General features: G+C 39.0%; 1 protein-coding gene across 2 annotated transcripts; it reads left to right on the top strand.

The window, feature by feature from the left end:
• The first annotated feature begins 24,281 nt into the window (after nt 1-24,281).
• LOC308398875 (collagen and calcium-binding EGF domain-containing protein 1-like) lies at nt 24,282-64,122 on the top strand. 2 transcript variants are annotated; one of them, XM_080885742.1, is made up of 11 exons: nt 24,282-24,645; nt 26,413-26,493; nt 56,118-56,170; nt 57,645-57,779; nt 58,221-58,358; nt 59,218-59,351; nt 59,602-59,716; nt 59,952-60,091; nt 60,608-60,643; nt 60,993-61,028; nt 61,692-64,122. In XM_080885742.1, the coding sequence occupies exons 1-11, from the start codon at nt 24,533-24,535 to the stop codon at nt 61,878-61,880; spliced, it is 1,170 nt and encodes a 389-aa protein (XP_080741868.1). In that variant the 5' UTR covers nt 24,282-24,532; the 3' UTR covers nt 61,881-64,122. The 2 variants fall into 2 exon arrangements, with proteins under 2 accessions (XP_080741868.1, XP_080741869.1); XM_080885743.1 differs by lacking the exons at nt 24,282-24,645; nt 26,413-26,493 and adding an exon at nt 40,982-41,184.
• Nucleotides 64,123-72,089: the final 7,967 nt, after the last annotated feature.

Below are 72,089 nucleotides of genomic sequence, written 5' to 3'. Positions count from 1 at the left end.
TTCCCCCCCGAAGTGTTTCTGTGGTGCTGTAATGGGAATAAATCATTTGAACATGAAAGCACATAAACCTTTTTAGTGAAAAGGACACAAATGAAACCTGCTGGTGTGGGGCTGTAAAGCATTTGATACAGACATGCTTCTCTTTCTCCATTCCTCTGATCTGCCCACTCTCCTGAGGGAGACTAAATAAATGAGATTTTGCTGATCTGTTCGCAGTTCTCTCTGTGTGGGCCTGCAGCAACTCTGCCACTCAGGTTCCCTGAATCTGTTGCTGAGAGACAGAACATTTATTACTTTGAAACCATTAAGATGTGTAAGTGAAAGAGATAAGTCCAAATAATAATCGTAAAATGTATTATCTTCCTGTTTTCAACGCAAACCTGATTACATTATTCTGATATGATCAGACACTCATTTCTAAGCAAATAGAAACATTTATATCTATTAATCTTTGTAACAACCTGGCTACCTATGACTTAACAGATGAGCTGAAGTTAGAAAGAGGTCTCATCTTTTTGTGACACATCAGTTTTATATTAGTAATAATAAATCAAATTATTTACTATTAGGTAGACAGATGGGAAGCAATGCAAATAAAGGGCAGGCAAAATCGCAGTACAAAAAAGTAAAAACCAAAAATACACTAAAACAAAATGTACTAATAACCAGATGAAAGTTAAAGAAAATGATCACAGAAAACACAATAAATGGTAAATGACAAAGAGTTAAAAAGAAATTTAATGGATAAAGGAAGCAGGGAGTGTATTTACAGAAAACCTTGATTGAATAATTTGTGACAGGTGGTGCAAAAACTAATTTGGCAAAGAGTTTATTGGGACCAGCATTAGGTATACACTGTCTTGATTTATCATTAATTGATTCAGCTAGTTTTTCATATCTTGGTACAACAGAATTGACCCTTAATAAAGTATCGTATTGTAACAGTAAACAACTAATAACCAATGAAGAGTTTCTTATGTGAAAGTGGTTCTAAATTTCTCTTGCCTTACATTGTGTGTGTGTGTGTGCGCGTGCGTGCGTGCGATTTTGCTACACAGTGAACCACAAAGGCAAATGTTGTACCTTCTCTACTGTAAGAAATTAGTGGTCTAAAATAAGTTACTGACCTGGACTCTGTGTTCTCACACCAGCGCAGAGAGCAGTGAGCTGCTGTCCCTCACTCATAGTCCCTAAACAACCCTCCATTAATATGCTGTATTGATCCACAGTGTGTCCACATGTCTACCTTTCTGTTCAACACTCTGAATGACCTCTGAGTAGATATTATTAATAATTCCTCTCTGAAACAGAACATAGTGCAAAGTTTTATTAATTTGTGTGCAGGTAAAAGCATCATTGATGTTTTGTGTGGGTTTACTTAGACACAATATACCCTTCAGCAAGTTAGACAGTAATGATCTCTAGCCTCACAGAGTTTGAACATCACAGCACAACAGGATGCATCCATGACTCACTGCTTCGCTTGGCTGCCTTTACTAGACCCACGTTCTGACATTTACTGCCTGTCACTGAGCACCTGCCTTCACCTGAAGAGACAGCAGGGCCTTTTAGAACCGGGGTGGAGGTGACGTGTCCACCTTCTCTGTTTTATTAGACTAAATCGAACATTGAGGCGTGCCGCCTACGTTCTCAAACCAACTGTTTTGCTGCCCCTCCATGACAAACAAGATTAAAAAGTTTCTGTCTTCTTCAGGAGTACTGAAAAAGTCCACCGGGCGTGAACAAACAAAACAACTTTCCATTCACATCTACTCACTGTTCAGTTTCTTTGGTCACTGAACTCTAATGATAAAATTCTGACCAAACTTTTTTAATGATGCATGCAGAGGGCAGTTCCAAGAAAGCAAATATCTTTCAGAAATATATCAGATTTGATCTGACCACAGTCTCGAACAAAATCCCAGAATGAAGTTACACTTCCAACTTTATACTTTCCCTCAGCTTTCTACCCCTTCCTGGGCAGAGACAAAGCAAGACACAGCAGGTAACCTGTTTTCTGTCAGAGAGCCTTGGCCTTCTCATAACAGGCCCTATGTGTTTAATAATATTAAAACATCAATCAATAAAGCTAAAACAGCAAATTCCCAAGAGGAATATCTACATTTTGCTTTTTTTTCCTGACTCTGAAGTATAGAAGTACTATAGATGTGTTTTCCACAAACAAAAGATTATTCTATACAAAATTATGAAAACAAAATGACAGAACAGCCCTGGTAATGGAGTGACCTAAAGACACATAGGGGGTAATGCAATTCATTCTATATTTGCATGTATTACTTCAGTGTCAATAGGTGTTTTCTTATTGTACGCTGTACATCAGTGAAATGTAAAAACCAAAATCTCACACTTCTTGGGAACTTCAGTTTTCTTTATAGATAGAAAGCAGTGAGTAGCACCTGAGGCTGAAACATGGGAGGCAAATAATAACAGTGGCTCAGTTCCATTAATTGTTCCATTAAGCCATGATATTAAACATGAATACACAGAAGAGGGATCTCCCTAAGCAAAACTCAACCTTCATACCATTACACCTGTGCTTTCCCTTCTGTGACAAGTCAAGATGTCTGCTATGAAGCAGAGCAGCTGCTGAGCCTCCAGCTGCGACTCGGTCCTGTGCGCACCAACTGGATCAAATAAAAAAACTCACATTTTCTAATATTATGAGTAAACATGTGCTTTTAATACCGGCTTAATTGTACTGACGGTTACTAATGAACCATAGTTGCAACAACAATTTCAGTTTTTCATAAATTATGTTTTTACAACACAAATGAAGCCGTTTGTTTATTAAGATAAGATAAGATAACTCCTTATTATTGATAAGCACACGAGCATTATTACTAGTTAGATCATTGAGAATCACAGCAAAGATTTGAAAATGCCGCACTAGAAAGAAAGACACAGCTATAATTGATAACAATAATGTTATCCATACTGCATGTGCTTTTCTCTAGGTAAGTTTTAAACAGATGTGTGCAAAAGATGAAACAGACAGATACGTGTTATGTATTACAACTGATGTAAGTTATATTATATATAGATAAAGGTTTTATATTTTCTATATTTTCTGTTATCTGTTAATTTTTGCACATTAACTTCTGCTTTAAAGCAGATGCTTTGAAGTGAGCTTTCATCAGGCAATTTTTTTTCAAACCATGAACAAACCATGAGTATTAAATACATCTGTGTGAACATTGCCATCTAGAGGCTGTCTGAGACAAAACATCTGCAGGCTGAAAACTGTAACTGAAAACTTGTGAAACCTGGCGTTTGTCAGTGAGGTCACATCTACATGACTCAAACTTACCTGAAGAGTTTGGGCATGTGTCCTTGTATTCATGTAATGAACAGCGCACTGACAGAAGAAACAGCTGCTGCTCTTGTTGACTTCACAAGATGGTTGTGAAGTTCACAGCAGCTGCGTTTTCCAGGTGAGAACTTCTCCATCCATATTGATAACACAAGAAAGCCACATTTGACCTACATTGTTTCAAAGCAAACACATGCCTCATTGCACATCATGTTATGCACAAGGCATTTTGCGTGCTTGGAGATGGGTGTGTGAGTGACTTCACAGTCCACCCTCACATCTGGAGCCCACTGCAACCTGGTACAGGATCAGAGAACTACAGCTAGAATCAGATCCGCCTCCTTTTCTTTATTAGAAGTCTCTGTGACCATGATTAATGAACAGTGTGTCACGATTAGACCAAGTTTCACGCCCCTTTGTGCCAGCTCAGAACTTTAACCCCTCTGGCTCAGGTTGCTCTGTGCCTTAAAATCGCAGCACGGTCAGAGGTCTCAAGTCCAACTGCACTGGATCAAATGCTTGGCGGATTGGAGTAGACATGAAAACCGTTCATGTTTCTCAGAGATTGGCAGAAAAAGGGTGTAAACATGTTGACATGCTTACTGAGTTCTTGACTAACCATTTGAAGACTATAGGAAAGGTCCAAAAACTGGGTGGGGGCTCAAACTAACTCTAATCACTGCCAAGACCGTTGCAAACTCTTACTCATTTGGCTCAGAGTGTTTAAACACTTACAAAGAACAACTGGAATGTATTTACGATGCACTGATGAGGCTCACAATAATTAAACCAAAGTAATGGTGATGATAAAACAATGCTCCTGTTTTTACAGCACGGATGTACGTTCAAGGTTTAGGTAAGAGTGATCATGCTCTTGCAGGGGCAGCTGCAAAGGTCTTAAACAGCAGTCCTCTCACAATCCCAAAGTAGGCATGTATGACTCTTACGAAGTGCAATACATACATGTTTTATCAGTTGTTGCATGAGTTTTCTTTACATTTCATCATAACTTGCTTTAATATCAACCCAGTCATTTATTGCTGTTAGGTATTATTATTTATATTTCAGTCTACATTTTGAAATAAAGTAAAAATATGCTTATTTTATTTGCATAATAAAAAGTTTCATGTTTTTCTTAAGTTTACATTTTGCTATTTATTCTGTTATCTATCCCATAGCTGTTGTGTAAAAAAAAAAAAAAGAATCTTCTCAACCAAGTTCATAATATTCTTGCAGTCTTTTAATGAGTTTTCTTCTCTTTGAAACAATGCATCCTCACAAATTGTATCATTTTAATTCAGTTTTTTCTTTAACTAATGACTGACAAATGATACAATTCATTTGCCACTACTTTCATAGACTCTTACACTTGGGCTGAAGGTGATAATAGCTAATGAAAGATATCAAATTGTCAGTGTCTGAAACGGCATAGCATGTTAGCACAGATCTACACTACCCTAAAGAAGGTTTGGTGTGCATTCAGGGGAACAGCATGGTGCATGACTACAGCTGCAGAGAGGGCTGGTGAGCACTACAATGAAGATGTGTTGAAGACAGTGAAACTCAAATATTCCAGAGCAGCTGGACTCAGTGTGCCTCTCTCTGCTCTGTGTAAACAATGGGCCAGTTTAAGCAAAAACAGATGAGATTCATTTCTACTTAGACTATCTTTATTGTTGTGTTTGCTGACAGGCCTATCTGCACGAAAAGACATTCTTTAAAACTCCACAAAATTTTAAAGCAGTTGAAGAATGGAAAGGATGACATTTGTGGTTTTAACTCTAAAGAATGTCAAACCAGTTAAATATCTCAGGAGACTTATTTTCTAAATACTTTACTGTAGGAGAAATACAACTGAAAACAATGGAATTGACCACATCCAAAACAGATTAATGTCAAAATTCAATGATTTTCCTTGGGTAATACAAGGATTATTCACTTTGTCATTTGATATATTAGGAGACATCCACAATGTTGGTCCATTTTCTGGCGAGACAATAAAGGATTTCTATGCCAATTAAATGATAATATAAAAAAGGTTCTTCAGTTATATAACATTATAAGAAATAAGAACCACATCCCTATAAAGGGACATCATTTCTCATTCTCACATCCATAGTTATCAGGTGTCAAGAATGGTACAAGAATAAAACATGTATAAAGAGACATGAATAAAAAACCTACAAAGAATGATGGCACTGATGTGCACTGTATGCATTCTTAATTCAGTCATTATGAGTCTTGTTTTAATTTCTGAGCTGCTGACCGAAGGCTCCATATACACCACTCCCAGCCAGCAGACTGTGTCGACTCTACGTCACCTCTGCTCTGTTCGTCTGCCAGGGAAAATAAATAAATAAGAGTAAACCAATAATGGGAGTCAGATGATTATGTGACAATGATGTTACGGGAAATGTTTCGGGCTCAACATGTGATATGCAGAAGGTCAACTGAGTGTTTTACATTGGCTAGAAAACAGAGAAGGAAAACCCACAATTACTTTTTACTGTATTTTACTATGCAGTTACAGTACACATGTTGTAAGTGCTTTCTTTTATATTTTATTACCTTCACTGCATATTATTTTGAATTAAAATCATATCTCATGATGTTTCAGTCAGTCAAATCAAAGAGAATGAGACAAATGTTCCTGTGTTTGGCACTAATGTAAATCACAGAGAGACTAATAAGGAAAGCTTAAAAAGTAAAACAAAATCAAACAGGAGCTTAGTCTGACCATCTTTGTATCTGTGGTCATGACTATGACTAGACTAATTGTTGTTCCCTATTAACATTTTATCTGCCTTTACTCTGCAATGTGTTGTAAGGTGAACATCTGATGACCATGCAGATTCAGTCACAGTCTTGTAAAACACATAAACACAGTCAAAAAAGTTGCACGCACATACGAGTGCCTGTATTTCACAAAAGGTGCTAAACTCTCAGAAACAAACCTCTCTCTGATGTTTATCTAATTAACTTGACAGAACAGCAATCTACACATGAGAACAATATCTTAGTTTAACAGAGCTGGAAAATTACCACTGTTTCTTTTTTTTTTCTGCCTCTGCTGTCTGACACAAAGAGCCTTCTTGTTTAGATGCACGCTGCAAGCAAAACGAGAGCCTGATGATTAGAGAGGAAGCTATGCACAGTGCCTGGTTCCCAGGCCAAAAAGCTAATTTCAGAAGAATTAAATTAACTTTATAGGCTATTTTGTCGTGTCTTAATTAAAAAAAAAAAAGGTCTCACTGAACATTCTCTTCTCCTGGTTTTTGTACCACATAATGTATATGAAAATATGCTCACAAGCAGACAAAAACACCACAGTCAGGATCATTAGAATATAAATTATTTGTTATTGTAATCTGCAGTAAACCTTTCACATCAAAGCTGTCAAGTCAGAGAAAGAAAAAAAAGGAAAAAAAGAGGAGCTACAGTGGAAGTGTTTTGCAAAGCAACTTGCAAATGCGCAGCAGCTGTACACAGGGTAAAGCAACAAATAGGATTCAAATAGATTTGCCCCCTGGAGGCGTAGATGGATAATAGCCTTGGCATCCGGTGATGTGCATTGGCACTGTGATCACCTTATCTGCTTGGCTTGCCTGCTTGAGTTTATGCCCTCTCTCATCTAATACCATGCTAAACATATAGAATGCATAGAAAATCATTCTATGCATCATCTTGCATTATATTTTTTTCCTTCAGCTGTTACGTTTACGGGTTGCCAAAGCAGATCATCTGCTTCCATCTCACTGTATCCATTGTGTCCTCCAACCCTTCTACATGTCCTTCTTCACTACATTCATGAATCTTCTCTGTCATCTTCCTCCTTTGTTCCTGCCTGGCAGTTCTTCAGTGTCCTTTGGCCAATGTGTCTGCTATCTCTCACCAAATATAAGTCACTGCATATTAATCATTCAAGCAAATAAGCAAAGTATATTTTTTAATTTGTATAGCACCTTTCAAGATAAACATCATAAAGTGCACTACAACAAAATGTTAGAACATGAAAACAAAGTTAACCAAAAATAAGTTTAAAAAGATGATGTAACCTTCATGTGGTGTACTCTGCACTAATTAACTGATGAGTAATGAGTCCTGTGAGTTCAACGGCCATAATCAGAAATACAGCTGCAAGGATGTTTTCCTTCTTAGCTTTGTTCAACAGAAAAGCTTCACAGACATGTGAAAAAGGTTTGTCCATCTGTTCTCAGCATTGTGGGCTGTTGTTCTGTGCAAAATAAAAGACACGTGGGCACAGTAAAAGTACAAACAAAATCAGTTAGGGAATTTATGAACTATAAGCTGACGATGTGAAAGCTTTCAGGGGAATGTTTGTGTTTTCTTTTCATTCTTTTCATCCAGAGTTAGACTTTAGAGTTAGAAAGACAGTTGCACTTAGGTACAGATGTTTGCTGTCGATGTTTCGCAACTGATCTCTTCAGCGCACTTTTTCTACAGAAGACCAACTCTTGTTCATTATTGTATTGTTAACAAAACAAAATGGCTTTAATTAATCTGCAAATCATCAGTTTTTAACGACAATGTCCTTGTTTCTGCATTTTATCCTGATGACGATGTTCACAAAATCCAAATTTTACAGGGAACAGTAAAGACAGCCAAATAATAAAACCAAACATTTAGATGGAGCAATTTGAGGGCCGCACCACAAAAGACTTGCCTGCTGTCCCCATCTGCTCCTGCTTACTGGTACCTTTAAAGTTTTAACATCACCAACTCAGACCCGTTTCCAAACTGCCTGCTTTGTAGAATAATGCCTGGCTTGTTAAAAAAAAGAGGAGTCCAGTTTGTTCGGTATTTATTTACATTGCATCTCATATATCTGTATTGGGTCTACAAGGTTTGACCTGTAAGTCTGCAGGGATGTGTGCATATTCATCCTCATAAATGGAATAATGGGAGGGGGGCTTTTATGTGGGTCAGTGACCACAGGAACACTGCATCTCTCTCTCCCCCTCTTTTCTTCATGCAATGCGAGCAAAAGGAAACTGTAAAACAACAGGTAGCTTTAACCAACCAATCTGATTGGTCAAAAACATGTTCCATTCATAACATGAATGCCTCATAAACAAAGCTAATATTGCAATATAAACTAGAAAGTGCCTATAATGTCAAGTATTCTACTAATTTGGAAGCTTAAACTGGTTTTAATGTGGACTCTTGATACTTAGTTGGATTCATCACCCTGCTGTAATTAGAGAGGTGACATTGTATAAAAACAATAACAATAGTAAACGAAAACTCTTTATTTGCCCTTTAAACATTTTTTGCCATTTCATGAGTTTTCATGACCAACATCATTCTTTCTCAGAAGCAAACACTGTAACCGTGTGGGCTTGTTATGTTGTTATAATGCTCTAAATTCTTGCAGAAACTGAGGCACACGACAGTGTTTATCGATCGCAAATGGAACAATTGCTTCAAATAGTTGTTTCGAAACACTTCTGGTAATGTAAACCTGAAAATTAAACAACTGCTTCAAGAAAAATCAAAAAGAAGAAAAAAACAGATCCAGAAACCAGGAAAGGCTGAAAAGTACAGAATGAGATCAGGCAGCAAGACAGAGCAACAAGCACAGTGATTAAAACACGATAAATAATAGATGACATAACAATACGTCTGAGGCCAGTTATATGTAATAAGAGACTAATTATGGAAGATTAAAAGTGTGCTGTAAGATGCCTGATTACTGACCACTGCTAAACAATAAAATGATGGCTGATGTAGCTGCTTCTCTTTCAGGTGCCTGCACATGACAGCTAATGGCGTCACTGTTGAGGCTTACTAAACAGCTTTAGTGTCTGCTGTAAAAACAACTGGAGTGTTTCCAACTGGTTTTGGTGGTTTGGTTGTTAATCCCAATTGATGTGTGTTTTATTTCAAAGTAAAAGTAAAATATTCAAACACACGAGCCAAACTCAGAATCTAACATTTTGTTATTATTAACAAATGTTTTTAGCAAACTAGTCTTTTACCAAATTGGATCTCATTTCTTTTAATAAATGTATATAATGTTCTTCTCTCCCCTTTTGTACAGTCGAGGAGCGTGTCAGGATACATTTCAGTGCGTGTTGTACTTGTATAATGTGACAAATAAAGAATCTTGAATCTTGAATCAGGGTTCATGCTGCAAGATCCAGGAGATGGTCAGTTTGGAACTAAGTATTCTAGAGGATTATGAGGGGTGTCAAATTATGAGGGTCCCCAACTAAACACTACTTTGAAAGTGTTTGAAAATGATTGAATTCGTGTATAAAGTTCATGAAACTTCATTATAATTATAATATTTTTAAATGACTCTCTTTGAAATATGGCCGTGTAATATGGTATAAATAGTATATTGTTTTGTTTGTTTTGTTTTTTAAGTACAAATACAACGAAAACTAAAATTAAAGATGAATTTCCAAAGAACCAAAAAAGGTTAAGATGGAACGGACAGAAACAAAGACACAAGAAGATCAACATTAGATGTGGTTTAGTGGTTTTAAACTAATGGAATCTCTTTATTAGTTCAGAGTGGAGGCTTGTTTCTATTAGTGTCTCTGTATTTGTCGAGTTAAAATGGTGGATTATTTTGTACACAAATTGTTAAGAACCAAATGTCTGTTGAGCCCCGAGACTGCTCAGACTGTTACATCATGTTTGTGGTTGTTGTGTGAAGAGTGCAACCCTCTGTGATCACATTACTGATCACTTTCAGGTTGATGGTGACAGCTAATGACTGTAGCAGGCTGGGTATGAGCTATTGTGGCCTAGGGTAAACTGACTTGGAGTTTTCTATATTGTGACAACTGAAAATAAAGCATTTAATGTGGTTAATTAAAGTGCTAACAGTGCAGTCATTACAGGGCATGAAAATCAGCTGCTGCACGTCTTTGAACTGTGAGACTGCTTATTAAACCGTAATGTTCTGCTTTCTCTTTTTACACGTTTAGTAACAATACGATCAAATACGATGGTTTGAATAATATAATATATTTATTTTGCTGACCATTAAATAATGAATTGTTGTATGTTTTCCCAGTGATTAATGTGTAATGAGTAATTGATTACTGCTTGGCACTGATCACTTCCAACCATCTGTAGAGCTAACTTTTAGTTTTTACTGCTTTTTTCATTTGAACTGATTCAAATTATCAAGCTAAAGTAGACAGACGTCTACTTTAGCTTCGGTCTGTTGTCACATTTGAATTAAATATATGAAGCTGATCCAAATGCAGACAAGATAACGAGAAAGACTGGCATGGATTCAATTGAAAATGCACAGAGAATAAAATACATAAACAGAAAAAATGTGTTTGAATTATGCATTCATTCACTTTATAACACACCACATTGAGGGTATGTTGTTTCCCTTATCCTGTAACACTGTAGGTGTTACAAAAGCATCACCTAACAAAATCAAAAATTATTGTACAGAACTATAAAACGGTCCGCGTTCTCCTGTGCCTGAGCAGAATGATTTACAAGGTAAAACACCTAACACACATTAGTTGTTACTCTAAATAACAAATAAGTAATATGTTGTTAAATAGCTCTCTTGTGGAATATTTTCAGAGCCAAAGCAACTGTGGGGATGCTGTTGTTTACTTCAGACTTCAGCTCAGCATTCAATCATATCATCCCGGAGATCCTGGTCCAGAAACTGTCTCACCTGGGACTCTCCACCCCCATCTGCCTCTGGATCAAGGACTTCCTGACAAATAGACCACAGTCTGTCAGACTCGGCCCCCACCGGTCCAGCACCATCACACTCAGCACCGGGTCTCCACAAGGATGTGTTTTGAGTCCCCTCCTGTTTACGCTCTACACATCCGACTGCTCCCCTACCCATCTCTCAAACACCATCATAAAGTTCGCGGATGACACCACAGTGGTTGGACTCATCTCAAGGGGGGATGAGTCGGACTACAGAGATGAGGTCAACAGACTGACTGAGTGGTGTTCAGTTAACAACCTCCAACTGAACACCACGAAAACTAAAGAACTTATCTTGGACTTCAGGAAGGGCAGAGCAGACCCGGCCCCACTTTACATTCACGGGAGCTGTGTGGAGAGGGTACACTCCATGAGGTTTCTGGGCGTGCAGATATCTGATGACCTCTCGTGGACTGCAAATACTACAGCGGTGGTTAAAAAGGCCCAGCAGCGTCTCCACTTTCTGAGAGTGCTCAGGAGGAACAACCTGGAGGAGAGGCTGCTGGTGACATTTTACAGAGCCACCATAGAGAGCATCCTAACGTACGGCATAACAACATGGTATGCAGGGTGCTCAGCTGCAGACAGGAAAGTACTGCAGAGGGTCATCAACACAGCCCAGAAGATCACTGGCTGCTCTCTGCCCAGCCTGGAGGTCACTGCAAACTCTCGGTACCTCAGCAGAGCTGGCAATATCATCAAGGACCACTCTCACCCCAGCAACCAACTGTTTGAACTATTACCGTCAGGCCGACGGTACAGGTCACATAAAACCAGGACAAACAGATTCAGGGATAGCTTCTTTCCCAGAGCTACCACCGTAGTAAATAAGCACAAAAACAATTGAACCTATTCCATACCGTCACTGTCATTATATTATGCTGCTATTCATACTGTCATTATATTAATGCTGCTATCCTGTATATATTGTACATACTATTGTTTGAGTACTTACGATTGTTTTTTTTGTACTTTTTATATTTTACATTTATATTTATTATTGAAACTTGCACCAAGGGAGTGGCACTCCAATTTCGTTGTACTCTGTACAATGACAATAAAGGCTATTCTAAAAAACAAAATGTAGTTTTAATTTATCTGACGTAATTCCACAGATGCAGCTTCATCATGCTCTGGTAGGTGGATACGCTTCATGTATGTTGTAATCAAATCAAATCAAATCACTTTTATTGTCACATCACATGTGCAGGTACATTGGTACAGCACATGTGAGTGAAATTCTTGTGTGCGAGCTTCACAAGCAACAGAGTTGTGCAAATACAATAATGTAAACAAGCAAAATACAAGAATGGCTACATCTGAAACTAATAAATATATGTACAATATATAATAGTATATGCATTTCTGGATGTGTATACTAAATATTTTTCTACGTGTGTGTGTGTGTGTGTGTGTGTGTGTGTGTGTACACATATTTTACAAATTAAATAGAGTAAACAATAAATAAAATATATAAAATAAATATACAGAGTGAGACATGTGCAAAACAGTGGCATTACTGTACAGTATGGAGTGCATAATGTTAAAGTTCCAGTAGTGAAGCTGAGGTGTCTATGATGTGTTCAGCAGTCTGATGGCCTGGTGGAAGAAGCTGTCTCTCAGTCTGCTGGTACGGGACCGGATGCTGCAGAACCTCCTTCCTGATGGAAGCAGTCTGAACAGTTTATGGCTGGGGTGACTGGAGTCCTTGATGATCCTCCCCGCTTTCCTCAGGCAGCGCTTCCTGTAGATGTCTTGGAGGGAGGGAAGCTCACCTCCAATTATCCGTTCAGAGCACCGCACTACTCGCTGGAGAGCTTTGCAGTTGTAGGCGGTGCTGTTGCCATACCAGGTGGTGATGCATCCAGTGAGGATGCTCTCAATGGCACAGTGATAGAAGGTCCTGAGGATGCGGGGGCTCATGCCGAATCTTTTCAGTCTCCTGAGAAAGAAGAGGCGCTGCTGCGCCTTCTTCACTGTTTTGTTTGTGTGTACTGACCACGTAAGATCCTCAGCCAGGTGTACACCAAGGAACCGGAAGCTGCTCACTCTCTCCACAGCAGCGCCGTTGATGGTGATGGGGGTGTGTACTTCTCTGCACCTCCGGAAGTCCACTATCAACTCCTTTGTCTTTGCGACGTTGAGGGTGAGATGGTTGTCTTGACACCAGTGGGTCAGGGCGCTGACCTCCTCCCTGTAAGCCGTCTCATCACCGTTGGTGATAAGACCCACCACTGTAGTGTCGTCCGCAAACTTCACAATGATGTTGGAGCTGTTAGTGGCTGTGCAGTCGTAGGTGTAGAGTGAGTACAGGAGAGGGCTCAGTACACACCCCTGTGGAGCACCAGTGTTCAGTGTGATGGGGGATGAGGTGATGCTGCCCAGTCTGACCACTTGGCGTCTGTCAGACAGGAAGCTAAGGATCCAGCTGCAGAGGGAGCTGCTCAGTCCTAGATCCTGCAGTTTCCTGTCCAGCTTCGAGGGAACGATGGTATTGAATGCTGAGCTGTAATCTACAAACAGCATTCTCACATACGTGTCTCTCTTCTCCAGGTGTGACAGGGCAGTGTGTAGTGTCAGGGCTATGGCATCATCAGTGGACCTGTTGTGGCGGTATGCGAACTGTAGAGGGTCCAGTGAGTCGGGTAGTGCAGAGCAGATGAAGTCCCTGACCAGCTTCTCGAAGCATTTGCTTACGATGGGGGTCAGGGCTACAGGTCGCCAGTCGTTCAGTGAGGAGATGGTGGAGGATTTGGGTACAGGGACGATGGTGGCCATTTTGAAGCAGGCTGGGACTACAGACAGAGAGAGGGAAAGGTTGAAGATGTGCGTGAACACTCCAGCCAGCTGAGCCGCGCATGACCTGAGGACGCGGCCGGGAATCCCGTCCGGACCAGTAGCTTTGCGTGCGTTCACCTTCCTGAAGCACTTCCGCACATCCTCCTCAGACACAGTGTGCGCACTGACGTCATCCGCGGTGCGCACACTGTCCGGTCTCATGGTGTTCGCTGTGTCGAATCTAGCGTAGAATACGTTTAGATCCTCACACAGAGAGGCCGTGGTCTGCGGTGTGCTGGTTTTCCCTCTAAAGTCTGTGATCGTGTTTAGTCCCTGCCACATACTCCGAGGGTTGTCAAACTGTTGCTCCACCCTGTCCCTGTACTCACGTTTGGCTGCTTTGATCGTCTTCCGGAGTTGGTAATGTGCGTGTTTGTAGTCCGATGTGTTCGCGGAGGCAAAGGCGGTGCTCAGTGCCGCGCGAACATCTCCGTTAATCCAGGGTTTTTGATTTGGGAAGGATTTGACTGTTCTGGATGGGACGACATCTTCCACGCATTTCCTGATAAATCCGCAGACTGAGTCTGTGTATTCATCAATGTCCCTAGCAGCCACGTGAAACATTTCCCAGTCCGCGTGATCAAAACAGTCCCGCAGCGCAGACTCCGATTGGTCCGTCCAACAGTGCACCGCCCTCCGGGTTGGAGCTTCCTGTTTCAGCTTCTGCCTGTAGGCGGGCAGGAGCAGGATGGAGCGGTGATCTGATTGGCCGAATGGGGCGCGGGGGAGGGCTTTGTACGCATCCCGGAAAGAGGTGTAGCAGTGGTCGAGTAGCCGATCTCCACGAGTGTTAAAATGGATGTGTTGGTGGAGTTTGGGTGAGACTTTCTTCAGGTTTCCCTTATTAAAGTCTCCGGCTGTGATAAACGCTGCCTCTGGGTGTACGGTTTCCTCGCTGCTGATCGCGCTGTACAGTTCCCTGAGTGCTCGGTCAGTGTCGGCTTGTGGGGGAATGTAAACAGCCGTAATAATCACTGCTGTAAATTCCCTCGGTAGCCAGAATGGCCGGCACTTAATCATCAGGTACTCCATACACCTTGTAAATAAGGTTAGGTGTGCACAGATGTGTGGCATGCATCTTTAATTAAATGTTGTGCAGAGATTTGTCAGTTACAATATGTATTTAAAAAATGGTAGGCCTCAAATGTGTTGCAGATGTTCTGCCCTTGTTTAAGCATCAAAGATAATTATGAATATCGGGATCATGATTATGTAAGAGTGGCACACCCATGTAATGTATCAACAGCTGTCTACAATTGTTTGCTAGTTAGTCTACCATGGAGAAATCACTATATAATAGAGGGAGTGAGTGAAAGATTGGACAATGCAAACACAGCTAAAGGCTGAGGAGGAATATACTATATATGAAGGAGAGGCATAATAAGGAACAGGTGAACTTAATCATGACAACGAAGGCAGAACAAGGGGCAAACAAAGGAAGAAAAAACACAGAAGGACATGAATAATATAAAAAAACAATCCCCAAACCCATGAAAGTCTATGAGTAGAAAAAAAAAAGTTTGGGAAATGCTGCATAGAAAAAAAGCTCTTCATATATTTTTTGGTTTTGAAACAGCTGTTGGATTTCTAAATGCAGCTGTAATGAAACTGATGATAAATAAGCTGTTAGGACGCCGCATTGTGTTTTATCCCTCACACATCCTCCTCTTTTCTTGCAAAGAGGAAACCGCTCTGTAAAAAACACAAAATAATATTACTGTATTTTTTCTTTCAATGTGTTACACAACCCTAGCCAAACAAGGAAATGCTCATTTATAACAGCAGTGGGGGAGAAATTGTACAAGTCCACTCAAATGTTGCCCTAACCTTTACGCAATCATCTCGTCTTTCAAAAATAAATAGCCGTCATCAAAAGCTGCGGTCCGGCTAAAACAATTATTCACAGTTGTGAATTCATTTACTACCATTTTGCCTCTTTGAGTTCTGCCATGATTTATAGTTTGTAGAAAGCTTTGAAATGGGGAGATTATTTTGCTCTCACAGGTGCACCCAGCAGTCAGCAGCTGAAAACACACGCTCTCACAAGCAAAATGTGGCTTTGACACAACTCAGACCACAACACGTCACCCCGTCCAGCACAGCGGCTGTGTACTCACACTGTGCCAACTGTGACGGATATGACTTGGCTTGCCAGATGATGGTATGATGAAGCAATCTACAGAACAACAAAAAAGGGATAAATAGCGATGCTTTATTAGATGTAATGAAATACACTAAACCGGTTCACTTAAAGTAAAATATATGAACGTGCCACCATCTGCTTTTTGGGTTCTGAAATAAGCTTGTCCAACTGCATATAGCCAGCAGGTGTAAAAGCAGATTGCAATAAATAAAATTTATTCCATTATTATAATTTTATTACTATTATTGACGAATGGAGGCTTATTAAAAGTTAGGTAATGGTTTCTATTGAAAGACAAACAACTATCTTCTTCTGTGTCTAATAAAAATATTATTAAAAGAATTTGCAGGTGACCAAGACTGTGTCTAGACCACAATTCAGCCAGTTTTGGGACAAATCAAACAGATACTTGCATACTTTGCAAACATATGAGAGTGGTGTTGTCCAACTCCTGACAGCAAGATAAAAATTTGAATTACTGCAGTGAACCACATGAAGTAATCGCTCAAATACTCCCTAATGATAACATTGTTATTAGTTCTTATTGTGAAATTGGAACAGAATGCACCCTCTGGTTTCTTAAAAAAAAAAGAAGTTCTGCCCCATGTGTGACCTCCATCAATCATGCCACTGGTACTCAGATTGTTAAGTGGCTTAAAAAAAAAGCTGTGTAAACTGATGTAGGGGGTTAACCCTACATTAAATCCCGATCAGGCAGGCAGGGGGGGAGTCCCGCTATAGTAGCACCCTTGCTCGGCCATGCAGACAAAGCTAACACTTTGTGTGTGTTCACTGATTGGTTTAATGGGCTAGAAAGAGCAGCTACGTCTGGAATGCCTCCCAACATGGCCATGACCTCCTTGGATGAGAGGGGTTACAAGTTGTGGGAGAGGACGGACCTTTCTTCACACACTGAGCAGAGCAACAACACAGCAGGGTCAGAGCCTGGAAAAGCGGGCCTTTTAGATTCTGCCCTCAACAATTTTCTGAACATGGAGACTCACAAGGTTTATGATGCTTACAAAGACCCCTGACTGAACTGCAATGCAAATATTGAGGGGGACTGATGGGGGACACCAGCATTTAGTTCTCTGTATCAGAATCCTTATAAAATGATAGAATTTCCAAAAGTCTTTGAGCTACTGTAACATGCCTGTTGAATTTCAAGTATGCATTACCACAGCAAGAATCTGTACCTGGCAGGGATCTATCCCTTTAGATAAACTAGACCACATGGAGACAGACACAAGATACATAACAGTGAAATAGTGTGCGTAGTTGGAACTCTAGTCTTCCGACTGACTTTTAATTTATATGCTGCCAGCATGAAGCGGGGTGCAGAATGAGAAAAATGTGTAATTCTGCGTTGTTAAACTACAAATTAAACACCTCTGGAAAGATAATGCGAAACTCTTGTCGTGAATCAGACGGCACCATACCAGGTGCAGCTGTGTGGCCCTGAGACAAATTCCTGCATGCAGTAAGTCACACAGAGAGATGGTGGTAGAACACACACAATGTAAAAGACATTATTCATCCTTCCATTCACACTCATGGGGAACATTTTATTTCTTAATTAACTGTGATGGTGATGTTGTGACCAAAGTAAGACAGGGCGACAGGGGAGTCAGCGTCCGTATTTAGGTTTCAGTTTCAGTGTACTAACACACTGGATCAAAACTGAGGTCTGCTCACTGTCCACTCAGCAGCAGACCACTTCAGTTAATTGCTATACTTCAATTAAAATGCTCCCCAGAAACATAGAGCTAATCAGATCAGAGAGTAACAATGACAGGCGATTAGAGGTGCGCACTAAATCTTAGCTGCATGTGAGGTCTTGCTGCAGCACAACGCTAGCATGTGGTCTCTATGTGTGGGGTGAAATACTGCAAGGATTTTAAAATCCCAGACAATGCCTGAATTGACCCTCATGGTATTGTTTATAGGCAGCTGCACAATTTATGTACTGTATCACAGTCACAAAAAAGTTGTCTTGAGTATTAGGTCTATTAGAAACACATTTGCAGCAAAAGAGGCACGCTTTTGATATACTTTTGTAAAGTGTACAGTGAACGATGTGTGAAAAACAGGGACTACAGGAACACAGATGAGACAAAGTCCTTCTAGAAGCAAGTCATACAGTACCACTTGGCAGCAATTTTGACTTGCCTCTGGGCAGTATTTGGACATTTAAAAAAAAAAGGCTCCCACCAAAATTAATCAGGACAGAGTCTAAACAGTAATTTTAATGGTGACTGTGATATAAATACTGCTGTACAGAACTACCAGTAAAAACCGGTTGGTGTTTAATTTTACCTTGGCTTTGAGCAGTGTCAGGACACTCACCAGCAAAACACTTATATAAATTTCTATTCAGGATTTTTTTGCGTGCAGTGTCTTTCTTGTTTAACATCTCTAGATGAAACACAAGAAGAAAGCTGATGTTATCCAGAAAGAGTGATTTTATATCAACTCTGTCTGAGCAGCAGCCAGACACAACAAAAGGAGAAGAATCAAGGACGTCAAAGAGCGTGGTTCTGCTCAGCAGTGGTGGAAAATAAGAAAGTACTTAAGTAGTTTTTCTTATACAAGGGTCATGTAGACAAAAGGCCTGGGGAACAGGATTTGATAATTCGTTGTGCTTGATAAACTGCAGGCAAATGGAAACCGAGACACTAGAGTAGTTTAACTGTTGTGGCAAATTTGCCTAAATGATTCATACATGTAGCTCCATTTTATTCAATACAGCAAACCTGCAGCAAAATATCATATTTTCCAAAGGGGGCCTGGATCTCAAGTTGAAAATCAGATGTTGAACAGCAATTGGAAGGTGGGAGGATAAAACCTTATAAAATAAACTAGAAAAATAATTATACACTGGCTGCATTACATCTCTGGAGCTTTTTATAGGGGCTGCTTTTTCCAGTTTGAATTTCATGAAACAATAAGAAGCAATGCTGCTGTGTTTATATAAGTCCCTACCTTGTCCCAGCACTCAGAGGTTCCCAGGTCCATGTTAGTGAGAGACGACTGAATTAAGGCAGGTACTGCAAGACACTGACCTCAACACTTGACAAAATGTAAAAACGAGATGCAATAAAAAGACCGGAGCTGCTGGGAAAAGGTTTCTGCAAAGCCTGCTGCTGTCTGCTGCAATAAAAACAACAAATTGTCAGAAATAATAAAAAAAAGGAGCAAAAAGCTTGCTAAGGCATTTGTAGAAAGTTCAGTCAAGTGTCAGTGTATTAAATTTTAGCACTGCTAAATCCAGCAACAAAACATTTGAATTGTGCAACATCAGTCAGATTACAAAATAACTTTTTCCACATTGTCCTTCCTGGCACTAATGGATTACTTCTGTGTTGTTTGGCTTGGAGATTCAGGTGTTTACCAGTGATAAGAAGGGCATGCAATGTGCATATTTTGTAAACTCCCTCACTTTCTAAACACAATACAATAGAAACAGAATTGCATAAGAGTCCCAACCAGAAACATGATTCACGACTCTTCTTGTCAGTATTTTATGACAACCTATGTTTTAACTGGAAGAGTGCAATTATTACTAAATCAGTTTCACAGAGTTCTGTGTGCTAAAAACAGAGAAGCTTTACAATGATTTGTCTTTGGAACACACTCATAAAAATAAGTTATGTCTGTGCAGCTCTGTGGTATGAGCTCATCACTTTTCTGCTGTGTTTACCTGGCAATGGAGACGTTTTTTGAAAATATTACTTGTTCAGTATAAAGAAGTTTGAGTGCCTGCAAAAATAAATAAGCAACTAAATACTATAATGAAGTACAATTAGTCAAAGTAATTTTTAACCGTTCTAACACATTATGCCTCTGATAATTACTTCATTTAAGATCTAATTGACCAAAATAAAAAAAGTATTCCTGTGTACTTACCTCGTGAAACACAATATAAGTATGTATATATATCTGACAATGAAAAATCCAACTAGTTAAAAAAGTAAAACAGTAAGGTTGTTGTCTACATTTTCAAAGAAATAATGAAAACAGAAAGTCATCATACTTTAATAATAAATACCTATATGTTTATAAAGAATGACTGAATATGATTGAATCCTATTTTTCATTTGTTTGAGTTTAAAGCTCGAATTGGTTAGCACTAGTAGCAGGAAAAGGTTTAGGTTTGTACCTGCTGTTTTTCTGTGTTAGCGCTGACAACATGTCCTGGATGTACTCCACCTTTGCCAACATCAACCGAGACATTTTAAACCCAGATACAAATAATAAATGATTACAGCCACAAAATAGGTCTCTCTTTTTAAATCATGCACAGTGTAACAACAGCCACACAATTGAAATAAATCAGTCAGACATACAGGTTTAAGGATTCACAGTATACTGCACCATTACCACATTAGAGTTCTTTCCTGTTGCAGTCACATATTATTAGACAAATTGTTTTCAAATTAGCTTATTTTTTCTTTTATAACCCTTTCACGCATAGTGGTCACTACAGTGGATAGCTATTCAAAGGTTGTGTTCTTGTATTTGTGTCAGTGATGATGGTATACTGGCACATAAACCTTTTACACAGTGTATATTATTTATTCATTTGTCAAATTCATAAGTCAAAACGTATGTTGTCCACCTAAGTGGGCATGTAACAAACTCTTTGAAAAAAATATTTTTTATGCCTAAAGATGAAAAGAAAATCCTGATTGAGGTTGTCATAATTCATGCATGAAAGGTTTAAGTATTTTGGGGTTAGGTAAAACCCACTTTTTGAACAGTGCACCTGCGCCTATGAATCCTTTGACTGTTTGCTCCCTGACATGTTCTAATGGCTCATTCTCGTGTTTCTGTGTTCAGATGTTTAGCCTCAACTTGCATGGATTTGTCTGAAAGACAAGACAAGGCTTTAAGAGAGATTAATGTCCTCTATGTATCCAACACAGATAATATCATTCAGGGATGTACTCCTGGAGCTCCTTATGTCTCATTGTGGACATGCTCAACATTCTTAGACATGTCACAAAAGAACAACATTAGTGGGTAACGATCAGCTGTTTCAGATGCTTTGCTGGTATCAGCCAAAACCAATGAAAAACATCTTTGAAGTGACTTTAGTGCATTTGGCTCATGCAGGACTTGGTAAAAACAAAGAGATGTTTAACAGCAAAAACTGTTAACTTAAACAAAAGTCTTTGATATATGAGCACCACATTTTTAGCATTAAATCATTTGAGGTCAGTCTTAAATCCTACTGAGAGTTAGCACTGCCTGTTCACCTATATTATAGATAAGTGCTTCAGTATAGCTAAAGAGCTGCTTTAACCGATTAGAAGCAATTATTCATTGACAACATTCAAGTAATGCTCAGGTGATAAAAGTAAGCACTAACTTCTCAGGTGCAATTTAAAATGAGCAACACAGCAGAATAGCCGACTGTTTTTTTACTAAGAGCCTTAAATTCCCTCTGAATGTGTCTTTCATTTCATGTGTTTCACAACTGGCTGGTCTTATCCATGAGTGACAAGAAGTTGGTAACGAAGCAGAATGCAGCCTCAGACCTCGATGAAAAACACATTTGTTCCTGCCTGCTTATGTGCATATACAAAAACACTAAATAAAAACCACAACCAAAGAAAATGGAGAAAGGAGACTCTCCTTCATGGGAAAAGAGGAACCGTGGCCTGTGTGGTCGTAATAATGAAGCAGAGGCCGTAGTTTCAACAGCTGCCTTTTTGCTGTGGTTCTGTAATAATGTTACTTTATGTATTTTATGAATTTATTTGATTCTAGAGGGAATGGAGCCAAAGGAGATTGTGCAGTTTAATTTGATGTGAGAGACCATGTTACTATGTGTATACATGTATACAGTGCTAGTAAGTGAGTGCATGTGTATTTCTAGTGTGATTCATTTGCGGTGAATAAAACCAGCTGTTTCTATTGAATGGTGGCCAGTAATCCCGCGTACCCAGGGGAGTGACGGTGTAACAGACCACTGAGTACAGACTTAGCTAACATCGCCTGACCATCCTCTGGCCAGTGTGTTGTGCTTCCCTCTAAGGTGACTGTTGGGCAGATCGTCGCTCACAACTATGAATAACACTATTTCTTCCAGTGAATCATCAAAAGCTGCCCACAGAAACACAGGCATGCAGTTGGTAACTAAGCAGCTCTCCCTAAAATATTTGTATCCCATTCACGGGCAGCAAAATCCCCTAAAGTGTTCTTAATCTTTAGTGTAAGAGCTTATGTTGGGTAAGTGAAATTAAGATGAACTACCCTCCTATATGTCATTATTAGTACACTGATGTATGTATGTGTAATATGCTGCAAAAGTGTATCACAGGATTGGTAATAGTTTTCCCCCACGTTAGATTCATGTTGTAAGAACAAGATTTTGATCTACACTCCACAATCTGGCTCTGATTTCATTCAATTACTCTTTCAGGTTGAGTTCTAATTAGTATTAATGTTGTTTTGTATTAGCCATATATCAAGCAGACAAATAAAGGTACGGAATCTTCTCATCTTGAATTAAATACTGATATAAAAGACCTGCAAAGGAAAGGAGGAATATTTTTTCATTCCTAATAAAAAGAAATTAAATGTACAGTTAACAAGACTTCCTTTAATGTCATGATGCATAGTGAAATTTATCATAATGTAAAAAATAACAAACATTTTGCTGGATAGTATGGTGACTTAATCAGATAGTGACACACAATCCACTGCTAAAAGCCCATGGCAAATGTTACGTTGGGCAATCAGGCTGTGATTGCAAGTATGATTAAAAATAATGGGTGGATAATTAGTATGCATAGAAACTGACCTCTGCACAGGGGCTATTTACAAAAAAAAGAGAAAAAAAATCATATAGGGTGCATTATAAATTGTACCCACTCCACCTTCAGGATATTTTCCAAGCCAAGCAAATGGACAAATGTGCTTTAATTGCACTGACCATGTTCAGTTCTAGAATTGTCCACAGTGACAGATTGTCAGCAGTCAACAGTAACTTCAGTTTGATGCTCTATACAATTTGCAAGAAATTGAATGCCTATTTACAGCATATAAAATGTTTTCAGTGTTCTGCATTAGCTCACAGGACAACAACAGAAGAGATAATTTGTCTTTGACTGGCTGTAAGTTGGAAACCATGCATTGAGCATCTCATGAAATTAGCAAGTTTTAGATCTGGATCGATCTTGGAGATTGTGGTTTCATTTCTGGGACCTAAACCAAGTCCAGCCTCTGCTGACACCAGGAATTTGTTTGTTTGTTTCTTTTTTATTAGAAATCACTCCACCCTTTGCTAGATATTGCAAACATCAAAGAAATAAATACTTCCCTGGCTCTGAGACTTCACAAACTCACTCAACAAACTTCCTGGTCTAGTATGCAGATGACATTCAAACGTTTGCATACTATGAAAGAAGAGTGTCTGATCAATTACACTCAACCCGTTACTGGGTCTTATAGAATGGCAGCAAGACAATAAAATAGACTGAAGTAAAGTCAAGTCAAGTCATTTTGGTGCCAAAGAGGTTAGAAGGTTAGAGCTCATGAGCTCTATGAATTAAGTATTCAAATCTAAATTTAAATAATGTTTACCAAATATAAATTCAGGCCACTGACCAGAGCAAATACATGCTTTATTTATAAAACTATTATTACTATTAATGCATGTTTCATGGATCTCTCCAAAAAATCTATCAGGGGGCTTCTAGGAAACAACATTCTACTCCACCAGTCAAAGTGCATTTCTGATTTTCTGAGTAAGGCAGGACAGACTCAGTAAAGCTGTTTCCAAAATGAAATCCAAACATGATGAAACTGTTTGGAGATAAACTCACAATGTCCACATTTCAAATGTCTAACTGGAAGCTTTGCTTTATTGCGAACATATTTTTGCATTTTCTTGATATTTTTGTATGCTCTGAGCAGTTCATCAGGCCAGCCTAGTAGTTTTTTTTTTCCTACACCAGTTATAGTTTCAATCTTATTAAAGCATTTTTAAAAAGTCTTTACAACGCCACGGGTGCTTGACTTTCTTCCAAGGAATGTATTTATCAAATACAGCGGTAAAGCCTGGGGGTCATTTAGGTTCATGTATGCTGTTTAGCCAATTTATTGTTTTATCATTATTATGTTTAACGTCATCACCACCAATGGGGAGTAAGGTTGTATACTTAGTTGCGTTAAGTCGCTTCTTTGGAGGCTGGAATGTAAATCCAGGGGGGATTAGTGAGAACACAGTGAGCTGTAAACCCTTCAGTAGCTCTCCAAGAGGTCTTTGCCTTAGTGCGTAAAGTTGGGAAGGGGGCTTCGGACGCACTGCGCAGCACTTATTATCCTACAGGCTCCATGTGCGTCTCCTCTGCGGGATACTTGACAGGGATTTGTGATATTTTGATGGCACTACCCGCGCGGGTCACTGACAGATGAAAACAGTGGCGTTTGGCGGATGTTAAGGCGTTTTCACTCGAGAAGATCATTTGTCCCGGAGCGCAAAAAGGGACATGGGTCAGCTTTATGGTGCGACTCTTTTACCATTTTGCGTTTTCTGTGTCGTTTTCCTCTGGGAATCTGGTGCCAGCTCCATCAGGACGACGCTTGCAATGGACACCTCAGGGTAAGTCTCAGAGATATTAGTTGTGGGTCACATATAAGCAATATTGTTTATTGTTAATGAACGGCAGTGTGATGATGAAACTATGTCTGCTGCGCTCATAATTACGAGAAGTTGTATTATGTGCGTTTCTATCTTGAAGTATAAAAAGTTTCAAAAGTAGCACAAATTTCTGCACGAAAATGTTTGACTTATCGTTTATTTATGCTTTACGGTGGTTTTATGAATTAATGTGAGATTGAAGCTCTGCAAGTTTCTTGGCAGCTACCACTCCACTCATTACATTTGTTTGGCATTCAATTAAACCTCAAAACAGTTATTTCATTGTCAGATTAGCATACGGTGCCAGAAATCATAACAGAGTTTAGTCTACGTTTTATGGGTTTCTGCTCTTTGCGACATGCTCTGTGAGCAGCCTGTCACGGAGACCCCTGGATGAACCGCTGCAGCGCGTCTAATCTAATGTGATGCTCAAGGAAATGCAAAAAGCAAAGGGAAAGTCCAAATGGTTGAAATCGGTTGCGGTGAGGAGAGCCAAATGTTGCTTGTGCTCAGACATAATATGACAGATGCTGTTAAGATGCCCGGAGAGAGTAGGTCAGGAGGTGAGGAGTCAATGGGAATGGAGCACATGCTCCTAATATTCTGTAGAAGACAAGAGGAAACCACTAAACCGCAAAGCAACAGGTTAAACACGGGGTAATTAACCAGAGTTTCGTTTGTCCAAGCACATGAAAACATGGGCATTGCATCTTCAGATTTATGTTTCCAGGGTATGTGTGTTCATCGGATTCTATTACGGAGAAATGAAAATTACCGCTGTGATTGATGCCCTTCTTGCTCGAGCACATTACTACCTCTGGTAGTGTTAGTAGTGGCTGTGCACACAGGAAATATGACTGTATTGATATATTAGTCTGTTTCTTTGGCTGTTAAGTTTTTATGAAAATGTCAGAGTAGTTATTTGGGATTATGTTTCTAAATTAACAATATTCTCTGGGATTCTTCTGTTATGTCTTATGATATTGAAAACTGACAGAAAAATGTTACCAGACAGTCAAAGTGTTGTAAGCAATATCACAAATATCAAATAAATAGTTGCCTGTAATAGTCTAGCAATATCCAAACTGTATGATTTATCCATTGTAAATCTGGCCACTCTAAACCTTTCTTGGTCAACACCAAGTTCACCAAAACCTTTTCAGTAAAATTTGTATTCATTTAGTTTAGAGTTTACGTTAACAATATAATTGTATTATCAAGTAAGTGCAAGTCAAAAGACATTAAGTATCTTGTTTATTTGATTAAAACACTGCAAAATTTATACTTTAATTTACAAAAATATAAAACAAATAAAAGCATAAACTTATCCAGGTGGAGAAACTGCAACTGTAAAGAACAGAAGATTTTTCATATATACTTTTAAAAGTGAATCAGGGTAAACCCTCAAATATCAATTCAAAAACTGAAATCTAAATTTTTAAAAATCAGTTGGGCTCCAATAATGCCATGCATTTGCATACATGCAGACTAAATTCACACCGGTCTTTTATGTAACTGTACTTTCAAATAATAGCTTGGATTCCCTGTGGTATCAAACTTTGAATATGGGGGAATTCCATGCTAAACTGTAACATACCCCTTTTCAAATCCAACCTTGGATCTCTTTTTGCTTGTACTTCCCCACACCATGTTTTATTACTATGTAGCTTAACACTGCTGGAAAACAGTGCCAATCAATCATATTTCCTTTTTCCTTTTTTTGCTTAGAATGGAGTGTCCTGATAATAAAATCTTGACGGTGGAATATCCCTGCATTAGGGCCGATGGGAAGAATGGCACTTGCTTCAGGTAAGCTGTGCAGCTGTCACTCAGATCATACATATGGATTTTCCTTGGACCCCCGAGGGCCTAAAATCTTGGCCACTAAGTGTGACAACAGTCAGTTACTCTATATCATACATTTATATCTATTGTTTTCCCTAGAAGAGTGACAGGAAATGATGAGTGCCTGTTAATCCTTGTAGGGCGAATTGAACATGAATTATTCTGAGGTTATGGAACAGTTTCTGCAACCACTAAACCACTCTGCTGTGTCATTTCCACAAATCCACATAGTTTATCCCCTTTTGGAAACTCTACATATCCACTTGGGAGTGAAAAATAAAAAAATTCCCAAGGGTCATTACATAGAGATTAAATGACGATCCTCGGTGAAGATAAACGTGTCAGATAACCTTTCAGAGCATTCTTTTTTTTTTTTTTTAACTTGTGTTGTTGATTCTCTTTGATAACTACTAGAGAATGTATAATTTCAGTGTTTAGCAACACTAACGTTGTTTTCCCTGAAGTTTCCATCAGCACGGAGATGATTTCCACTCTCCTGGCCCTGTGACAATAAAACAGAACTTGAGTTTGGGTCCAAAGCTAAAACATTTCGGGAAAGAATCCCCCTTCCCCTGGGAGTAAGGCCTGTATTTTAACCTAAAAAGTAGAAGCAGTCTGTGAAGTGATTAGCTATTTTTATTATACTATACATAGAGAAGGACAAAAACCTCTTTAATTAACAACACCAAATTTGGTTGAGCTATTGAATCAGCATTTAATAAAGGCAGTTTTTATGTAATATGTACAAAGTCAAGTAAAGTTGAACAAAGATTAGAGGGATATAGTGTGGAGCAATCCTCTAAAGTTATGAAATATTACCTGAAGTAACTGGCCCCTCTCTCGTGCTTTTTCTTTATTACTCATAATCTCCAGAAAATGTTTGACATTGTATTCTGTGTGTTTTGAAACAAAGGTTATGCAGACATTATGGTACTTTATAAGACTTTCACCTCCTGATACATCACACACAACATGAAAAAGTTAACATGGATCACTAATGCTGACACCGAGATAAGTTTTGTCTGAAGCCAAACTTTGGCTGAGGTTTGCTTGTTGGTGTAAGAATATCTTTTAATAAATGAGGCAACAGGTCTGGTGTGAGGCCAGACCATGTGATCTGTTTGCTTTCAAGGTTAGCCTGTAACAGGCTCTGTGTCTTGTTTAATTTCTGGCTCTATGAGAGATCTGTGGTGCTGGAGGAGGTGGATTAGATGAGGTTGTATTTTCCTTGCCATGCTTTTCTTTGTTCTCTGTTCAGCACAGACCTGGATCAAAAAGATTTCACAGATGACTTCAGGGGGAAACCAGATTGGTTCATTGCGTATATAATATATGACGTTCAATTCTGTTTTAGCGTAGGCTGTATGTTGTCCAGACATAACTGATGAGTGCCACACCACGTATTCATCTGTATTCATGAGACTATTTGGTTTTCATCGTCCGTCATAGATTTATCAATCTTCTGGATTTTATCCAGCACATTTCTCTAGACAATTACTGTTAGTTACTGCTGCTCTGTGTGTCAGACTTATCCATGGGCAACATCAATTTTAGTGCAACTGGCTTTTACTCTCTCTTATTTTTTGTCACCATCTACTGGACTTGACCAGTCAAGCTTGCAGTGGCTAGTATTGTGATGAATGAACATGTTCTAAAAGGCTTAAGGTCAAAGAACTGCAGTGTATCCCTCTTGTATTGATAACATGCATTAGAGCCAGATTTATTCCCTAAAAGGGATAAATGGAGCAGATAAAGTGGCAACTTCCATTGTGTGAGGTCTTGTTTGGCTCAGTCACTCATGAATCCTGTTGTTTTATTGCTTTTTATATTATTTTACACATGTGAGCAACATCAGGAGGAACCTGCATTGAATTAGCATGTGCTATAGCCAAAGTGGTATATCTGGGCAGATAATACAGAACATGCACTTTTTTATATATCTGAGTTAGCAAATGTGCAATTGTTACAAGATAAGAATAAATCATTTGATCAACTAAAATATTTCAGCATGCTGATGAAGAGCTACACACATGACATCTTAATTGGCCATCACTATAATAAGGAAGACAATTACAAATAATTTGGAGCATTTAAACCTAACTGTCTAAATTATCCTGGGTATTTTTAGTTATGGGCATGCTCAATGACAATGCAGTTTGGGAAGTCACAGTGTTATTTCGTTGTTGCTTTATTTTACAACTTTATGGTATTGCAGTAGTTAGTACTACCTCCTCGCAGCATTAAGGTCCTGGGTTTGAATCTGCTGGATGACTGGGGCCCTTCTGTGTGGAGTTTAAAGGTCTCTGTTATATTAACTGGTGATTTAAAATTGGTCCTATGTGTGCATATATTTTAATTTATCTCTCTCTGTTTACTCAGCCATAGACTGGCAACCTATTAATTGGGATAGAGATAAGCTTTTGGAAAATTGGCCTTTTGATGATGGGGCATAAACTCTATATGCAGGGTGGATACAGCCACTCTTTAATTATATTCTTCAATGGTCAGCAAGGGGCAGCCCCTCTGGTTGCAAAAATGCTTGGTCGTATAGAATCCTAGGAAAATCATTCTATTGTATCTATCTGCTCTTCCATTAATCCATCCATCCATCTTGTTAATTCAATTAGGGTTGTTTAGAAACTGGAGTCTTGTTCAGCAGTCACAAGCCAAAAGGCAGGACACACCCCTGTAATCCACAAAAGTTGATTCTGTTCATGTGGACGTAATGTTTTCAGTGGGAGAAACATTTTGTCAATCAAGTGACTTCTTCAGTCTCAGCTGACTGCAGGTTTCCCCAACTTATAAACAGTGTATTTGCACAATAACGGAAAAAGGCACCACTGGCAAACAATGGGTTGTGAGGTCAGTTTCATAACCATTAATATGCAAATTATTAAGACCATTGATCAACAACCACTGACAAAGACCATTGATCAATGTCAACTGATCAATGGTCAATTGTCATTGATCAATGGTCACCTGGAACTTTCTTTAGGTGCCTTCCCAGCTTTGACAAATGTCCAGCTGGGATAACCGCAACAAGAGTCAAACCTTGAATACTGATGTGTATGCGCAGGTTTACGGTACACATTTTACAACTTTTAAACGTCCCCAATTACTCATGGAAATCTCTCAGTCTAAGAAGGCTACTCTGCCACTTACCATCTCCTGCTTGGTGAACTTGATGTGTTGTCCACCGAGTTAATGTGATCAGTGAGTTGTGTTACGTCCTCACATTTGATTTTCACCCAGGTGTCATCGACATTCCTGAACCACTGACTTGGTGGTGTTCCAGGGTAGGATAACAGAGTCCTGTTTTCCACTTCTTGCATGTACACGTTGGCCACAACGGGTGAAACTGGGGAACCCATGGCAGACCCATCGGCCTGTATTACTGACCATTGTATGTGAAATATGTAGAATGAAGACACAGTTCCAAAAGCAAACACACTTGGTCAATGCTGAGAGTGGTCCTGTTGCTGAGATTAGAGTTATCTTGTAATCTCTTACGAATTACCACCACTGCTTCAGTGACTGGAACACAAGTGAAGAGAGATGTAACATCCTCCATAATAACATCTCTTACCTTCTCAACAAAACCAGGGTGTTCTTGATGTGGTGTTTATAGCTACCTACCAACGGGTTGAGGATCAAAGCCAGAAACTTTGAGATGCTATAGGTGATTGAATTGATCATACAGACAATTGGTCTTAAAGGTACACCCTGTTTATGTATCTTTGGTAAACTATACAGACTTGGCGTAGCTTTCCCTGGGTTAATAGCATTTTCTTGTTCTGACTACTTCAGACAATATATCACCCTCTTCCGGTAACCACTACCTGGGTCTCATTTCACAGGGTCATGAGTATTTTTGTCACTGAGCAGTGACAAAATTGTTTCATGATAGTCTTTCTGGTTAAGTAAAACCATGCATCTGCCCTAGTCTTCCAGAAGGATGATACATGTTGGAATGTTGGGCGATGTCAAATCACTGATTAATCTAATATGTGAGACAAAACGCAGGTTCCATCCACAATCTTACAGCATTTTGTCATAGCCTTGAGTGAGAAAGCCTACACTATTCTGAGGCGACAATGCTGACTCCCTCTCTTTACAAAGACCTCCGTAGAATACCAAATGCAATTCTGCTGAAAATAGTTTGTATTATAACCTCACATGACCTCTGTACATGTAAAGAAACCCACAGATTGACAGGCCTGCCATGCTGAGTTGTCGTGGCTAAGCCATAAGTGGACAATTGAAGTCTTTCAATTGTATGTGACCCACACCAGGTCAGTTTGACAGTCTAATCTCAACCCGCAGCATTGCAGTGTCCAGACAGGCTGTACATTTTCCAGGAATTTCTGGTTCTCAGGGATTGTATTTCTTTACCTGGCACTGGTCTCTCATATTCAAATAATCTGGGAATATGTGCTATTTCTATAGCTTTTATTGAAGAAGACATGTTAGGCGTTTGGAAAAATTCACACCTTCCAAAGAAAATGAGCTTAGTTGCTGTGAAAACAGCAAAGGAAATTATGGAACTTAAATCATGGTTGCTCTTACCACGAGCTGTTTCACTTTTATGAAAAGGATCTTTTAATGTTTGACAGTCATATTTCACAAATATTGGACATTCGCTTATGAATCTGGTATTGCATTCATTAAATAAATACAAATTAGTCCAAACTGTTGTCAGCACAATGAAGCTCTGACTCACCATGTATTGCAAGTGGTTGCTGTCAATGTTTATTTCGCTGATTATCTCAGCTTTGGTGTTGCCTTCCTCTGCTGTATTCCATCTGCCTTAATGTTAGTTGAATGCCTGAAATGTAAATGACATGTCTCGGTCTCAGGGGGGATTCCTGGTGTTGTGCAGAACTAAACTCACCATCTAAACAAAGACCGCATGTCCCCTCGCCACTGTGGCTTTCACAGCAATGAAGATGAATCAGCTCAATTTCTGCATTTCTATTGTTCTACCCACTTTGTGTTCTTATTCTGTCTTCACTGGTGGTCAAATTTCAGCCTGGCCAAGCCAAATGTACATGATTTGTACCCTGTTTCTGAGTGAGTGTGAGTGCCAGTTTGCATGTTTATACATGAGAATGTATGAATTGTCTCTGTATTGTCTGTGTTGGCAGTTACTGCAGGTTTATGATGATGGGAGTTAATTTTCTGCCCTCGTGCTTTAAGCGCTCTCAGCTGTGGAGTCAGATGGAAGACTGATGTGCTCCACTAAACTATAAACAAATTTTTTCACATGATTGACATTTTCTAGTTTAAATACCCTGCAGGGCTCATTACTGCAGTAGATAACACCCATAACATCATGCTACAGTATGCAAGTAGGGGATGGTGATAAATGTTAGGGAGACATGGTTGATCCTAATTGTTTCCATACTTTATGCTACTTTTGTTGTTACAATGATCCATCCCTCCCAACGGGATCATTATAGTTTTTTATTCCATCATATCCGAGAAGTTCTTAAGCGGTATTCATCTTTGGGATTAATTTACAGACTGTAGGATAACATAATGTTTTTTTCAAGTATAGAGAGGATGTGGACATTTCCTTTGCAATTGGTGGCTGTGGCTAGGTAGAGTGAGTTCTCCTTCATTTGGAGGGTCATTGGTTCAGTCTCCAGCTGCGCCAGTCTGCATGTCAAAGTTTTGGGTAAGAACCACAAATTTTATCTAAAACATCCACTGATGTCTGTGAGAATAGAATAAAAGCAGTGTGTGAAAGTGCTCAGTAAGACATAAAATAGCATGATAAACGTAGTACTTTTACCAGATTTCTGTGTTCTATGAGGCTTAAAAGTTCAACCCATAACAAACTTTTTGTCTATTTCATTTGTTGTAGTGTGAGTTCAGGAAATCAGGAAATCAGGTGCAGAGAAGTTTGCCTTCAGTTAAATACACTGGAACAAGATGACTTAGCATTGCTAATAATTAGAACTATTATTATTACTATCCACTGAAGCAAAGTGTACAGCTAGCTAAGACAACAGCTCAGCCAAAAGCGTCACATCGTCATAAGCATGAAACTCTCTTCACAACTCTATGCACATTTCTTGTAGAAAGAATATTTGATTCTGGGTTTTACTATTGCACTGAAAACAGCATGTTCTGTCACCATCAGTAAAATTACTACTATATTTAGAGAGAATTACTGAATTCAGTGGCTATTGAAGAAAGAACTGCAGCTTTACATATTATTTTATTTGACAACATTAGAAAGTTGTAGCCATATGTGGGAGGAATTTCTAAAGTCAGTAAATGCTGTGCAGTTGACTGCATTTGCAATCATTCCCTGACTCAGGTCTGAGTCACAAAGTCCTTGGTCATGTTGGCTGAATTTTTCCCTCTAAAGCTTCTTTGCGGGGGTTTCTGATATCACTACGATCTTGAGCCTTTCCACACATTTTTTCCTTCACCTTCACTATTCGTCTTTTCTATTTGTCTGAAAATCGTCCATAGAGGAAATTCTTCACTCGCGGTCCTCACTTCAAGTCAGCATGGAGGATCTAAAAGCAGGCCAGAATATTACTGGCAAATGTATGTTCTAACGTTAACCCCTGTATAAATGACCTGTTAACTGTATTTAATATGATGTTTGCCTATGATTAGGCTAGAAGTGAAGGAACACACATGCTGAAGCGCTCCACTGGTCAAAGGTATAATACAAGCTTTAACATTATGAGGTTTAGTTTAATTCATCCTTAAATTTCTACCCACAACTGCTTCCTTCAATAATCCTGCTGTTTCGCCTCTGTGATTGCATGCCGACTGCAGTACCTGGCATTCAAATGCATTTCATATCAGATGAAAGCTGTATGCAGTTTCCAAAAAGCAGTTTTGGCCAGAGTTTCTCTTTTGATTTTAAACAATACATTTCTGTGCAGAAAATCCATTTTATTAAGGAAAGAATGATCCGTCCCAGTTTGGTTTTAACTACACAGTGATGTGGCTCTAAAGTCAATTTGATAGCAGGTTATTTCAGTTCGTTGGTTCAGACTAAAATATCCCCGTAACTGTTGATTTGATTACCATGAAACTGAGCACTGCTTGGGTAACACCCTCTGCCATGTACCTGACTGTTCATCTTGTGCCACCAGCCAGTCAACGTTTTCAGCCATGTAGAGGAATATTTAAACATCTCCTAGAAAGATTGGTGCACATGCCATTTATGTTTCCCAGATGATTCCCGTTCTTGTAATCATATTCTGTAGCAGACATGTAGTCCTGTCACGAAATACTTGAAGAGTGGATAGCAGTGGTTTTAAAGGTCATGCCACAGTGTATGTATATTTATAGCACAATTAGAACATCCTGCTAAACAAAAGTTCAGCATGTTTCTTTTACTTTCTATATCTTTTGGTCAGAACAGATGAGGTGAAAATATTTACATGTATGGAAACTTTCAAAGTGCTCAGTAAGAGGCATAGATTCCTTCCCAAGCACCAAGTCCAAACACAACCCCCTCCACCCACAGCCGCCCTATGTGTCACCCAGAAACATTTAAAGTGTTCATTTCTGGGACCCGACGGAGTCTGACTCACCTCCATGCCTGGACTCCATCTCCATCTCCACTCTCCAGCTTCCCTCTTTCTAGTTGAGCTCTGCTTTGCTCTGGGGAGACACAAGCCAGGCCTCCGTCTAGTAGCCTCAGTATTAATGCTGGGGTAGAGGTCAGGTCAAATGTAATAAACAACAAGTTTTTTACATGTTAGATGCTGGTTTGAAGAGAAGGTGATTACACAGCTTTGACAGTTTTTGTGCTAACCAGATATGTTAGTGTTGTGTTAGTGTTGAGAAATTGGTCCCGTCTTTGTCCTTGTCAAAAATGATAACGGCTGATCTCTTTAGGGAAAAAGAACTAAGTGTGACAGGAAACACTTTAGTCGCTCTTGATTTGACCCAGCAGCCTTTGCTTGTGTCCTGATAATTTCACCTCTTAGGACCTTTGTGTCCTGGGAAAGGGTAAGATGAGGCCACAAGGGAACGTCTCTGGTGTCACGGTCCCGCTGAGTGAGGAGTGCGTGTAAAGTTTCAGCAGTAAAAACTGAACTAACACTTATTTCCGGGTGAATGACTCCCTAACTTCAAAGTTCATATAGACCAAATCATTCAATGTCTAACTGACTGACCAATTTGTTGACTGACTGATTGACATGCTGAGGTGATTGATTAACTCATTGAGAGGCTGATAGATTGTGATGATGGTTATCCTTGTGTGTCTCTGTGTGTGAGCTTTGCTCTGTGACACCTTGTGTTATGTCAGGGTCTTAAACTCTCTCTCTTCTCCTTTGGATTTATTGCATTAGATTTGGCTTTTGCCTCAGCTCTGAATCCTAAAGGGACTCTTCACATTCTTAGATACTTAGTGATATTAAATGGGGTAGCTTGAAGGCTTAGTTGGAATAAAATGTATATTTAAAAAGTACTGAAATCACTAGTTGTTAAAAAAAAAAATCAACAGCAAAACACAAACAACGGAAATGAGTCATCAAGCAAATTTTGAAATGGCACTCACGACATGAGAACTAATATAATTTGGCATGCTACTACTGGCATTCACCCAACATGCATTCATCAATTTAAATAACTTAGATAAGTTATATAACAGCCTCTGCGTGCATGTTTCTTTGATAGCAAGTTGACATTTTGCACAAAGAAAACTCCAGAAACTTGGGAAAGAGCAGTAAAAAGAACAAGAAGAGACTCATGATCCCTCCAAACTGTTTTTCCTGCCCAGTTTTGGCTTGATGCTATGCCAAGTGTTCAAGAAACCATCGATTCAAGAAACGTCCATTATGTAGTTTTCACTTTTTTTCAGCCTTGGAGTTTAGAAAGAGATTTCTTTGTTTATGTAAGGAAGGCTAATGCAGTGATATGCAATATTTTACCCAGATTTTGCCCATATTTAACAAATTAATTTTGACATAAATTGTAGCTTATGTAATTATGATAAAATCTGGAGAAAAACACAATTTTGCAGTAGTCGTTATAAAACAACCATTTGCATTTCGTGCTGGTCCATAAGCAACCAGTATATCCCTTATTAATGCAAATGTATAACTAAAAAGAAACAAAAACATGCACAGCAGGGAGAGCTAAAGAAAGGTGCCAAGATGACAAAAAAAGAAAGAAAAGTAAAGGAGGTGTTGTGTGACTTTGGAAAGAGAGGCATCTTTTTGATCCATATGGAAGAAAGCTGCGCACTGGCAGTTGGAGCGTTCGCCTCAGTGGGGGATTCGCCTGTAAAGGTCTATAAAAAGATCAGAAAGTGGAAATCAGAGCATGCAGGCAAGTTGTGCTGTGTGTTTTTCCTTTCTCTCCTGTAGCTGGCTTCCCACCTAGATGACTACATGTGGTGGAGTGCTGAGTGAGGCTCTGCTGACGGGTCGCTCTGGGTGAATGAGATGTTCCCTTAGGAGGACATCACCTCTGCTCCGCTCACATCCACATGACATTCACTCTCATTTCAAACTCTTTTCTTTCATTCATCACACTCTGAATCCATTACTGTCACTTGAACTTTTTCTATTTTTTATCTACTCCTCATGTTATCCCTTGACACATCCATCCATTCTGGCCCATCATGCTTTGTTTTTTTCTTTCAACCTTCCTGTGTCCTTCCTCCCTAACATTTTATCATACTGTCTCCTGTTTCCTTTTATCACATTTATCACATATTTTCTCAGTTTCTACTTCCTCTCTAAGGGTCCTTACCCCTTCTATCTATCCACTATCCCTCCATTCCCAACTTTTCAGTTTCCCTTATTGGATCAGAAGCATCAGAAACGTTAGAGATTTCAGATACCACAAAGGTTTTTGTAGTCTTGCAAATCTGGGGGCATTATGTAAATATGTGGGGGAGAGAGATAACAAATTGGGACCCCTGTTAACACTAAGCAGTATACATGTCATATATGTTCTGACTTGTCGCTATTTTTTAATAACATCAGTCATCCAGGTTGTGGTGATGAAGCATACTCATGGAGAGCACGCAAGCTGATTTGTGTTGAATGTAGAGGGAACTTAACAAGATGTCAGACTGAGGAAAACAGGGACACCGACATGTTAAAACAGAAATGAGACAGAGGGAAGTCTAGATGAAGGAACTGGGGGATGCGAAGAAAAGAAATCAAGACATAAACCAAAACACAAGATTGCATAATGAAAGTCATCACCAGAATACCTATAAAGTAAGAACAGGAATCAAAGACTCACTGAAATCATGATGAAGTTTTCTAGAATTATTTACTAGAATAAAGAAACCAAAAGCAAATATGTAATCCAGCAAACATAAAAATCAAATTGAACTTTAGATTTTCAATAAAGCATAAACCAGCATTAAAATATATTAACTTAGAATGTGAAGCTCAAATAGACAGAAAACTCTTAGGACATGATAGTGAGACCGCATGTGTTTTTCCATGCATTTATTTTTGGACACATTTTTAATTTACGCATTTTCAAAAACCTGAGTAACAGTTCATTCATCATTAAAGGCAAAGAAAGGTGGAAAAAGTCATGGAATATGGCAACAAACAGCATAACCTGAGTAGCATGTAAACTTATACATGAAACAGATGTGACGTTTGTAATCAGTATAAGTTGCACAGCTGTTTTATTTAATTATATAGTTGTTCTTATTCGACTCCTTTAAAATGATTCAATAGCACTTGACAATAGAACGGGCACAACTAACTCTTTATCTTGATGGAGCTAATTCTTGATATTTTATTCATGTATAACTGAATAAAAAGAACATTGAATTGGCATTTTCACATTTGTGTTTAATTTAGTGTATTTCTGTTCAGTTACGCCAGAGTCCACTTTGTACCTAAGGCCTGAAACGCATCTAAATACAATTTAGCCATAAATGTGCTTTATGTTTACTTGGACAGGGTATTGTTTTTTGCATTTGTTTTACTTCCTCTAGACATATAAATCAGACATATACATTTGGCAAGCCTTCAGCTATTGTCTGTGGACAGCACCTCTCAGGTCTTCCAGTGAAACCGGTACATTTCCAGGTGCAAGATAATAAAAACCTAAAACATCTTCAGAGATTGAGATTGCATTTTGGCAATGCAGTGTTTGTCATGCTCCAGCCTTCTCAGACATGATTGGTTAGTAGAATTAAAACTGGTGTATGAAAATAGAAACCGGAAAACTCATCCACACAGAAGAAACATCTATATTGTGTGTGATGATAAAATAATAATCCCATGTCACAAGAAGAGCTAAAACTCACATTCTTGCCTAAAGTGCTGTGAATATTGATAGAAAGAAATCAAATACAAACTGCTCCTAACAGTAATCCAGGCAAAGAAGAACTAAAAGACATGTTTAAAAGTTTTAACCTTTCTTTTCTATAATTTCCTGCAGTGGCGACGATAGCACGTGTAAAACAAATGTGGCGATGAAGAAAAAAACAGGCAAGACGCATCAGCTGTGCATGGTTGTAAAGAAAGCTGCTCTCTGTAGCAGGTGATGAGAAGCAGGAGTGTTCACATGTGTGGGCATACCCATATGTTTTCTCTCTTCTGAGTGCTACATTATGATGTGTGTGGCTTGTATCTAAAGACCTACAAGGAACTGCATGCAGTGGTTCCCTCTGCTTACAAGCCATAAAACAAGCTATAAAAACACCAATGTTGCTAAAAAAAAAAAAAAAAAAAGAAAGAAAGAAAAAAAGAAAAAGAAAAGAAACTCAGTGTTTCTCAGTTGAGTTGAAATGTGCCATTTTTGAGGCAACTAAGGGAGTTTCATCCTTTCTCCAAAGGATTCCCTAAAGACCTTATTGAAACTGATTGCTATATTTATTTTCTGTTTTCATGATGAATGTGCTGTTTGTACATGCTTTAATCATCAATCACAGAATAACTTATATTTCACCAGCAGGCCCGGTAGGCTTGTCTTTTAGTGACAGAATTAATACAAAAATTGGAAAAACAGTAAACAGTGAAATTAGGTGCTAAAATCCGTCATGTCAAACAGCAGGAAACCCCCTGACTGAAGAATGGAAGGAGGTGATTTAATTTCACTCTAAAACAGGTACAGTAATAAGGAACATATGCATCCCTCTGTGTGTGTGTGCGTGTCGTGTGTTTGAACAAACTGTAGCAGTATGTGCACGTGTGCTTCGTAGATCTCTGGATTGAATATCACTACATTTGATACTTTTATGTGAGTAGCTGCCTTTGAATGATTGTGTGTACAGGTGCCCATAAATGAGATCATCCTTTATGCTGGTGAGTGTGTGTCCATAAGGGTAAATGTTGTCTTAGTTTGTACATAGATGTATAGTTTCAATGAGTGGGACAAAATGAGCTAAACCGTAAACATATGTGTGCACATATTTGATACCTACAGAGTATATGTGTGATTTCTGGGGATTTTTATACTGAAAGAAAGGTACTGACAGCTCAGCGCAGTCCACATCACACATTAGATAAGGTCAAATTTACCCTCAAGCTCTTAATATCTCAGAGAAACTCTCATCAAGTGGAAAAAAATAGTGGACTGAATTCGATCCTCTTAGAGGTTGTTTGCATTGCATCCAGGAGTCCGCAGAGGCAACCTATTCAAACTCTCACTCACTTTTCTCCCTTTGGCGTTTTCTGTCTGTGTACTTTGGATTACGATCAACAAACCCCAAGCTGAGGGAACATTAACCTGTTCATTTTTCTCACACTTGGAGTCGGCAAATAATTTTTTTCTATGAAGCTGTATACCTATACCTATGTTTCATTACAATGAGAAACACCTTTTGTCAGAAAAAAACCCTTTTATGATTCTTCAAAGTTATGCTTCCTGTGTTTAATGGAGGCATACTTGTCTTTGGAAGGCTTTAGACCAGAGTTGGACCTCCCCAAAAACTCCACTAATCATATTCCATCTTTTTCTGATTAGCGCACACCTGAACGGCCCTCTGGACAAGCACAATGGCTGTTTTTTGGCAAACAATCTGCTCTAGATTAGCTCTGTTCTGCCCTTTTATGGTCACCCTGTCACTATTAATACCTCAACAAAACAAATCACCAGCCAATTGATAACAGACCGGAACGACATTGTTGTTGTGGTATTGTTTGAATTCGACAAGCCCAGCTGTGTGCATGTGCCTGTGTGCATGAAACGTGTATTGTGTAGCAAAAAATTAATATAGGGAATGTTGGGGGTGTGGAATTCAACAACTGGGGAGCTGCAGATAAAAACAGTGATAAATCTTGCAATGCTTTCAAAGTTTTCCAAGATCAACGAAGTCGTGAGGCCATTTAGAAGATCTGGAAGAACTATTTGGTTTTATCAGTTCATTACTTTTCTCTTGTGAGATTTTTAGTAAAAGGTCCTCCTTAAGAAGCAGCTTTTTCCTGTCTGGCATGTAAACTCAACCAGACACATCATTATGAGGGGTTTGTCGTTAGGTTGACCTCAATGTTTAGCTGCTCCCTCACCCTTATCTCGCACTTAGCCATTCCTCTTTGGTCCCTGGTTGCCCTTCTCTCAGAATGCCCACCACTCTTTCTTACACTTATTTTCATCTCAGTGGTTTCCTTCCATAAATATGTTAAAATAAATAGTATCCATACAAAAAAAAACAAGTGTTACTTTTGATAGCGTCTCTCTCTTTGTCACACATAAAGCACTAGTCTGAGTTTGCCAGTCCACTGCTGGATTTTCATTCACCTAAATTTCTGCCAGTATGCTAAGCCAAAATATGATACAGTGAGTAATGTGATGGAAACACATCGGTTTGGTAAATGACAATATTTCTTGTGGTCTCCCAAGATGCCTTCGTGATGTGGGAAAGAGGCATTAACATCTGGTATCAGTGGGCCAGTGAGTAAATCAAAGACTTTTTGAGGTCTGAAACATTACAGCTGCTACAAACACTGAAACTCCAACTGTAAAATTGTTGCCAATTAGAGGGATAGACGTGTTTAGCTGTTATAGAATATCAATGGTGATCAATCATTTACTATTTAAGGTGTATGTGCTTTCCTGTCTGGCTCTGCTTACGAGTCAGAAACCTCTTGATTCAAATTTAACCAAGAAGCAAAAAAACCCAAGATTTTTTTATATTTACATTTTGCTTTTGGCAGCATTTTAAACATTTACTCTGAAATGCCTCCATAGAAATATAGCTATAAACATGCATAAACATGTAATTTGTCAAGTCCTCTTCATCTCCTTCCCCATGTGTTCTCCATTCAAGCTCTTTTTTCATGTCAGGTAAAATGCCAAATACTTTCATGTCCCTGTAGACTTGGACAAAGCAGATCATACATGTGTCTGTCACAGAAAAGCAGCTCAGAGGGTCAGAGATGCCACATTCCTGCAGAGACACTGAGCCACGACAGGGTCACAAAGGCCAGAGACCACAGGCAGAGCTCTGAGACACTCTCATCAAGTGATGAGGCTTTCTCAGTCTCAGCCCTTAGTCAGGTACAGTGCTGTTCTGATTCAAACTCCAACAAGCAGAGTCCAAATGACTGGAAATTGCTTTGCTCTGTTCATTTTGTTTTAAGATAATTTAAGAGTTAACAGCTGATGTTTTAAGAATGGTGATTATGGCTGCCAACATTGTAAAAGAGTTATGCATAAAACTGATGCAGAGATCATTTGAACTGCAACAAGGTGGGTTACTATTTTTTACATTTTTCATCTTTTGGTGCTTATGGAGGTAAAACTTTCCCAGAGCCTGGAAAAGTCATTTATTGAGATTTTAAGCCAAGCTGAAAGTTGTTTTTCAACTGCTGTCACATCACTTTATTAAATTTTGCTTTTTTTTTCCCCTTCAGACATTTACATAGATTTCAAATATGTGGTGATTTTATCTTGTGTTTTTGGCAAAAATGACTTGCTGTTCAGTGTCTGTCATCATTTCCAGATGAAAAAGAAGGTAATTTTTTTCTGGCCCTGAAGTCTGATGCATTTAATATTTAACATTTATTGCTTTTTTGCTGGGAAAGGAGGCAAAAATATTTGTAGATATATACTATTTGTTGCTGCCAGTTTGTTTGAACAAGTGCCGTGTTTGCTGAATGTGGAGCTCAGATATATACACATATCACCACATTTGAGAAAAAGTGTCATGTGTTAGTCACATGATTGTTATTTCCATCTGAATGAATTTACATTTGGAAGTTTGGCCCCACTCTTGGATACCCGTCATTGTGCACACATGGAAATCAGGCTGTAGTGAGAGCAAACCCCAAGCACAGAACAGAGTAGGTATCCGTGACAACAAGTATGATACTTAATAAATGTGTCACAATATGAAAAGAGTTGTGGTGGGCCACAAAGCAGCATGTAGGTACACAGCAGCTGTGGACAGGGCAGCTCAGCTTATTTCATAACTAACTGTTATAGATATAAAATTTAATTATTTTGGATGAACATAATTATAAAATGATATGCTAGATAGAAAGGCATCAGCTGATGAAGGCTACCACTGATATCAGCTGACCTGCTAGGATTATGGCTTAGCTTGACTTTGGGATTTGAACAGAGGAAAAGTGATTATCAGTACTTTGCTTTGTTTTTATTATATTTTACAGGTTGGGTAAGAGTACTTTTTGTATTCTAGGGTCTTCATTACAATTTCTCATGGCTCTGACAATAGGCTGATGGGTGGTGCGGTGGTGGTGGAATAATTAGCAGCGTTGTCTCACAGCATGACCTTTCTGTAGGTAAATTTCAGTTTTAAGTTCTGCTACAATAAAAGGCTGGAAGACAAAGCAAATGAGTTCAGGCACAAGTGGCTGCTCTGAAATGACATGAGAATAAGAGGTAGGGAAATCTGAATGACTGAAGCAAACTTTTTTACATGAAATTTTTCCCCCAGCAAAATGAAGCGAAAATCCCATGTTGCCTCATAAGTGTCCCAGTCCTTTAACAAATGGGCACTTACTAACCAATTTTGTTTTGAATTAAAACCACAGTCCTTAGTTTAACAATCTGCCATAAAATTTGAAAATGAATCATGAAATTCAGGCAAGCAGTTTTCCAGGAAATCATGCATGACAAAACACCATTTACAAAATATCACAATGACATTGTCAGGTTAAGCTGACCAACTCGTCTGTGGTCTGAGGTTTTCTGTATGATGGCACAAAGTGCAAACAAGACGTAAGGGGTCTGGTTTAGGAATTGTTTCACAAATTCCAGCAAGGATGTTTTCCTTTGCATAGAATTAAGAGTTTGCTGCTGTTACTCTGTTGTTAAGACACGCAAAATTGTATAGTGAAAAATTAAGGGAAGAGTTTAAGAGGTTTTTTTTTTTTAAAGTGAGTCAGGGCAGGAGGAAGGCAGGAGAAATCGTGGCAAATGGGGAGAGGTGAGGCATAACACAGGGGAGGAGAAGTGCAGGTCAGACTGCACTCTGGTGGAAGTGGCTCAGGCCTCCTGGGCTCCCAGTCAAAGCGTCCTCTGTTAGACCAGAGATCTGATGGGTCCCCTGAGGCCTGGGTCCTGGAAGTGGGCTGGCAGAGCAAATAAACAGAGAGGATGTGCTCGTGCTGAACACCTTCACATATGTATACTTACACGAGTTGAAAAGAACACACACATACAATTATACACTAAGAGATGCACTTGTGATGTGGACAACACCATCACACCTTTAGGGGGAAGCTGACGTAAGGACGGGTTTTGTTTAATTTGTGGAGACAGAGATCCTGGGAATATTTCTGAAGGACAAGTAGTTGGAATTGTCTTGATGTCTCAGTTGCAGAGGTGGGACCAAGTCATTGTTTTGCAAGTCTCAAGTAAGTCTCAAGTCTTTATCCTCAAGTCTCAAGTCAAGTCTCAAGTAATGTCAGGCAAGTCAGAGTCGAGTCTCAAGTCACTGGTGTAAAAGTCCGAGTCAAGTCACAAGTCTGAAACTTTGAATTTCAAGTCCTTTCGAGTCTTTAAAAAAAACAAACGAAAAAATAATGTTGCAGTTATGCTAAATGTAAATATTAGACCATGTAATTTTAAAATCTGTGTTTTTCTCAACACATACAAAATAGTGAACTTAGAAAATATACACAAATTGTGAAATTGCACCTCTTTAAAATGCAGCTCAATTAAACCTAGCTCCAAGAATAATTTTCACCGACAGTTCTGAGATACGCTGCATGTTATTCTTGGATGCGGTTGTAGGACCAGCTTTAAAATCGCATGACAAAAATATCATACACATTAAAAAAAACTGTATCACCAACGTAGCCTGGAAAACATTTGCTAGTTAGATGAAGTCAGCTATCTCATCTTAGCATATTTATATGCATATTTATAATTATACGGTTCTTGGAGTGAGTGCATACACTCATGAAGTTTAGTAACTTCCGGTCACTGCAACAAGCCCAGGTACAGTTTACCGACGGATGGGTGCAGGACCTTGAAATGCACCGTGTAGAACGAAAGACCATCGTACGTATCATAAGTTTACCAGTCTCACAAATCGTCTTCATAAATACACATTCCTTAACCGTTTATTAATAGGACCTTTGAGCTCAACGGTAATTAATTAGTAGTGGAAATAATTTCTGGTAGCATCACAGAAATGTAGCAGTGACAATAATATTGTATGCTGTAATCGTACTGGGCAATTAGTGATACAAAAAACCTGTTTTATCCTGTGAATAAAAGTATGTGTTTTTGTTAATGTACCATAATAACAGAAGCGAAACGCAATATTGTGTCAGGACAATTTACTATTTATGCACAATAAATAAAGGAGCATAGCGCGACAATTTCTGTTCAGCGCCAGACTTGCTTGTAACCTATATCACCAATTATGTTATGAAAATGACGCATTAACTACAACAGCAGACTGACCTTTGTGTAAATGCTTGGAGCAGACTAACCTGTGAGCTGGAGTGTTCTAGGACGTTATATTTGATCTTTGAATGGCTGCAATCCAGGCCGTCTTTGTTACTTCGGAAACATGGCTTGAACAATTTCTCTTCAACGACGTAATCCGATAACAACCGATCTCTTTACCCGTCGGCTTCCCGTGGCTGTCATGCGACCGGCTATTGCAGTTAATAATACAACGGCTTCTTGACATTTTTGTGTTTCTTTTTATCGCTGTGTGACTGATTTTAATTGAAAGCCTGCGTGCGCTAGTACCGCTTGCCACGAGTTCCCAGAATCCTTTGCGGTTCTACCCGTGAATGACGTCACATTTTCAATCTCTATATAATATGCATGTTAAATTTTATATTTGGGGTAAAATATCAAGTCTTTTCAAGTAAACCGGTTCAAGTCCAATTCAAGTCCCAGGTCATTGGTGTAAAAGTCCAAGTCAAGTCACAAGTCTTAGAACATTTTTTCAAGTCAAGTCTAAAGTCATAAAATTAATGACTCGAGTCTGACTCGAGTCCAAGTCATGTGACTCGAGTCCACACCTCTGCTCAGTTGTGATGTGGAACAATGGGTAGAAAAGTATGAACTTGTGTACTATGAATGTGCTTTCAGTGCAGATTTAAAAACCCACACAAAGGGCTTATGGAAAGAACACCTTATAAAATTTTCTTCAAAGAGTTAAACCACAAGAAGGCTAGCAGCACATTGAAAAGAAAATTACAAATCTCAACAGAGAAAATGGACAATAGTGACTCTCAGAAGAACATATATATACAAAGACTTAAAGATAAATGTGGCTTCCTTCCAAAACTGTGCTCTGTTGTTCAGTCTCACTGTGCTAATGTGCTTCAGTGTAATTCATCATCACATCGTTGTACCCACCACAGCCGGCCAAGTTACTGAACTGCCTGCGACTGTGAGACTTGTTGAGCAAATAAATCACTTACATCACAGCTGATGCACATGTTGTAACACAGTTGTGACACATATATGCCACATCAGTAAGCAGCATCCATCAAAATGACAAGATGTACACACGTATATTCACACATTAACAGTCTCTTGTCCTAGTATGTCAAGGGGCTGTTGACCTTCACTGAGCTCCACTTCCTGTGTTCCTCCAACAAGAGTCCCAAGAGGGAGAACTCTAAACCAACAAAAACCTTCGTCCCTGTCTTTAAACCTCTTATCAATGTCCACCTCCTTTATTTTTATTTCTTGATATTTCCTGCCACATCTTAGCATCTGCCTCAGTTCATCACATATCTTGGCACCTTGAGGCAAGATATGGGAAATAAAATGAGACTCATTTCCAAAGACAATGCTAAGACCTATTACCCATTCTTCCCTGTATAAACTCTGCAAAACAATAGCACTCAGTTAAATGAAAGGCAGTTGTAATGCACAGTGACTGGAGCAATATTCATGGTAAGTGTCATACACGCACTGACCTACTGTCGGGACCACTGTTCTCTCTATGTGCTACAAGTAATATCCTCTGCAGAACTTTCCCACCTGTAAATGCAAAAATAAATCAAGGTACTGTCGGATTTAAAAACATAACAATGAACATTCCCCTCTTGGAAGGAGACCCCTTGCTAAAGTACATAATCTTCAGTGTAAAATGATCTACCCCAAGGCCTGCCTCTGGAAACTGTCCTCGAGTTTCTTCCAATGCCGCCATGCTGGTTTTGGCAACAGCTCCCACAGCAGGCTGGGATCCTACATGGCCCTGCCTGTACCCCATGCTGGGCAGGAAGCTGACGGGTCAGCCACCCGCAGCAAAATTGACTGTTTGGAGAAGATGGACAGAACCAAAGTTTGTATGCTATAATATGGAGAAGTTATGACCTCCTGGAGGTTGCATTTAAACATTTAAACAAAGCTAAACTATCAACAGACACCGTTGAGTCTTTTTTTTTTTTAATAGATTTTGCATTGCTCTCTTTCAACCTCCCAAAATTAACAAGAATTTGGGGAATCTTGTCTGCAGGATGTGTGAGTATCAATCACAGATCATTAATCAAGGTCTTTTATTGGATAAGCACAAACCATGTAGTGCCCAATTGAATTCCAATGATTTGTGTATGGTAATTAATTGTCCTCTAGATACACAAGCTGTCAAAAACAGCAGCCAGCTGTCACAGTTAATTACATCCGCACTGACAGTATATCAACAAAAGCCAAAAGAGGTTGCCCAAATCCTGTCCAGACCTCTCTATCACCCATGTATTTTCTTAATACTACTAATTACAAGATAAAGTATTTATATTTTATTGTAGACTTGGAGAGCCAGAAATGTCAGTAGCGTAGGCCAGCTAACACGAAGCAGTACATGTAGGCCTGTTAGTGAGTTGTGGGTGAACCGGGGTCGTAACAAGGCCATGGGTTCCTGTAAGCTAACTTCATAGGGCAGAACAGATAATGAAAACATAAACATCCAAATCATGCTGCACCTTTAATATAAACTTTTCTATCCAACACAATAACAGTGGAAAACTGATCAGTTTATTCCTAGCTTTCATTAAAAATCTTTTCAACACTGCAGTGTTGTGGCTGCTGTTACGGCCTCCGGCCTCAGGTGGCCCCACCTTCCTCTAGGTAAATCAATGTGTTCCAGGACTCGTGTGTGTGATTGGTTACTGGGAGACCCATGCCAACCCTCTCTTATGCAGAATGAAGTGTGCCAGACCACACGGACGATTGGCTGCCCCGGGATCCCGTGATGCTCCAAGAGGCAATCAGTGGCTGATCGTACCCACCTGTGGCTACAAAAGGCTGGAAGTCCTTCACTCAGTGGCTGCTGCTTAGGACTGAACATGCAGTTTGCCCTTCGTGCCTCCCTCGTCGATCTTTGTTGAACTTGTTCATATTGCTGAACTTTGTCGAACCTTGGTGCATGCTTTAAACTTAGCCTGATTAGAGTTTTGAGCTGCTAGCTGGCTGTGAGTAGGATTTTGTGAAGCTGGCTTGCCTTAGTTAAAACCCTAGCTTTTATTTTGTGTGCGGCCAGCCTGCCTTAGTTACCCTTTAACTTTTACTCGTGACTGTTCTTTCTTTATGTAATAATTGTCTGCCCAGTGGTCTGTTGCACAGCCCTGTCGGTTTTCTGTTTAAAGTTTGTAATTAAAACCTTTTGCTTTACTCAGTTTTGTGTTGGGGGGCTCGTGTATGTTACTCCCTCCCTGACGCCTAGCAGAGGGGGTCGTAACAGCTGCTTATTTGTTTTAGTAGATTCATTGTTTATGACTGTTAAGAAAACACTTGAAGAAAAGCTATTTGCTATTTCTTAAGAAAATTATGAAACTGTACTTTCATTTGTATTTGTGTGCTTTATGGGATACAAGTAATAATACTTATTGGCAATTACCAGTACTGTAGGTCCATATTTTGATCTACTAAGGTTACAAAGCAAACAAAACACAAATGGGGAAAAAAACAACAGATTTTCAAAAGCACAAGGGAAGTGTTTCTGGGGAGATAATCCGACGGACCAGTTGCAGGAACTAAAATATGCTAAGAATTGTGCTGGAAGACACTTAAAAGAAGAGGAGGATCTATTGGTTTTGTGAGGAAAGAAAAGATGAGAGGTAAGTGTGTTAGATAAGATAAGATAAGATAGAACTTTATTAATCCCTCTGGTGGGCTCCTCTGGGAAATTCGGTTTCCAAAAACACAGCACCGACAGAAGTTACAGTTACAGAATGATATATATATATATATATATATACACACACACACACACATATATAAATACAGAGACAAATATAAATAAAATATACGAAGGGGGATAAATAGAATAAATAGGAATAAAAATAAAAATACAAGTGAATTGCACATTTCAAGTATTGTGGTCTATTTGCACCATTGACTATTTACAAAAGTATTGCACAAAGGTATTGCACAGTGAGGTGAAGAGGCACTACAGCTTAGTTAGCCTAACTATTAGCCTAGAAATACGTCATCAGTATTATATGAATCATGATAAAACACTACCATGTTTTGGGTTCCTGCAACTGGTCCTTCAGGTTATTGTCTCCCCAGAAACACTTCCCTTGTGTTTTTTCCTATTTCCGTTGTCGTTTTTCCCATTTCCATTGTGCTTTGTGTGCTTTTGCAGCATTTTTCTTATTGCTGGTGTTTTCTTAAGTTGCAGTCCGTTTGGACTCTCAGGGCCACCGTAGTACGATGTTCTTATAATGCTGCTGTCTTTTTCAAAGTGTTATAAAATTCTGGAAGCTGAAAGGGGCCAAAACTGAACTCTTGTGTGCTGCAGGCAAGTGGCTCTAACTGGCACAGCTCCTATCACAGTAAAGAGATAAACTATCACATATAAACAGTACTCTGCAAATATAGATCCACAATATTTCCACACTTTAGCAATGCCTGTAACAATGCCCACATGAACATGTTTGGCAGTTTTATTTTTTACCATCTTATTTTAGCACACAAGCATGCTGTTGGTGATCAGGTAGTAGGAAGCCCAGGAGTTTTCAGGTATCATTTTTCTAGCACTGTCACCTCACAGCAAGAGGTTTCTGGCTTCTAACCTACTGGTCAGCTGGAGCTTTTCCATGTTTTCTCCCACTGTCCAAAGAGATATTTGTTAGTTTAATTTTTGATTCTAAATTGGCTGCATGTGAAAATATGTCTCTATTTGTTGGTCAGCTTCACGTGGCCATAACTTTAATTAATGTTTGAGAAAGTTGTTGGATGATCATGACGGTTAATGTGCTGTTGATGTCTTAGTTGTTTACAAGTCATGTGACCTCTGTCATTGCATTTAGCTGCTTTTTGTAGGGCTAAAGGAACATTGAGAATATTACTAAAGTTGACAGGATTCATTTTTTGAGGTCCAAATAGTCCATACATGTGGACACTGTTGCTTCCTACTCTGGACAAAAGGATTTGTTAAAATGGGACACTTTGTGTTAAGTTACATTCTTTGGGAAGTTGTTGTGTCCCCTTAATGGTTTCTTCATAGTATCTGTGGGGGAAAAGAAGCATCATTTGAAGTTCAGCAAACAGCTGGTCCTTATTGACACCGCAGTTTAAAGGTTGTTGTAAAAGGTTGTGACCATTCCTGGCCTCAGCAAGTCTTATGGAGGATGGAACAATATTCATCTGCATGAAATGAAGATGGAAAAGGTAGACACCTCATCAGGTTTCTTGGCTGGAGAGCAACAGGAGGCCAGCATCATGTCAGTCTGAGCAGATGAGAGAGCGAGACAGATTATGTCAACAAGTACCGGTAGTAATGCTGATAGGACAGGCTGAATATAAATTGACGTGTTTCAAATCACGGATTGAATATAAGGAGAGTGAAGCAAAGTGCACTGAGAGGACATGGAAAAAAAGCGGAGAGGGTGCTTGCTAACATCATCGTTTGGTTCGCTTATAAATCCTGACTGACATTAAAAGGCTGCAAGATTACTGGATGGCATCCAAGCCCTCACACAGACTCTCCTGCACATAAGACCATATATACACATGTATTCTATATTCTCACAGACATGAGCATGCATGCTTAACAATGTCTGACTTTTGGCAGGCAGATCCCGACATTTTTTCTTTTAATTAAATGACACTAATTGCTAATATTTGGTGCCAATATAAAACATTTCTTGCCAACAAAATTACACTACAACTTCTAAAACTATTATATATAATGAAGAGAATGAGAAACACACTCAGATTCCCAGCGCACAAACCTTTAAAACCTTTACATTCACACACACAAAGCTCAGACTGATTCCAGTTTAATGGGGTGTGTTTTAGAGGCTGTGTCATGCTGACCGACATACTTTCACATTCCAAAACAAAAACACACGGGTCACTTCTTCCTCCACCCTCAACTTCTTGTCCAGACGCCTCAGCCTCCACTGTCCCACCCACCAGAGACACCCAAGGGAGAGCTGCTCAGACTGACATGCTGCTTATGTATGTACAGTTTACAGATGTGCAGTGAGTTCAGTTAGTATTCACTATTGCTGACCAGATTCTGTTACCATTCAGATTTGTTTTTTCTCTACACATTTGTATCATAACTCCTCAAATACAACACACACATCAAAGGTGATGGATATGCTTCGGTGAAGACTGACAAACAAGGGCTTGGTAGAGAAGTTCAAACACTGTTTACCTCCACAGGAGATAGAGGGTTTATGAACATCTTAGGCCATTCAACAAGTACTTGTGAAGTGTTCTGCCAACATTTTAAAAGCTCAACTGTACTTTACATATTATCAGCACTATTATCATGAAAATATGTTTTGTTCTGGAATTAAATTAGCATAGTCAAATATACTTACAAGCAGGTAAACAATGTGCAAAAAAAGAAATTTAAAGACATACCATTAGATAAAATATAAAGGACACAGTACTTGAGCTACCCCTAGTTTTTTTTTATTCTTTTACAGAGAAATATTCAATTCAATTTTATTTTATTTAACAGAACCAAGTCACAACAACATTTGCCTCAAGGTGCTTTATATTGTAAGGTAGACCCTATATACAGAGAAAAACCTAACAATCATATAACCCCCAATGAGCAAGCACTTTGGCGACAGCGGGAAGAAAAAACTCCCTTTTAACAGGAAGAAACCTGCGGCAGAACCAGCCTCAGGGAGAAGGAAGACAGGACAAAAGACATGCTGTGGAAGAGAGCCAGAGATTAATAACAAGCACGATTCAATGCAGAGAGGTCTATTAACACATTGTGAGTGAGAAAGGTGAGTGAAGAAGAAATACTCAATGCATTATAGGAATCCCCCAGCAACATACACCTTTTGCAGCATAACTAAGGGAGGATTCAGGGTCACCTGATCCAGCCCTAACTATATGCTTTAGCAAGGAAAGTTTTAAGCCTGATCTTAAAAGTAGAGATCTGTCTTCAAACTGGAAGCTGGTTCCACAGAAGCGGGGCCTGAAAACTGAAGGCTCTCCCTCCCATTCTACATTTAAATACTGTAGGAACAACAAGTAAGCCTGCAGTGCAAGACTGAAGCGTTCTAATGGGGTGATATGGTACTATCTTATCATTAAGATAAGATGGGGCCTGATTATTTAAGACATTGTATGTGAGGAGCGGGGTTTTGAATTAAATCTGGATTTAATAGCCAAAGAAGGGAAGCCAGTATAGGAGAAATATGCTCTCTCTTTCTAGTCCCTGTCAGTACTCTTGCTGCAGCATATGTGCAATCATACATGGAAACAGAGTATATAAGTCACCAACAGAGTTTTTACAATTCTAACAACCCTGAAAGTCAATATGGCCACCTTTATTCTTCAACAGCGTGAATTCTTTAGAGCAAGCTTTATTGTAATTTTTTAAGTGGTCTTCAGGAATGGTTCTCCAAGCTTCTTGAAGGACATTTCAAAGCTCTTCTTTGGATGTTGGCTGACTTTTGTTCTGTTCTTTGTCAAGATGATCCCACACTGCTTCAATAATGTTGAGGTCCAGGCTCCAAGCAGCCCAGTCGATGACTGGTAGTATTCCACTGTGTGTTTTTCTATCCAGCTAAGCTTTTACTGGATTGGCAGTGTGTTTAGGATCATTGCCGTGCTGAAAAATGAACCTGTTGCCTATCAGATGCTTTCTAGATGGTATTGCATGGCGAATGAAAATCTGATGATACTTTTCTGCATTTCTAATTCCAAACATATTGACAATGCAGCTCCAAACCAGGGGAGAGCCGCCACCATGTTTTACAGATGGCTGTAGACAATTACTGTTGTACTTCTCTACCAACCTCTTCTGCACATTTTGACAAGGATTTGACCCCAAAATGTCACATTTGGCTTCATCGGTCCATAAGACAAGTTGCTACTCATTTTACCTCCAGTTATTCTATATTTTTTGAATACCCCTGCCTTCCCCTGGTCTGCACCCTTCCAGTGAGACCGTTTCTGATGAGGTTTTGTTGGGCAATAGAAGGATCAGCTGAAAGGCCAGATGCAGCTCTCAGGTCTTGTCTCAGGTCTTATCTGGATTTCCTTTTCCTATTTCTTAAGGTTAGGACTTTCAGGTACTGTTCATCTTCTTTAGTTGGTTCTTTTATAGGCTTGCCACTTCTCCTTTTGTCCTCCATTTGCACCGTTTTCTCTTTTTTTTAAGGACCCACTGAACACCATGCAGAAACAAGCCAGCGTGTGTGGCTTGTAGCATTTTAGGTATCATCTTATTGGTGAAACTATTTTATTTTATTCCTTCCAAACTTGCTTCTAGTATCAAAGTGTCTCTATATCAATTATGGAATTAATTCTTTGCTAAGTTGCGTCTTATGTGTCCAGACCTTTGCATGCCACTGTGTTTATAGCTAATTTTATGAACACTTTCTTATATTTATGACACCTTTTTTTCCCTGTTATATTAAGATGACTCATGACACAGCACACATTTGTCAGTTGTTTTGGTTTGTTGTTGAAATGAGCAGACACTGGAATTACACTTCTACAGCCTTATGCATATTTGTGTATACACATCTGCACAGAGAAAGGTGTTATGGGTGACTTATGTTAAAAGAGTTGCACACACAACTCAAAATTTCACCAGCAAAAATTGTCAAGCAATTATTATTGCCTAATTAGCTCTAAAAGCAGTAAGCAGTCGACGCTTATGGGAATGCAATTAGTTTGTCAGGTAGGAAGTGTTCCAGGATTTTACCCTGTGGGGAATATGAACAGCTTGGCTAAAATTCAAGGGAAAAACATTTGTAAACAGGGTGAAAGTGCCCATTGTGTCAAAGCCATACATGTAAAGTTCAGAGTGGCTGTTACGGTCCCTAAATTACTGGCTCAGAGGAACCCATAAACTATGAGAAGCCACAAGCTGTTGGGAGTTCAAAGCAAATTTAATGATGCAAAAACCGAACACAAATAAGGGAGATGGAAGCCCTGGCCAAAACAAACAAATGAGAGTGAAGGTCTTGAACCAGCCAAGTACTGCTTCTTTGGATTCTGCCTTCTGTCCTAAAATAAAAAATACTCAACAGTCAATGATTAACACCACAACCAAAAACATGTCTGCTGGTAACTCAGCTAATAGCTAACAAAACAAACCTGCAAAAACAGCTCAGGATTAAAGCTGACTCTGCGGTGGTGGTGAACCAGACACTCTACACCTCTGGCTTTCAATATGTGATCGTCAACATGCACAACCAATGAGAGAGAAGGAGCGCACGTGAATGAAAAATGATCAAGACAAGAAGGAAGAACGTAGCAGAGGAGAGAAAAACAGTGGCTTACATAACACGTTGCTTCATACTGTAGCAGCTCAAGAATTATTAAATTGTTTCAACAAGAGAAAGTGAAGGAGTCATAAGATTTCAGATAAGTTTTCAGGGTGAGAAAGAAAAAAGAGCATAGAGGGATGTGTGTAGTTTTATGCATGCACTGGGCCATTTCTTTTCTTTGGTTATGCACCATGTTTTCCTCTACTTTTACAAACCGATGGGTTGCTGAAACAAATAAATAGGGTCGTTAAGCCATATGTGTAGTCCTAAATTACAGCTGTTCTAAAGTTGATCAGAACCAGATCTACTTTAATCTTCAAGCTAAATAATCTTTTTAGCTGCTGTCATGCCAACGATATAAATCCAAGAAACCCTCCTGCTCAGACGTACATCTGCATCACATTAGCCCAACTTAGATCACTGACTGAGTGATTGATTGATGGATTGACTGACTGATGCAATGAGTGACAATCTTCATCTCAGTATTCACTTTCCTTTCTCCACCTCAGCTCAGAGCCTGGCTTTATACATCCCTCTCAACACTCCACGCTACAGGCTGCAGATTAAAGCCACTCTCATCTGGATCTCATCAGTTTAGGCTGGCCTCGCTATTTTATAGGTTATTTTTCATTCAAGAGAGGGAGGGGGATCTCATAGTGATTTAAGGTTACACTGCATGGAGGCTGGAGGAAAATAAAAGCAACTTATTGTCTTGAGGGGACCTTGACTGAAGCAGCATGCTAAATCCCCTCCGGTAACAGCTTGCAGTTTTTGGGATAGGAGTTGGGAATTCATCTGTGTTTTTTCAAGCATGCATGTGTGATATTTGTTGCATGCTGTGCTGCTAGAAATTCTGAGCCATTTCCTCTGTTTTTTTCCAGCTGTGCTGCTTGTAACATGTGGTGGATTGTTGTGGGATTGCTGAACGACTGTCATTTCCAAACACCCTAAATCAAGTGTGAGAAAATTCCTTGCCCAATAATTTTTGTGCAATGCTGACTTAGGGAAAAATGCATCTACAAGACTTTAGGAGTTTACATCACAAAAGTAGACTGTAAACAAGTTTTGTTTTTTGTTTTTTTTTGTTTTTTAAATGAATTCATAGTTTAAGTACTGTGACTAAAATTCAGAATAAGAAGTAACTGCAGCTTGTTTTTACCTACTTTTTTAAAACTGTAGTGAAACTGAGAAACAGACCAGTAGCCCTCAGGCAGCTTTGATGACCTGCTGACAAATGAGCATTGTCAGCAGATTGCCAAAATGAACTTGAGTTCTTGGGTTTATTTATTATTGCAATAGTTAGTTAGTTGACTCTAAGTCTACTATTATTTGTAAAGGATGGCCTCTCTCATTTCCAATACTGTTTTGATGCAGGTTAATAATGCATATAAAATAAGCTGCTCTTTACTTTTTAGTGTTTTGGTGCTGCTAGTGCCGAATACCTTCCTCTAAATCAGCGGTCCCCAACCCCCGGGCCTCAGACCGGTACCGGTCCGTGAGTCGTTTGGTACCGGGCCGTGAGAGTTGAGGCTCAGGTGTGAAATGTATAGTTTTCAGGGTTTTTATCGGTTTTCAGCGTTATTTTGTTATCATTTTTATCGTTTACTCGGTTTTCCTTGGTCTTTTCACGTGTGTTATGAATAAATCTTCTTTTTTTCGGTACCGGTACTAGTTTTATTTTGTTGTATTTATCCGCAACACCTTAAAGGCCGGTCCATGAAAATATTGTCGGGCATAAACCGGTCCGTGGCGCAAAAAAGGTTGGGGACCGCTGTTCTAAATGATGATGTGTTAGTTGTCAGTGAGGGTGGCAGGATGTCATTGTTGTCCTCACGTTTATCTTCAGCTGCACTTATACACTTATACACTGTTTAAATACTACAACAGTTGGCTCGCGGTGTACACTTTCCAAATATTTTTTATTTTACAAAGTTCACGTGAACAGCAACAAACTTATAAAACTGCAGTGCTGAAATTATTCAATTTAATTACTGCTCTCTGAAGCAAAGATTTTTTGACTCTACTAAGCAGATTTTGCTTCTTGGCTCTTTACTAATTAAAACAGCCATTTCTACTTGATGGGCAACAAATCACATTTATATAGAAAAGTGCATCATGCAGGCCTGTTTTTCATCAGTGCAATGCGCTACACAGTTAAAATGCAGATTCATCACAGCAGTTATCCTGTTTTTCCTGTTTCATTTACCACTCTGTAATTGTCTGATTACGTGATCCAATATGTAACAAAGTCAACATCAACTGAAACATTTGGTTTGACTGTAGAAGTGCTGGTTTGCAGACTTTTTATTACATATGGAGGTTTTCTGTTTCTCTCTGAGCAAATCAACATCTGGGTACGGCTTTTTATTTATCAAACATATAACGGCGGTATCACTCTTCTCATGTATAAAAAAATAAAATAAAATGGCTTTCCCAGCTGATCTGAAATTGGCATTGAATATTCTCCTTGTCTTCTTTCAGGAGGAAGTGCTGTAAAGGATTCAGATTTGTGATGGGCCAGTGCATACCTGAAAGTAGGTAAACCATTTGCTCCATCGCATAAGTTTTGCTCATAAACTCTCACATCTGGATCCACATGTTTCAAACACTTCAGTCACCTGAAACAAACGGCACATAAAAAATAATATGTCTTGGCAAAGACAACTGACAACTGTGATTTTCCATAACAAACATCTGATTCTTGTGAAAGTTGTCAGCTTTCATGGCCATGTTCTCACGGGCTGGTGAAAAGCATTGCTAAACAATTTCGTTTCTTTCTAAAACTGTAATCCTGTGCTTCCAGATGGTAACAGTAATTAGCATCAGACACTAGACGGTGCTGTTCTTCCATGACCCCACGAAGAACGAATGCTTCCCTAAATTATTTGTGAATAGCTGATATATAAGGAGAGACTGAAGATAGACAATAGATATGATCATATCTGTAGTATGTTTCTTACAGCAGGTTAAAATTTGAACTTGAGTCAACTTGAGCAACAATAAAATTATAATAAAGTATATAAACAAAATAAATCAGTGCTTAACTTTGCTTGACATGCCATTAAAATCTTTAAATGCTGTGGTGCTTACAGCTCCAGCCAGAGGCTATAAGTGAGGCACAGAAACCCAGAGAAGAGATCAAATAACTGCATTTTAATGTTTCAGTTTAATGGTTCCTTTGGCCTAATAGCACACAAGTTTAATGCAGGCTGCTGTAGGATTTCAGTTATATTCTATACTAACTACGACATGAACTACTCTGTTGAAAATCTGACAATACACTTATTAGATGAAATCCTAGACTTAGTGTGACTAGTCGCAGGCTTAAAGATTGGGTTAAAGGCTCAGTCATTCAGGAGGAGCTCAGAGGAGAGCTGCTACTCTATCACATTATATGGAGCCAGTTGAGGTGGTTCCTGGGTGCCTCTTAGATGAAGTGTTTTGGATATGTTCTACCAGGAGGAGACCCTGGAGCATACCCAGGACATACTGGAGACATTACGTCTCGTGCCTGGTTTCCTTGTTTCACCCTTAGAAGAGCTGAAGGAGGTGTTTGGGGAGAGGGAGGTCTGGGTGTCTCTGCTTTGACAGCCCCTCCCACGATGGGGAAATACATATAAACAGCAGAATAACAAGCAAGCAACTCTAGGTTGCAGTGGCGTATATAAACTCCAACATTCATTGTGATTAGATACTGTAAAACATGAACTTAATGAAATTGAATAAAGCCATGCAGAGTCTGCACTGATGTAAGGTTATGAAAAAAAAATCTCTTGTCCACAAATTGTTTGTGTTGAATATGGAGGAAACTTCAGATAGTTACAGATATGAGTTACATGATAATATTTCAGACTGTGCCAGTAAATGTTTTGCTTGTGTTACACCCATCCTACTGTGATATGTATAAACCCTTTTTGAGATGTTTCTTTACTTGTTCTGAAACTCTATGAATGAAACAAAGCAGTAATGAAGCTGTATAAAATGCTCACACCACACTCCTCTTCATAGGTGTGGATGTGTGTGCTGCGTCACCTTGCGAGCAGCAGTGCACTGATAACTTTGGACGAGTTGTCTGCACATGCTATCCTGGATATCGCTTTGACCGAGAAAGACACCGCAACCACAAATCTCCATACTGCCTGGGTCAGTTTTCATTATCTCTGGGAAAAAACAATTAACTATGCTTTTGCATAGGCTATTTGTCATTCACTGCACCACACGTCTTTATTCTTGAAAGTGATCTAAGTAACAAGTGTGGTTTGGAACTAAACAGGTGAAATAGCTCCCTCTTGTGGTTTTGTGCAGCAAAACATTTTCTCTCTATTACCATCAGCTTTCTGGGCTTAGACCAGGACCTGGAAAAGTAATTCTAAAAAGCTCTTAATTGCATTTAACACCTCAAAGTGACTTTCATCTTTCAAATTCTACAATAAAAGATTAACCTGAAAACACACAAATGGACAGAAATTACTATGTGTAAGTGTAGGAATTAAACATTCAAATTTTACTTGAGATTTACTGTAAACTAACTTTATCTTTACTACTTTCTTCCCCTTTCTGTCTCTATCACACAAAAATATGCAGACATTGATGAGTGTGAGGCCCCAAGCAGCAGTCTGTGTGACCAGGAGTGTGTGAACACAGTGGGCAGCTTTGAGTGTCGCTGTCGCAGTGGTTACATACTTGCATCGGATCAACGCTCTTGCATTGCCATACACAACTGTAAGTTTCTGTGCCACTCATCATCGCATCATTTTGAGCTTTATGGTTTTTTTTCATGTTTGTCTTCTATTTTTCCTGCTCTGTTTCGTTCATTTTAGTTGTAGAGCGCTTTGGTCAACCTTTGGTGTTTTCAGATGTGCTTATAAATAAATTGATCGCTGTAAACAGAACTTGTAGCAGATTCTTTTAGGCCTTTGGCTGTTTTAAATAAGATATCGCTTCCAGCTGGTGGTAGGGCAGATTATGTTATAACAAAGATAGATGTGAGATTTTATGTGAGGTTGAACAGAAGAAGGTTGTTTGAATAACTGCAACTGTGAGTAGATGCATGACAAACTTAGGATGCAAAGCCAGGAAAGTAAATGACAAGAACCCGTTTTATTAGGTGATGCAAAAAAACATCAAAAACTTTTTTTTAAAAAGAAAGAAACACAAGGTTAAAGAATGAAAATAAAACCAAACCAAAAACAGGAGCATGAGTTACAACAGGAAAAACAAACACAGAGCAAACACACTGGCAACTGATAGAGGGAAGACAGGAAGATATAAACCCAGGGTTGAAAAGATGGAGATCAGACACAGGTGAAGGCAAAATACAGAAGGAAATAACCATGAAAAATGTGGACAGTGGAAAAATGGAAGTTAAGAGACAGACATAAAAGAGAGACAAAGAAAAAAAGTAAGAACACGAAAACAAAAATCAATTACAGTAATTACAATTACAATTACAGTACTGCTTGTGGTGGTATTTAAACTCACATGAATTCAAAAAAATTGACTGAACTTCTTTCTTCTGTTATTTAACTTAACAGCATGCAGTACAGTTTGAGAATTTTATTTCCTTGTTTTTTTCTTGCAGTGAGCTCATCAGGGAAGTCAGATACCTTGATGAGTTCTGGTACCTGCTCATTCACCTGTCAAGATTTTATGAACATGAAAAATAGTTTACTGCAGCTGAAACTCAAGCTGGGAAATACACACTCACCCAACCAGGTAACATCTTTATGTAATAGCAGTTAAACCAAATGACTGAATCAAGCATTCAAGCATGAACTCTTTCAGTCAGTCAATCAGACCATTTATTGTAAATGATGATGGCTAAAAAGTGAGCAAGACTTAATAGTTGCATAAAAAACTGAGGATGTTAAAGAAATTATTCAATTATTCAAAGTCAAACTGTGTTGGACCACACGTCTGACCTTTAAATTCATTTTAGTTTAAACTTTCTTCTATTCTTTTGAAGGTACCTGGCTTGGCCAACAGCAGTAATAAACCAAGTCTGGGACGAGCAGGAAAAAAACCTGATGGCCCATGCCTTTCTGGTCTTCCTGGCCCTCCAGGAGCTCCTGGCGTCCCAGGTAATATGAAACTGATGGAAATCCTAGAGACAGATCCACCTCTAGTTACAGACACTGTATTACAGTGGCAAATATTTTGGCTATTTACCTAATAGATTTACTGGAAAATAATCAAATGAAATGTTCTGAACAGATGATGTTCGCTCATAATAACAGACCTTAAAAGTATTCTCAGCCCATGCTGTTGGGATGCCAGACTCCACTGAGGTTAATATTTTTCTTCTGTCTCTACCAGGACACCCAGGGCAACCTGGAATGAGAGGTGACCTTGGGGAGAGGGGCCCTCCTGGACCTCCTGGCCCTCGGGGAGACATGGGACCTATGGGTCCAGAGCCTGACCTAAAGCACATAAAGAGAGGCCGCAGGGGGCCAGTGGTAAGGAAAGAAACTGGCACCATAATTTAGGTGTTCTTACAGGCTTTACCTCCCACTTCAATCAGCTCATAAAGCTAATAACCCTTTTCCACTGGCGCAGCGACATTGGACAAATATTTGGAAAGTGTACACCGCGAGCCAGTTCTGTCTTGATGTTTGTAGAGACGTATTATTAATCCATTTTCAGCGGATTAGCAACCAAATCCTACAAGTAATGTTGGCAGCATAAGTTGCTATTCACTATGAATCTGAAGACTGTACCTGCAATTTATGAGTCTTTTTTTGCAGCAGAGCCTCCAATAGTCACTGATATCAGTAGTCACTACTTGGAACTAGCAAACTTGCTATGTCTTGAAAAAAATCTGTTCTGTGTCAGACACCAGTACTGCATCACTGGAAAGAGGTAGCTCAAAGATGAATAGATGAACTGTATGATAATAGTTTAAGCAGGTAACTGTTGCTGTGATTAAAAGAAAACCTGCTGTTCTTAAACCCATCTCTCAATCGTTTATACAGGGACCACCCGGGGCGCCAGGAAGAGATGGATTAAAGGTTGTTATAGCAACTTTATTTTGCTTATGTGTCTTTGTATGCTTTTGTGTCACCATCGCCAGTCGCCATCTTGTGCCTGTCTGTGTCTGGCTCACACATTTCAAATGCACTCTTAATAGACCCTGCTCTGAAAAGCAAACTTAACAACATTTATTACGTTTTTTTGTTTTTTAACTGTTTCTTATACCTCGTCTCACCATTCTGACATTTAAACTCACCACTGATGCTCTTCCCATGCATGAAGCTACAGTACACCCTGTTATGAGTCTTATTGTCCATGGAAGCAAGCAAGCTGAATACAGTTTAAAAGGTTAAAACTCAATCAATGTGTGCTGTTTCTCATCTACAGGGTGACAGAGGAGCTCCAGGTCCCAGAGGCCCACCTGTAAGTTATTATAGATGTATGGATTATAACACACTATATCAATGATAGACATAGCCACTGTGAAATCACCTACTTGTTTACGAAGCCCTGGTGTAAAGCTTTAGTCTAAGCGTTTTAGGTGCTAGAAGTGATCATATTTGGATAAGAGGGTTAAAAAAAACAAAGTCTGGCAAGGTTGGTTAACAAGCTGCATCCATACACCTTAAGTGTGCATCAGTCAGACACTCAGTACCTGCTAATAAGTGCAATGTAGCATAAAAATAACATGCTAAAAATTAACCATGAAAACTGGAACACAGACTTTTTGGTCTGTTGTAATATTAGTCCACATTATTCATCAGATAATTTCACTGAACATGTTTTAAAAGGAACAAATGCCACAAACATGGGCAAAAGGTGGTACATACTAGCAGACAGCTACTTGCTAAATCCCTTTGTGGCTGCAACCCCATATATTTAAGTCTAGAATAAATTTAAAAGAGTGAGCTTACAGCTGTGATGTAAAGGGTAAACTAGTTATGGGGGCTAACTGACATTTGGAGTAATGATTTAGTGACCATTCAAGGAGCTGCACTGTTTCGGGGGCTTTCAGCTTTTCCTTTATTTTCAGGCTGCATGTGCACAATTAATTAACTAACCAATCAATTTCTCGCCTGTCTCTAGGGTCCACCTGGCTCCTTCGACTTTCTTTTGCTAATGATGGCTGACATCCGAAATGACATAATCGAACTGCAAGAGAAGGTGTTTGGGGAGCAGCGGGGAATCTCTCTGGACAGTCCTCCTCATAACAGCGGGGAAGCAGATTTTGTAGAGTGGGGCTCTGGAAAAGGAGATCACATGCTTAATACCTGACCTCTAACGTCCACCTCAAAGTAACAATTACTTGATCCCAGCAAACAACATATCAATCCTGACTCTTTGCTTAGAGGATAACGGATGCTGGCGGTCAAAATGTTAGCGTGTACATAATTCCTAAACTTATGGCTGGGATGAGCCTTGCTTGAACTTCAACAATGGTACAGACAGTAAAAGAGAGCAACCTAAATTTTGAAATCTGATGCTTTGACCACTGCAAGCGCTGTTTTGCTGCCTTTCAAGTGGATGTGAGAGTGAAGGGTGTGCGTGCAGGACATGGAGTGAGAAAGATGCCGCGTGAGCCTTTATGTCTGAGTCTCTGAGCTGTGCCTCTGAGCAGAACCACTTCAAACGACCGACTTTATCGTCTAAATCTCTTCCTGTTTCTGAGTCTGTTCATGAAAGCTCTGCTGTGCCACTCACAGTTTGCCTCCAGGGCACTGGTATGAGGACCCAGGCCCTGCGCTGTTACCCTCCTCAGCACCTGCCTGTGGCATCCAGCCATGAACACTGACTGTGCAGCTAACCTCTGAGGGGGTCTTCAGAAAATAAAGATATATGAGTATGGTATTGTTAAAATTAAAATTAAAGAAGATCAATTTTAATAGAAAAAACATTTAACACATAGAAATCACCTGATATGTACCACTTAGCAATAATATGAAGTGATGTAAATGATTTTAAAAAGTAAAAAATGGACACATAATAATCTTTAAACTCACTTGTTTAATGGGTTCATTATGAACATGTTCAAGAAGAATGTTGAACATCTTTTAAAATTGGAGGATGAGCCAGCAAGACAGACAAGAAGACGGCTGGTCATTTATTTTATTTTATTTTATTTTATTTCATTTTATTCTATTTTATTTTATTTTTTTAAGTAAATTATGAAAAGGGTAAACTGAGTGCTTGTCAAGGTTTGTCTTAATGTAGTTATTTTGTAGTTTTCCATTTGAATTTGTTGTCCATCAGTTTCAAAAGATGTAATAATTAGTTGGTTTTCAACAAAGCATGTAGCAAAAGTTACAGAGGAGAATGAGAGCCATGTTAAAAAACATATATATTACTGATTATTTTGAGAGTAAAGTCGAAATGTCGAGATTACAGCTGTTGTTATAAGACAAACTGCCACAGCTGCTATACTCTCTAAAATGCCTTGGTAGATGAGTTAGTGAAAAGAAACTTATCTTATCTTATCTTATCGTGTCTTGTGACACAACATTCATGCTGTTTATTGTAACCATTGATACCCTTACATCTGTCCACCGCCAGCCATTTCATTTTGCCAAATCCACTCTTCTGTGTTTGTGTGTTTTTTTTCCATCTGACCAGAAGCAGCTTTCTTCACCTTATACTGATCACTATACTGTGTTTATGTGCTAAAGGATTGATAATTTCCTAGACAATTTCCTAGACATCAGGAAGAAGGAGCACAACAAAATAAAGCAGATGTGGAAATTAAAGCCCAAGAGGTCCCAAAAGAGTAGAGCCAGGAGCTCTAACTCTAGATACAGCACACTATGCAGAATTCTCAAATTACACAGAGCAATAATATATACACAAATATAAAACAGCTAATAATCGCCCTAAATGGTCTATTTTACTTCAGTTCAGCATAATAAAATTTTTATATGAAAAATGTTTTAACAAGGTTGCTAGGAGCAACCAGAAGCATCGCTATCAGGATTTATCCTCCCCATATGAAAATATGAACACAGTTTAAAATGTGTCCACTATAAGTACATTACAATGGAAAACTCAATAAACTAATTTGAGACTCTAGTATTTTCATCTGGATGATTTTGGTGATGAATAAATGTGTATAATAATAATAATAATAACATAATAATCACCAATTCAGTTTGATAAGACAACCTGGGGGGTTTTGTGCCATAAATGGATTAATAGCAATTGCCAAATTTATAGCCCACTCATACTCATACTCTTTCAATTTATGTCCCAAGGGGGTTGGAGCCTGTCCCAGATGACACTGGGTAAAAAACAGACTACACTCATACCAATTCCAACTCTAACATGCACTGTTGCTGCACTGAAAAAGCAAGGTTGAGTAATTGTGAAAAACAGACACAGGCACAACTCACAAAGAAAGACCCAGCCAACAGTAGTTTGAAATCCAGAAACCTTCTGAGACATAGTGCACTAACTACTCACCACTAAAAAGAGTATAGCCAGACTCAAATTCCCTGCTTGTGTGCACAAACTTGGCCAAATAAAGATGATTCTGACTTTCAAACCAAGTGTGGATTTATTCAGTGCCACCAGCAGAGGGTGCTAATTCTCAGATGGTGCTTTCTCAAAGCAAAGCGTTGCGTTCTTTAATTTGCTTTGTGAATCCCACCCAGGTTTTTACTTACCTGATCAAAGGGCCCTGCCACCAAACCATCACATACTTAGAAGGTGTTTATATTTCTCCATGTTTTTGAGCATACATGAATTATCCTAGCATTCATGTACAGGCTGGTGCTCATCATTATGTTCAGCGCTGACTGTTGAACCATCACGTGGCTGCATGTTATTATGAAAGGTGTAACAATTAGAGGTCAGAGGTGAAATGTCTTGGGGTACAGAGCTGTAGGGATAATTATAGAGTGCAGGCTGACAGCGAGGGCCTGTTTGAGCTTGTGGGGTGCACAACTTAAGAGATTGTGAAATATGTTTGATTTGTGCCGTGATCTGGTTCACCACACATATTATTTATTTTTATATATATATATATATATATATATATATATATATATATATATATATATATATATATATATATATATATATATATATATATATAAAACTTTTTTTTAAATATATATGCATTTACACAGACACACACACGCACACACACATATATCAGTGTCTGTTACGTGTGTGTGTGTGTTTCACTTCGTGACAGACTTCTCACTTAACAGCTCCACCCCCTGCCGTGCAAACGGGATCAGGAAAAACAACATGAAACAATTTAAGAACCATGTCAGTAAGAGAAAGGCAGGAGACTGAAAGAGATTATCTCATTTCCTTCACCGCTTGTCATGCAATTGGAAGCCTCTTTCTCAGCCTGTAGAGGACAGTAGAGGCAAGGTCACCAGAGTACATCTTGATGCATGAAGTTCACATACCATCACTCACAATAGATTTGTCTCCTCCATCACAGAAGATCAACAAAACGGGCTCTTCCTTATTTTACATTTTAATATTTTACATTGACTTGCGTTCTAATTCACGTGAGCTTTTATTTCCTTACTCTGGCAAGCATGCAAGATAAAATCTAAGTGGGTTTCATATGAATGTATACCTGAGATCTCCTTTAAGACTGCTCTTATACTCATATCTCTACCAACCCATGTTATAATAACAGACCTTAAAAGTATTCTCAGTCCATGCTGTTGGGATGCCAGAGTCCACTGATGTTCTACAGTTAGTAGAATTGTGTAACTATTTGCTGGCATCTTCAGATGAGACTAAAGATACAAGAGATAAAATTTGGCCAGATGTTTCCTAGAATGAGAGGAATTTCCGTGCTGGCACACTATGGGCTATCCATAAATACACCTCATGCACGACAGGGCTGTCACTTTAAACAGTTGAGTGAGAGAAGCGTGTGTAAACTTCGGCTGATTCTGGAGATGCAAATGGATGTGTGTTTCAGTATGCAACCTGGAAAGTTAATAGAGTTAATATGATCCCTTTTTGTGAAATACCATGTTTTAATATCATTTGTTTGATATACGTATTAAGGGCCAAAGATGGTCTCCCAGTAACCTAGTAAATCAAAAGACCAGAAAAGCATTTTAGAGAATCAACTCAGGTATTCCCCAAACTGTAAGATGATTTTCTACATGTAGTAACTCCCGTTACACAGTCCAGAATAACACCAAGATGCAAAAACTATTTTGCAAAAGAAAAAAAAGGGAAAAAAGAAATAAATGTTAAGGTTTTCATATATAATCCACCATAGAAGGAAATATACATGTGCATCAATATAAACATTAAAATGTGGGGCAGCCTGGTGACCTGACAATGAACCACAACATCCCCGGTTTGCGTCCAGTGCCAGATCCTTTGTTTCATGTCCTCATTTCTCTCTTTTCCCATTTTTTTCTGACACCACACACTCCCTCGTGACATAAAATCAAAAATGCTTCTAAGCTAGGTATATTGAGACAGTTCTTAAAATTGATGTTGTTTGTGACATTTTGATGGAAATGGGTTATGTGCTGTATGCTAAAATGACTCAAACATTTTCTGTTGTCATAAAAAGGAGGATTGGGGAGGACTGGGGAGTCACATCCTCTGGATAGTCATCCAGAGGATGTGACTCCCCAGTGGAAAGCAAAGTTCAAGGGGCAAACAGCCATCACCATACGTGTGATTTGCACATTTCAAAAAATTATTTGTCAGTCCATATTTTGGACTTAGAATTTCATTCTAATTTAAGTGTTGTATGTAGACTTGCTGGTCTATACTTCTTTTTTCTTTGTTCATGTTCTAATATGGTACACGCATTTATTCTATTACCAGGTACCTGAGATTTAGTTTAATGCTGTAAATGTAAAAACCAAAAAACCCAAAAACAACAACAGCAAAAAAAAAACAAAAAAAAAAAAAGCAGAGTAGGATAAGTAAACTCCTTTTCACAAAAGGTATAAAAATAGCTTCATAATTGTGCAGGGTTCAGCAGAAAGTCAGCATAGCTCCACATTTATCATTCATCTCTTCTTTGTTACCCATGAAACAACCACGTAGCGAAAGAGTCAGATACCAGCCTTAGATAAAAGTGTCATGATCCTGGGTCTTATGACCCAGTGTTTTGAGTTTTAGTTTATTTTGATGTTTATAGTATATGATTAAGCTCATTAGCTTTTCTAGTTCATTTGTGTCTTCCAACCCCTGTTAAGTCTCCCTTGCCCTTCATGTGTTTCATGTCTGTGTCTTACATTGTCAAGTTCAGGTTGTCATGTCTGCGTTTCCTGTTTTATTCTGAAGGGGTCCTGTGTTCCTATGTTCAATGTTTTTAGTTTACTCTCCCCTTGTGACGTTGTTATGTTCATGTGTGTCAGCTGTTTCCCCATGTGTTTCCATTTCCCTCATTCTCCTGTGTGTATTTAGTCCGTGTGTCTTCAGTCATTCCTTGTCAGGTTGTCTGCTCATCCACGTCACAACTTCAGGTATCCATGTCAGTTCACCATGTTCAGTTTTAGTTCACCCAGTTTAGGTTATTGTTTAGTTTCACCCATGCCCTTTGCTTGTACCTTGTTTCCTAGCCTCAATAAACGGCTTGTTTTTTGTTAAATCCACGTCACGTTCAGTTTTTGGTCTGCGTTTAAGTCATCTCTTGCAAACACATACAGTCTGCCTCAGCCAGACTGTGACAAAAAGTAAACTATGCAGATCTTTTCAGGAAATATGCTTAGGACTATAAATTGTGGGACACTGGCACAGTCATCCTACCCATGGTCAAAAACCACAGCTACAGTTATATGATGCATATGGGCTTCGGTTCAAGGGGAGGAACATAAATATTGCATTAACCCCTGAGTAATGATAGCCACAAGGACCCATATGTGATAAGACAGTTCATTCAGAATAATTTCATTATATAGAATCCTTATCCTAATCCTTCTCTAAAAACAAACAACAACAAAAAAAGTCTACTGGAGGCATGGCAAGAAAATTGGGATTAGTTAAATAAAAAACTGCCAAAAGTCCATAGAAGACAACAGTGGTGGGTGATCATGGCTTCATTTCTGTGATTAAAAAAAACTGTCTCGACATCCAGGTACTGTAAGTGAAGAACACTCTCCAGGATTTAAGCATATTATTATCTACATTTCAATCCGATCGTTCAGTCTGACGTCACTAGCTGTGTCTGGGCCTAAACTCTGCTGCAGGTCCATATATCAAATGATCACTGTGGCATTACTGAGAGTTAAAACACTGTCTTAAGTCTTTCATCTTCAATAAAATGATCAGCGTTCTGCTCTACCAGGTGTAACAACTGAGTTTAACATCCAGGCATCCATGAAAACGGAATTTATGACATTTAACGGAGTTAGAAGTTAGCAGGAAGTTAGCTCGCTAGCTTCCACCTAAATACAATATAGCATGTCCTGACTGCGGGGTTTTGGAAACAAATTAAAACATACAGCTTTCTTATCACTTCCAACATAAATGAAGACAGAAAACTAAACAGCAGTGACGTTTGTAGGGTTACTGAAGTTTGGCTAGCTGGTATATAATGATGTGCTACGTGACCGCTAGCGACACAGCTATGTTAGCCTAATATAAACAAGCTAACTTTTTTCCACTCGATAAAAGTTACGTGAGTGTTCTCGGTGGTCAGGAACAAATGTAATCGCATGGCAGGATGCTGTAAAAGGACCAAACTTCAGCCAGGAGAACAACTGAGATAATCCATCCACAATACGAGGTTAGTCATTCATATACTGCTGCATGGGCTGTGCTGTAGTTACATTGTAAGGTTTTAAAAACTGAGCTTAAATAAATGATTAGCGGTAATAAAAGCCGAGGGAGGTCAACAGTGATCACTGACTTTTTTTAGGAGCTTTTTGAGATTAAATAGAAGAAAATACAAAACATTAAACATGTTAACAACACAAAAGCCATAATAAATGCAGACTACTTTAGGCCCGGAAGTAGGATTCGTCACGTCATCACTTAATAATCGGATTCTGGAAAAAAAAAAAACATTATTTCATTGTACATGTGCAGTCACAGTAAAGAGCTATTCTATTCAAGTCTGTCATGCAGAGAAGTTTATTGAGAAAAAGTGTTCACAACAAGGTACAAATGAGTCTCAAGCAAAGATGTTGCCAAAAATCATCAAAAAAAAAAGTGGTCCACTTCTGATGCATCATTCTATGGAGAGATCAGCCTGTACCAAAATGATGGCAAATAAAGAGCGAGGAGAAAACACGACATCTTTCTACAGCACTTGTAAAACACAGTGGAGCAATTGTCCTGTGAGACCTCGGTGCAGCATTCGATAGCTTTGACCACAATATTTCACTTCAAAGACTATAACTCTGGCATTAAAGGAGCTGCACTGTAGTGGTTTGAATCATATCTGACAGAATCCAGTTTGTGCATGTAAATGGGGAGCATTTCTTTTCCACTCACCTCTTCTCAGTCTCTGTGTTTAATCATTCATTCATTGGTTTTTTCTCCCATAGTATCCAAGAATATGCATGCATGTATGTAGACCATCCAGGTCACAGGTGATTAGAGATCTGAAACACATACAATCACATCTATAGAAAATCCATTCTACTAGACAAACTAGACTGTAATTCTGCTAAGTGAACCCTGTGTGAGAAAGATGAGCCCAGAGGACCTGCAAAAGAAGCTGCGGAGAAGTTGGGTCAAACCCAGAATCTTGTTGTTTGCGATTATGTTTTTCACTTGCTGCATGGCCACTAGGTAACACAAACACAAATATTTCTCTCATATAAATATATAATGTATATATACATTTAACGTGTTTAATTCATGTTGTTTGTCCAAATGATAATCAGCCAATGGCTATTTGGAGTGGAGGCAAATTTCAATCAGTAGCTGGGCAAAACACACAAAAACATTAAAAATGAATTACAAAAATCAGCCCTTCTACTCCCATTGTTATAAGAACGCAAACTTAAAAGTTGCCTTAAAATATTAAGCAATTTGAATCGGATGTTTTTGCTATTTAGCTCTAAAAAAATTAAATTGAATTAAATAGACTTGAATGAACATTTTTATATTCATAATGCATCATGTGACTAGTTTACAAAAATGCTGCTTATACTAGCAAGCCTACACTTAATTTGAAATTTTGCCTAAGCTCCACAGAGCTTTAAAGTGTCTTTCAGCACATTGCTTTGGTTTGCAACTCCATAACATTACTGTTTTCATTGTATTTCAGCACTTTAATCCAATAAACTACTCGTCCAAAACTGGCAATAGCAAAATTAACAATGAACTCAAGGAAGTTGGTTTGAAAAGCTTTTAGGAAGAGCTACATTTTTTTTTACCTTTTGTTAAAACCTTTATGACAGAAAGTGTATTTTAAGAGGAAGAGGCATGTAAAAGCAACTTTTACCTGCACATCTGGGGTAATTTATACTATATGGCAGCATCCTACAGGTATTGCCTACAATATTATAATAATTTCTGCTTTAAATATAAATTATACAATTTTTAAAAAGTGACCCAAAAAATATAACAATGCTGAACCTAAGAGCATGTTGTAACAAAGTCAGTGCAACTCCAGAGAACACACCAAGACAGACAAAGATGATTCAGGTATTTGATGCAAAAATCTTGGCATCTTTAACCAGATTTCATGTGTCAGCAAAAGGGTGAGGATGCTAGATGGCCTGGCAGGTGAAACCACTGCACTTCTTGATAAATATTTAGTTGTTTCTAGGGATCTGTACCTATTCCAGGAGCTAGGTAAATCACAAGTGCCCATCATCGTTGTGGTATTCAGCTACGTGCAACAAGAAGGCGGCGAACAAACACATATTACATGCAGACACGCACACAAGAGCTCCCTCACGAAACTTAGGCATGCCACAGAACACCTGACAGGTGCAGGCGTGGTCTGCTGCAAGACACGCTATCTTGACACGCTAACTCATTCTTAAATCTTAGGTACGTGCCTGAGGCCAAGTACTAAGCACCCTAGTTTACTCTCTGAAGCCTGTTCCTCTTCCAGTCCTTGTCTCTGGGCACACCCTCTTCCGAATGAAGGCCGACTTCTATCATTCTTTTCATAATGGAGCTGCTAAGAGGCCTGAGAATTTGAGTTTGTCTGATGAGTAATGAACCTATTAGCTGTGTCAAAAGCAAGCCACCAATCCCATGATCAGTATGTATTATCTGTTGTCCTGCAGGTGTCTGTTTGAGTGGCCACTGATCCCTTAATCATGACCTGACATTACAACAGTGGCTATTTTGTCATCCTGTGAAAAGAAGCTGTCTACACACTGGATTGGTTCTGATGTTCATTAGGATTTCTTTGCCATTTTCGATGAAGTACAAATGTAAGCTCACAGAACTTTGGTGTTTAGATAAATGTTTGCAAATGCAATAGGGTCATATACTAAATTGAAGGTTTGTGGTTAGATCTCATTCTCTCTTAATCACAATGTCATCATGTCCTTTGCCAAAATACCGAACCGCAAAATTCTCTCCAATGCACCATGTGGACATTATGGGCATCATAAAAAACATGCTTTATGGTGTTTCTGTTTGTGTGTGTGATAGTATATAGAATAACTACCGTGTGTGAATCGTTGAGTCTAACTCAGGGGTGGGTCACTTCAGGCCTCGAAGGCCGGTGTCCCTGCAGGTTTTAGACGTGTCCTTGAACCAACACAGCTGATTTAAATGGCTAAATTAGCTCCTCAACATGTCCTGAAGTTCTCCAGAGGCCTGGTAATGAACTAATCATGTGATTCAGGTGTGCTGACCCAAGGTGAGATCTAAAACCTGCAGGACACCGGCCCTCGAGGCCTGGAATTGCCCACCCCTGGTCTAACTTGTACTATAAAAAGTATTTCAAGTAGCTGAAAAGACTTGATAAACGCACTATATAAATGCAGCCCAGTATCAATGTAGAAAGTGCTTTTCAGTGTTATAAAAGCATGATTAATTTGCCATGAGAATGAGACATGCTTGATTTGATTCTCCACAGTAGTGTCTCCTGGATGGTTTAGCACAGAAACAATATCACATGTGTGAGGAATGCATATAAAAGAGTTGCCAAGATCTTTTACTTAGCTTCACAGGAAAGTTCCCGTTGATTGGCATCATTATGGCAGAACTGGATAGAAAAATCTGAGAGGGCGGATTAATGGCAACACACTGTGTAAACTCCCCTGCCCTGAGGCACTTGCTCTCTATACACCTTGGTTTCCTCTGTTATTTACAAGCCGTTCACATGCACGCTGTAGAGTGAAGAGTGTGAAAAACCGGATGAGCAAGTTCAGTGCTCTCTCTCTTGCTCTCTCTTGTTTTTAGAGAAAAGGGAAAAAAAGAGTGTTGCCTCTGGTTGCAGAGTTGCTTGCGTGAGGACAACACCTTTATCTTTTTGGTTGATCTCCCCATCTTGCCTGTGGCAATGACACTTTTACAGCATGTTTTGTTTTTTTTTTTTCATTTTACGTGCTTAGAGGCATGTAAATTTTAAAT

The sequence above is a fragment of the Rhamphochromis sp. 'chilingali' genome, assembly GCF_963969265.1.
Source record: "Rhamphochromis sp. 'chilingali' genome assembly, chromosome: 6".
Lineage (NCBI taxonomy): Eukaryota > Metazoa > Chordata > Actinopteri > Cichliformes > Cichlidae > Rhamphochromis > Rhamphochromis sp. 'chilingali'.
The sequence above is the reverse complement of the archived record's forward strand: the minus strand, read 5'-3'. Positions and strand labels throughout refer to the sequence as shown.

Coding starts and splice junctions, on each gene's coding strand:
- LOC308398875 (XM_080885742.1), top strand. CDS start 24,533: ATGGGTCAGCTTTATGGTGCGACTCTTTTACCATTTTGCGTTTTCTGT. Junction 60,644..60,992: donor CAGGAAGAGATGGATTAAAG/GTTGTTATAGCA, acceptor TCTCATCTACAG/GGTGACAGAGGAGCTCCAGG. Junction 61,029..61,691: donor CAGGTCCCAGAGGCCCACCT/GTAAGTTATTAT, acceptor GCCTGTCTCTAG/GGTCCACCTGGCTCCTTCGA.